The sequence below is a fragment of the Talpa europaea genome (assembly GCF_964194135.1).
Source record: "Talpa europaea genome assembly, chromosome: 10".
NCBI classification, from domain to species: domain Eukaryota; kingdom Metazoa; phylum Chordata; class Mammalia; order Eulipotyphla; family Talpidae; genus Talpa; species Talpa europaea.
The window spans coordinates 78,030,854-78,102,942 of NC_140077.1; positions in this window are offsets into that span (position 1 = coordinate 78,030,854).

Below are 72,089 nucleotides of genomic sequence, written 5' to 3' on the forward strand. Positions count from 1 at the left end.
AGTAGTGTTGTCAAAATTAAATAAAAAGTAGAAACCAGATTTGAAAATTTCCTTATAAGACAAAACTATTTAACCATATGAGAAAATCTAGATCTAGCTATTTCATATACATCGCACAGTTTAACTCAGGTGTTTTCTTATAAATCATAAAATACTGATCTTCCTGAAATGATATGATAACCACATTTTTAATCATATTTTTTATTGCAGTAATGTTAAAAAACACTGTATATGATTTATAGCTATAGGTTCACACTTTTGCAGGTGTACATCTTGGAGTTCAGTTCCTTGTCAGATGTTTGATGCACAAATATTTTTTCCCTTTCAGTAGAGTGTCTTTTTGTTTTAATGATATTCCTTTCACTGCAGAAGCTTTTTTGTTAGATATAGTGCTGTTTGTTTATTTGTGCTTTTTTTTCTCTTGCTGTTGAGATTGAATCCCTAAAGACATTACTGAAGCCAGTGCCATGTAGTGTTTGGTTAGTTTTTTTGATATTTTAATATATATAAATATAAATACTTTACAGTTTCAGGTCTACATCCAAGTCTTTGATCGATTTTGAATTAATTTTCATGTATCGTGTGAGACAGGACACCACAGTTGTAATAATCAGTTAGTATAAAGACTAAACAATTTCCTGATTTTTCACTTTTTTTAAATTTATTTTCTCAAATCGTTGTTAATTTTGGACATTATTTGATTTCTCCCCTCAGGTGTAGTCCCCATAATTTTCTCACCTACCTTAGCACTCATGAAACATCAGCATAGTCCCTTATGCTCTTCCCTCCCCTGTTTTGATCTCTCTCCCTGCCGCTCCCCTGCTGTATGTGCAGATCTGTAGTCAGCTTGCAAGTTTTGCCTTTTCCCTAACTCTTTGATTGGTTTCTCTATATTCCACATAAAAGTGAAACCATCCAATATTTATCTTTTCCCTTCCGATTTATTTTGCTTAGCATAATCCCTTCCAGCTCCATCTATGTTGCCACAAATGCCATGAGTTTATCTTGTTTGATCACTGAGCAGTATTCCATTATGTATAAATACCGTATCTTCTAACCCATTCATCTGTTTGGGGGCATTTAGGTTGTTTCCATATCTTAACTATTGTAAATAGTGCTGCAATAAAGAGTCACTCACTCTTTAAGCCATGCTGTAAAGTCATAGTTCTGAGCTTCATATCAGGCTTGGGTTTGAAAGTTCCTGGATTACAACCTGTTCTTACATGCACAATAAACTCTTACTAAATACTATTGACATTTTACTGATCTGTTTGTATTTTTTATTTACCACTTCAGGATTTTTCTAGTGTTACTGTATATTCCCAGGTCCTTAGAAAAACTCATTCTCATGCATTTCCTCTATATTTGCTGTTTTTAAAAAATTATTGAAGCCAATGATAATAGTAAGACTAATAACAGTAACATTCCTGAACATATAATATATTCCAGACATGAAATTTTCATGTATTATTATGAATAAAATTATAAAAGTACCCCCTAGGTTATAGGCAAATGGTAAGATATCAGAGATAAGTTTTTGAATTTTGCTTCTAAAATATTTATATATGTTTATCAAGGTTGTTAGTAAATGTAATTCTTAACTGTTTTCTTTCCTTAACATGATACATTTTTACAGTGTCCATGCTTTATCTTGGACTTATTGTTCTCTATCTACATTTTTAAAGATAATGACAGGAAAATATTTTCTGAAGCGAAGTCTACTTCACTTACATGACCCCCAAGTCATTGCTGTGCTCTAAGCAATGTGGCACAGTAATAAAGGGCAGGGTCTTGTGATGATAGCAGATTTTAATATTTTTCTGCCTCCTACAAACTCTATGATCCTGTACAACATACTTAACTTTTCCAAAACTCAGTCTCCTCATCTCTAAAGTGAGAATAAAATTCCCTTTTTATAGAATTTTTGTGTGGTAATTAACTAATAGAGTACAGTTTTTATTCAGACCGGCACTACAATTACCCAGCAGATGATAGCTGGTGTCGTCCATCAGAGACCTCTCGTTAAGGGAGTCATCTCTCCAGCCTAGCATTCAGCTCAGATAAGAGTTGGAATGCTTTCCTTATTTCTGTTTCTTGATCTGTTTTTAGTTTTTATCTTTTCATATTTCACAAATGAATGCATTTTCATAAAGCCTTTAAGAAGTATTAAATTTGGAGGAAATCTTGGAAATTATTTCTCTGACTCTGCCACTGTTTCACTACATTTCATGAACTCAACAGTTGGCATATATTTACAGAAATTTTTCTACTAATTTAAAAAATATTTACTTATATTTACACATACATATGCATGTTTTCTAATTTGGTGTTTGGCCACAAATAAAATCATATTATATTGATTTTCTGTGACTTTCTTAAGTATCTTGAAGACTCTAAGTCAGGTCATATAAACCTATATATTTAATAGGTGTGTGTGTTGTGTTTTTATGAATTGATTTAATCTAAATAGACATTAACTACATTTTATGTTTTGTAAAATATTTCCTGACAGATATCTGGAACTGGTGTCTTTTTTAGAAGAAAACTATTATGTACTGGTCTCTTCATTCCTTTTCTCAACAAAATTTTGGGAATATATAGCTTTAAAAAATTATCCATTCTCTCCAAATATTCAAATTTATTTATATAAACTTTACACATAGTATTATCTTATTTTGAAATTATCTTCCAGAATAGTCATGGACCCTTTCTCAAAAACTTTCAATGTTTATGTGTCATGTATGTGCTTTTTTATTTTCTTAATTTAACATGTGACATGTGGTTCTGATTTTTTTCCCGTGTGTATTTTCTTTTTTAAAGATTATTTATTTACACAAGCACTGAGTACAGTCAGAAGTGCGGGAGGGTGAGAGAATTCACCAGAGCCAGAGCGGGGAACAGAACACGCAGACTGATGAGATACACTGCTGAGGGGAGCAGCGGGCATGGCAGGAGAGGTCTGTGCACCATGTGGGACCCTCGCAGGTGGCCAGGGATCAAACCAGCGCTGCAGAGGCTACAGGGAACTTCACAGCCCAGCACTCAATCGCTGCTCCACCAGGGGAGGCCTTTGTGTGTATTTCTTTTCTATGGCCCCTATAACAAATCACCACATACTTAGAGGCTTAAAATAATAAAAATCAATTCTCTCACAATTTCAGAGACCAGAAGTCTGAAATCAAGGTTTCCTTAGGATTGTGCTCCCTCTGAACATTCCACTCATTCCTGACTGTTCCATCATTCAGATATTTCCTGGCTGTTGCTACAGTGATTCAATCTCTGCTTGCCACAATGATCTAATCTTTGCTTCCATGGTCATGATGCTGACTTCTCTTCTGTCTTTGATACTTTTAAATGTCCTCATAAGTCCCTCACAACTGAAATTACTGAGGCATGTTATTTTTGCACTCATGGCCATTTATCTTGAGTAACCTCAAGGCTATCTTGGTGGTTGTGGTGGTGATGGTGGAGGCATATTTTGCACAAAACTAGTCCTTCTCATCGTGCTGATAAGGCTGTGCCAATCTGATCCTTCCCGTTTTAACAGTTTCAATTCTTTCTCCTCTTCTGGAAGATTTTAGAGCCTTCTCTTTTTTATTCATATTATAAAATTTTATAATGAAATAATACACACCACATACACACTGCAGTTCTCATTTCTGTAATTGGTCAAAAGGCAATAGCTGGTATTTATGTTTTCTCTCTCCATTATTTCATGATCCATTTGCCTTCAATTTTATTTCAAATTATTAATATTCTTTATCTAAAGAGATGATCTAGTCTCCATTTTTTAAAGGATCTGAGTCCTTAATGCCTCCATTTATGTGTGTTTTCTATTAACTTTTACCACTCGTCACAAATCCATTGCAATCTCTCCTGTAGAGAGATCATTTTGATAGTTTAAGAGTTAAATATAGTTAAAAGCTCTGAAATAATAATTCTTACATATCACTTTCAGCTTCTTTCTTAGCTTTAAATTATCCAACAAGAAATTTCAGTCCTTTTCATTTTCCATGAATTTTTTTAGCAGCTAATTACCCAAACACATATTCTTTATATTTCATCCTTAACTTAAACCATCTACTTAGTGATGGTAACCTAGCTTCTACTTCTGTATCTTTGAGCATATTCCTTTTTTCAATCTTTTCTATTATTTTTTCCTTTAATTATATCTTCACTTTCAAATTCTGGAGTCAGGAGTTAGAGAGTGTTAGGTCTCCCTTCAGAAAATTGTTGTTGTTATCTCTACCCTTATACTCTTCATGTTAATTACCTCAAAAGTTAATTCCCTGTTTTATTTTTTTTTTATTTATTTTTTTTTTATAGAGGCATGCTCTTATTTATTTGTTTGCTGGTTTGTTTGTTTGTTTTGTTTATACATGCACTGGGTACAGTCAGAAGCGCGGGAGGGTGAGAGAATTCACCAGAGCCAGAGCGGGGAGCAGAGCAGGCAGAAGGACCGAAGTACACTGCTGAGGGGAGCAGCGGGCGGCAGGAGAGGTCTGCACGCCATGTGGGACCCTCCTCTGGTGGCCGGGGAGCAGCCGGGGATCGAACCGGCGCCGCAGAGGCCGCGCGCAGTTTCGCAACCCAGCGCTCAACCGCTGCGCCACCGGGGAGGCCCTAATTCCCTGTTTTAAAAAACAAAATTCATCCAAATAAATGTAGAGAATGAATTGGCCTTATTGAACAATTCTTGAGTCAGGCAGCATTCCATCTAGCAAGGGACTTGCACAAAGGGGGAAGTTTTTATAGTCAGAAAGAAGGTGGAAAAAAGTTATTAGCAGAGGAAATATTTTTATAGGTAAAGCCATCTTACCTCAGGGCAAAGCAGGAGGCTGTTATCCTGAAGATTGCCTTACTAGTGTCAACCAAGAAACTCCAGATTGGTTGATTTAGAATCCTACTTTTGGAAGTGGCTGAAACTGCAGTTAGGTTGGGTATTAAGTCTTGATGGAGCCTGGGATAAAGAACTCCATTTTGGAATTGTGTTGTTAACACCAGCCTTTGTTACCTTCTTGTGCAAGTTCTTTATTGAGTATGTTAACTCTTGGACTTTAAGGTCCTTGGGAACAGGTGCCACATTCTATTACTACAGGATCTTTCTCAGTATATTGTTCATCTAACATTTGATGGCAGTCATCCAACAAAGAGTTGCAGAATATCTCCTATAGAAAAGTTAGAGCTTTAACAACTGGGGATCTAGAATTAAATGAGGCACAAAAGACACCTGTGTTCATGGGACTATATTCAAATGATTCATTATATGACAATTTATCTAAATTTGGGCTGAATTTATTTAATGTGATTAGACCAAAACTTGGTATGTAATGCTTTGTATTCTAAAAGTGTCATTTTCATGGTAGAAGTAACATCTAAGTTAGTCTTGAGGTAGAAAGAATTTGGATGGATAGAGTTATTGCACTGAAATGAAAGAGTGAACAAAATCAGACTCTGCACATGGCTCATAGGCTCCTCTTCTTTCTCTCAGAGCAACCATGAATTCCTTTTTGTTCATTACCTGGAACTGCATGCTGACTTCAAGGAATGGTCATTTCTAATGATTGCAGATGAACAACTTAGCTGTCCCTACACCAGTTCTGGAACTTTTGTGTAGCACTGGTCATACAAAGAGTCTCGGCAGGAGTGTGGGGGGGGTGTTAATCCACTCTCTGCAAACAGGATGTCTTTTATTTAGTATATTTCTTTTACGTCACATTAAGTTCTTTCCATATTTTTGCCGAATTCTCTCCTCCAATGCATACTGCCACAAGCCCTTCTTTCTCTAGCTTTTGCTTTAAAATAATCTATAATGCCATTAGAGTCGTAACCTAGAAAAGAATTTCTCCTTTATAAAAGTCTGCCTGAGCTCCTTACAAGCCTAACAAGCAAATACAGTCCTGGATCTGAGTTCTTTTAAGAGAACTGAAAGACATTTTTTGGCGAATATTCAAGTTTCTTTTTAAATATTCACCATAAAATCTCTCAACTGCTTCTCGTTGTGAAACTGAAATGGTGTGTTAGCTGAGGTAAAAATAATGCCAAAACTTTCTGAAAGAGAATAAAATTTTTAAAAGACTAAAATACATTTGAATGCTTAAGGGATTTCCAGTTATTAGAAGTAAGGTCCCAAGAGTGAGTATAAACAAGAGGATGTGAGGGTAGGTTTTATATCTTTCCAATGTAAATTTTAACTCAACCAACTTAACAACTTGAACTAGTTATCTAACTTCTGAGGGCACAGTGTCCTTATCTGCTAAATGAAGATTCCAATATTACTACAAAGTGAGTTATAAGGATTGAATGGTAATTACCACCAGGTCATGAATATAGTGTTTGGCATACAATAAGTAATCAGTAAGTATTATTTTTATTATTATTGAAAGAAGAGAACCTCAGCTAGCTCAAGCTTCTTTTGAAGTTTTGATTCATTCTTTCATAAAGAACACAGAGCCAAGCTATATAAATAACCATAATATGGAAATATGACTGATTCAAACATCTATTTTACTTTGGAACACTTGAGGAAACAATAAGTATTATCTGAGTATATCCAACTCCTTGTACTGTGATATCCTTTATAATTTTTTAAACATTTTGTTGTTTAATCTAAAAAGAAAATGTAATAAAATTAAATAAAATAACAAGTTTTCTGGGGCTAATTGCTCAGTTCCAGAAATATTTAATCAGTTATTACTGTACTCATTCACTTTATTCTTAAATTGTTCCTTAGCATTATCATATAATAAGAATATGAACTGAAATAAACCTAGTTTCAAGCACAGTTTTTTACTAATATGAAAGTCTGATAAGGGACTTTGTAGGGAGGAGATTGGAAATAATTCATCAACTTAATATTAAGTTAAGATATGAAATAATCTATTCTCTTCTCAAAACTTTAGAAAACAGGAAAACTATATAAGTTGTTCTGAGATGGTAGACACCAATCTATTTGTTATGGAATCCTGCATAGTTTATCCAACATCAGGAAATAATAATTTAAAATACTTGTGGAATATGTGTATGCATTTCAATTAAATTTAATTCTAAATAAAAGTAGTGACAAATGTAATTAAAGAAAAGATCTTTTGAGAAATAATGTAACTATAACAGCTTTTCACTGGAGGATTTTCTCATATTCCTCTCTAAAATATCACTGTATTTCATCAGTTTCGATTCCTTCAGTTAATCCTAAGTGACTTATGTTCAGTGCAGTGGACATTGAATGTGAGATAATAGCTGACATTTATAGATCACTAGATCACTTATAAAACACTTGAAATTTTCTAATTATATAGATCATTTTAGATATACCATTTGAATCTCTCTCATCAAGTCTATATAAAGTGCTTCTGTTTCATAAAAGTGAAAAAGAGGCAGTAATAGCTTTGCCTATGGAAACTAGCTAATTACAAAAGTGACTACATTCTGTAAAGGAAACTCATCGTTTCTCTTCTTTCAATAATAATAAAAATAGTACTTACTGATTACTTATTGTATGCCAAACACTATATTCATGACCTGGTGGTAATTACCATTCAATCCTTATAACTCACTTTGTAGTAATATTGGAATCTTCATTTAGCAGATAAGGACACTGTGCCCTCAGAAGTTAGATAACTAGTTCAAGTTGTTAAGTTGGTTGAGTTAAAATTTACATTGGAAAGATATAAAACCTACCCTCACATCCTCTTGTTTATACTCACTCTTGGGACCTTACTTCTAATAACTGGAAATCCCTTAAGCATTCAAATGTATTTTAGTCTTTTAAAAATTTTATTCTCTTTCAGAAAGTTTTGGCATTATTTTTACCTCAGTATCACTCCAAACAGAAAATACATTTTGGTTTTCATCTTAAAGTGCATATTCTGGAAGATTAAGGTGTGCTGACAAATGATTTTTAGCAGCTATGTAGATTAGTTTATTTATTTTTTTAATGTATGATCTGCCTTCTCTACATTCTTTTTTTAAATAAGATTTATTTATTTATTTATTTGTTTGTTTGTTTGTTTGTTTATTTATTTATTTATTTATTTATACAAGCACTGGGTACAGTCAGAAGCACGGGAGGGTGAGAGAATTCACAGAGCTAGAGGGGAGAGCAGAGCAGGCAGACTGACAAAACACACTGCTGAGGGGAGCACTGGGTGGCAGGAGAGGTCTGCGCGCCATGTGGGACCCTCGCTAGATGGCTGAAGATTGAACCAGCGCTGCAGAGGCTGCGGGCAGCTTCACAACCAGCACTCAACTGCTGCGCCACCAGGGAGGCCCAAAGATTAGTTTAATTATAAAGTTTAATGATAAAGTTTACAAGTATTACCGAATTTTGATCGTTTTGAGATCTACGCGTTCATTCATTCTTCATGGATAGCTATAACATGGCAAAAATGAATTAATTCATATTCATCTGAATGGTTATTCTCTGGGCAAATTATATTCTTTTGACAAAATATCAGCAAGAATAATTTTGTGTTTAGATGGAGACTTGTGGCTGGTATGTTTATCTGTTTGGATACAGATGAGGCAGTCTACTCCTAAGAATTTTTTGGTTCTGACTTACCCCTGCAACTATTACTTGTCCTTGCTTTATTAAATATCTCATACCTGTACCCATTAAACATATATGTCAGTACTCAGGGTTTTCTGCAATTTTACTCATGGTTCGAGCTTAACAAAAAAGAATTCCAAGACAGATTCTGATCCATTTTTACGGTCCAGGTGGAGTAGCTGCAGTGATGATAAATTAGAATCACTTAAAATTTTGATATGTTGTAGCACCCTAACATAATCTATTAATGCTAATTTATATAACCTTTTTCCCAGCCTAAGCTGATATTCTATCAGAATTTTATTATATGCATGGAACTGCTGAACTTTTAAAAATGTTTGAACATTTACAGAGAACACTCACTTTCCACCACCTTAGCTCTTTTCATTCTGGTCAAAGGACCCACCCTGAGATTTAAGATAGAAATTGATTTCATTTGTAATATATTTTGGTACATGGTGCTCTGGGTGTGTTTATACACTGTGTGTATTTGAATCTGTCATCTGTGTATATTATGATACATATATACACAAGTAGCTAATGTAATATATACACACATTTCTATACCTAAAGAAAATGTAAGATCCTTCAGGGATTCAGGATTGGGAAAATAGGTTAATAATGAATCAGAATAGAAAAGGTAAAATATTGCATTTATGCTTACATTATTTCATATGGTGTTTCTAACTACCTATTTATCATATTTTCTATGCATTCCCTCTCATAGGAGCAGAGAATTAAGTAGGTACTAATCATTTATTTAAATTACTGAAAAGCAAACATTACAATTAAAGCTATCCATGTGATTTTCTTTACATAGAATTTGTGTCATTGAGTCTTTTCTAAGTAATTCTGTAAGGAAATGATATTTTTTTACTTGACCGTGAACTTATGTCACGTCTGCCAGATACATATTTTATGTATAATAGTGGTGAAATATAGCCTTTCAATATATTTTTTTAAGATTTATTTATTTATGCATATAAGAGCTGGGGTACAGGGCAGAGATGCAGGGGGTAAGAGGATTCACCAGAGACAGAATGGGGAACAGAACAGGCAGACTGACGAAATACACTGCTGAGGGGAGCAGTGGGCGAGACAGGAGAGGTCTGCTGTCCCATGTGGGTTGCTCCCTGGCCAGCCAGGGGATTGAACTCTTGCTGCAGAGGCTGTGGATTGCTTCATAGTGCGGTACTTAACCCCTTGCGCCTCCAGAGAGGCCCTATTCAACATACTGACAACATAATTAAATCAATTTCATTTATAACTTAATGCACAGTGAAAGAAAGTAGTCAGTCCCTGAATAATTTGATTCAGTTAGGGAAATATATATTTAATATTAAATAGTTTTTTTTTTTGTTCTTTCATTTCAGAGTCATTTGATGAGAACATATTAATGCCAGAAGTAAGCTAGATGCTGGGATAAGAGTGAACAGACAGAACCTTTTTCAAGAGAATACAAAAGAGACTGAATTCATCTTAAAATACAATGGGCATGTTCAGTCAGGCCACACTGCAGTTCATAATGTCATTTCCCAAGTTCCAGTGAGGATATATTTTGTTTTTTGCTTTTTAAGGGGATATTTCACTTTTAAACTATGTACTTAATCTGAAACTAAATCACATTAATAAAATATATAATGATAATACAGAAAATTAGTAAAGGTTTATCCTAGATGCAGACTCTAATGTGGCTTCTGAAACTATTCTAGAACTCTGGCCTCATTTCCACCAAAATAGATCTGCATTCTACAAAATCCATGATTCATTGACATCTGTTGAAACTACCATGCCATTGGAATATGAATGTATGCACCTACTCATACATGTCAATGCATACGTGTCGTTTTCCTTGCAGGTTCATGTCTCTGTGTTTGGTGAGTTAGGCTAGATAACTGAGAATGCTCTATCTTAAAGCTGCTAAATGACTGATATCTTTAAGCGATGTTTCATTAAAAAAAAAAAAATCCCTGATCAGGAATTAACTCAGTAAGTTCTCTCAAAAAGCTTTCCTGGGGGACTCCTTGGTGGCACAAAGGTTAAGACTCAACCTGTGAAGCTTATCCACAGCTTCTGAAGCACAAGTTCAATCCCCAGCCAGGGAGCCACCTACATGGCGCAGCAGACCTCTCCTGACTCGCCTGCTACTCCCCTCAGCAGTGTATTTCAGTAGATCTGCCTGTTCTGCTCCCCACTCTGTCTCTGGTGAATCCTCTCACCCCCTGCACCTCTGGCCTGCACCCCACTTCTTGTATGCATAAATAAATAAATCTTTAAAAAATAAATATCTGTATCATTAAATAAAAAAGACAACAAATTCCTTCATACTTTATCTTGACTTCTTCCACATTATTCTTATACCAGTGATGGATTAGAGGAAGGACAAGGGAAATTTGCTTTCTGGCCTACTTACTCTTACTTATCACATAGTAAATCTAGCTTGCAAAGTTCACAGCATAAAATCACCTGATAAATGATGCAGTGGAACATGGGCTCACTAACCTTTCCATTTTTCTTAAACTATTAATTTTTTTTCTTTTTTTCATTGAAGGTGCTTCATTTATAGCTATTGAAACTATTACCTTTTTTTGACGAACTTTCAAAAATTCTTTATTTTATAGATAAGGAATAAGATCCCATAGGTTAAATATCATAAATTAGAAAATCATATAAAATTTGATTTGTTAAGAGCACCAAATAAATCCACAACTTGGCTTTCATTGTTTAAACAATATTTAAGATATATTGCATGTATTAATTAGCACCTTAATCCTACTTTTTTTTTTAAGATTTACTTATTTATGCATACAATAGCTGGCATACAGGCCAGAGGCGTGGGGGTTGTAGGAGGGCGGGGTGAGAGAATTCACCAGAGACAGAGTGGGGAACAGAACAGGCAGACTGACTGAAATACACTGCTGAAGGGAGCAGTGGGTAAGTCAGGAGATGTCTGCTGCGCCATGTGGGTTGCTCGCTGGCTGGCTGGGAATCAAACTCATGCTACAGAGGCTGTGGATAGCTTCATAGGTTGATTCCCAACCCCTGTGCCATCAGGGAGGCCCTCAATCCTACTTTTCTTTATTATGTTTCTTTATTATAAGTCATCTACTTGGAGGACCTGATTTTATTATGCTTTGCTATAGTATATTTTGCCCAAGTATAGTACTTTTATATGGCATCATATATATTCTAGAACAGTTCTTTTCAAACCTCATTGTGCAATAGATCACATTAGAATTACTTGCTTGCAAAATACATATCTGGGGCCCTTTGTATTATTTTAACAAAATCTTGGTAAGTTTTTAGGATTATATTCTGTTCAGTGGAACAGGTGATCTGATGAAATTTTCAGTTCTAAAGAAGTTGTTTATTTTTTACATTAATGTTGGTTTACATCCTTATTTGTTGTTTTAGAGGTACAGGATCTTGCCACAGGGCTGTTATTTCTCCCTCAGAAGGGAACTGCAGGTATAGGTCCTTGGTGCCCGAGCAGTACTCTGATGAAGACTCTGATGAACCCTGCCCAGACAGCACCCAGTAGCTGCTCTGCACAAGCCTGCCCCTCTCCTTCCTCACCTCAGCTTCTCAGCTCTGAAGGAGCCAGTAGCAGGCCAGTGAGGGAGGGGGAACACAAGGAAGGACTGAGAAGAGACTGACCATGTTGTCTATTTCACACAGGTAGTTTCTAAAAAACAGCTAGCACTGAGGAAAAAGAAAGTTTTTTCTTCAAATGAGGTAGGAAATTTTCACTAGTACATGGGAGAGGACATTATAATTACTGAACTGAGAGGAATGAGAAAGGTCATGAGACTTGCTCTAGATTTCTTCCAAGAGGCAAGGAAAGTTCAGTCCCTCAGAAGCTTGATGGGAAGGAGATAAAATCAAGGTGTTTTTTTATGACTGCTCTCTACACGTCCTTGTGGTTCACCTGGCAGTTATGTAACACATCTGTGGTCACACAACTATCAAAGGAATGGATGTAACCAGAGCTCAGGACTGTCTGACTTCTGAGTCGTTGACTGACTCAATACAAGCATCTGAGGTCAATTTGAATTAATGTGGGTTGAAAAGAAGTTAGAAAATAGGATTCTTATTTTAACTAAAAATTCAGTCAGTAAACATTTCTAAGTATTTATATTTTGCTAAGTCTTGTGGTGGATACAAAGATACTATCAGTAAGACCACTCTTCTTCCTAATCAGGCCATCTAGTTGATAGTCCATGATACATAGTTCATGTAATCTCTGATTTCAGATGCAATATTATTAGTAAATAAAGGTCAGTGCTTTAGAAAGCATTGAAGTTGGTGTGAGAAGACATGATTTTGAGTCTTAATCCTACCAAATAGCTCTCCTGCCTAGCTTCCCAGAGTTTTGATATTCTCAGCTATGAAAACAGTACGGCTGATGCTGCTTTTTCTATTTCAAATGATTGAATTATCATAAAATTATTAATTACAAATGATCATAACTATAATTTTATGAATATATGTGTATCTGTTAACACATATGTGTATAACTTAGTCTGTTTGGGCTATCAGAACAAAATAGCATAGACTGGGTAACTTAAGCAACAGATTTATCTCACAGTTCTGGAAACTGCCAAGTCCAAGATCATAGTGTCAGGCAATTTAGATCCTGGTGAGATCTCTGTATTTGGCTTACAGATGTTCCTACATGGCCTTCTCTTCTCACCTTTCCTCTTCCTGTAGGGCACTGACCCCTTCATGAGAGGCCTACTCTCATGACCTAATCTAAGTGTAATTAACTTTCAAAGTCCCCATCTCCAAATATCATCACAAGGGGGATATTAAATCATATTAATATGTATATATCATTGAATATAATTTAATTAGATTCCATAAACATTTTAATGTCTTTATTTCAAGAAAGTTTAACATATCTAAAAGAATTATTAAGACTTTATCTTCTTAGAAGATAGTTTATTGTGCAGGAGTGGGGGTGGGGATATCTGTAAATAACTAACTCTAATACAGAACAGCATAGAGTACAACAGCAGGGGTCTAGAGTGGTGCCATGACAGAGCAGCATGGGTGCAATTAATTCCAGCTGGAGGTGAGAAGAGATGCCTTCCAATGGTTGCAGCATTTCAGTTGGATGCAGTAGCAGACATTACGGATGATCATTGTGCTGCTTACAAGAGGATTGTGATTATTTTTTACCCAATGTTAGGTTGGCATATTCTTCATGGGGTAAATTCTAATTCTTTTAAGCCAATGTTTATCAACTTTATATCTTGTCTCTTGGGAACCTTGTGAGGCATTTTTTTGTGTCCCTAATTATGCTCCCATTTAAATTTTCATACTGTGAATATACTTGTATCTGTTTACATATTGTGTGTATATATCTATACTTTGCTTCTGTTGGTTGCCTAAAGTAGAGCAAGTCATGAATCCATGGTCTAGTGAGTGACAAAAGGAACACCGAGAAGGCACATGAACTGTGAATGTGACTTTTTCTGCCTTGGATATGGTCATATGGTCATATTAGGGTATGATGATGTGAGCTATAGTCATTTTAACAAGATGAGGGGGAAAAAATTGTCATTTTCATAGGTCTAACCAACCCTGGACTTTCTCTTGTTCTAGACTTATAGATATGTGAGATAATAGGTGTCCTCAGTTTCCCCCTTCTCTTGCAGTAATCATCATGAGTTATATTTGAATATTATGACAATATTGTTTATGTATTTTCTGTAGCTGCTTTTGTACTATGACAGAGTTGAGTTTTAGTGACAGTGATTAGATGGCACTCAAAATTAAAATTAAAAATATTTAGTCTCTTGCCTTTAACCTAAAAAGTTTGCCAATCCTTACTCTGAAATCTGTGTTCCTGTGTTTTTTTTTTTTAAGTACTATTGCATACTAGCATCATATCTTTCAGGTGTGCATCATTGAGAATCAATGTGTGTTTTTACTAACGTCAGTTTACCGCTAAATGTCCAGTTCTGTCCTCCTCTCCCTTTCCCCTTCTAGTAAACACCAACCGGTCTCCTAGTCTAAAGTTTGTTTTCATTATTTAATTCATCTGTTTTCTTTATAGATGATATATGAAAGAAATCATATGATGTTTGTCTTTGTCTGGCTAATTTCACTAAGCGTTATACCCTCTAGATTTATCCATGTTGTTGCAGAAGGCAAGATTTCTTCCTTCTCTCATGTCAAATATCTGAGATTGGGCAGTGTGTCTGCTGTCGGTGTACTTCATGAAGTCAATAGCAGTTCCAAAGGGTTGGGGAGGAAGAATGCATTGTAGAGCCCCTTTTCTGTTGTTCTACATATTGGAGTCCTGGTCTTTGTGGAGCCCCTCAGCTCCCTTTCCTTAAGATCTTCACCTGGATCAAGGGATGTGCCTCTACCCTGTTCTGAGGAACAGAACAGGCTGACTGATGAAATACATTGCTGAGAGGAGCAGCAGGTGAGACAGGAGAGATCTGCTGTGCCATGTAGGGTTCTCGCCGGCTGGCCTGCTGCGATCGAACCCTCACTGCAGAGGCCTGCTCTTGCCTCCCAGGGAAAATTGGCTGTGCTGGTAGCCTTGCTATCAAGGCTACCCTGATAGCAGGGTAAGCTGAACCATAAGCTCTAGGCATATTTCTCTACCCACCTCCTGGTGATTTTATATTGGTCTGTGAGGTGTGCAAGGCTTTGCTTTCTTCTTACCCTGAACTGCCAGGCTCTCTCAGGATAATGCCCCCTTAGTTCATTGTTACATGTTCTTGGGAGAGAAACAAGGAACTTCTACCACTGTCTTGGTGATTTCATCTCTAGATGTCTTTAGTTTTAAAGTTTTAATTAATTGACATTCTGTTGGAACTGAAAGTATCTTACCCATTATAGTTGTTAAGCTGTGGTAGCATTTTGATAGAGACTTCCAGATTTAGATAAATGCAGAGAGACATGCAAATGAGAGATGGGCTCAAATGCATTGAATATTCTGGTATGAAAAAAATAAATAACATAATGGAACTTAAAGGAATAGGAGATTATAGTGATACAACAAAACCAGATGCAGTTTTTAAAACTTAATTTGTTTGAATTATTTTTTTTGTAAGTCCGACTTACATTGTGAAAGAAAACAAATGTCAATTTTGTTTATGGAGAGAAACTGAGAATCTGAGCAAGACGTAATTAAGGCCGTCAGAATGTATGTATGGATATATATATATATATTATATATACACATACATGTAAAATATATGTATGCCATATATATATACTATATAGGGAATATGCAGAAAGAATTAATGATTCAAGTTGTTAGACTTGATGTTTTTGAGAAAAATGGAGCATTTACTAAGATTAGAATAGAAAGATTGGGATTGGAGGTGTGTAGCAAATAAAATATATCAAGCTGGAATAGTTTGCATGTCAAATATATAGAAGAATATGGAAGTAGATGGATTGGATATGTCTGATTATAACAATATATTACACAATTTTTCTTTTGCATTTTTACTCAATTATTTTTATTTTAATTTTTTTGTTTCTTAATTATTTTTTATTTTTTTAAAAGATTTTATTTATTTATACAAGAACCGGAGTACAGGCCAGATGTGCAGGAGGGTGAGAGGATTCACCGGAGACAGAGTGAGGAACAGAACAGGCTGACTGATGAAATACATTGCTGAGAGGAGCAGCAGGTGAGACAGGAGAGATCTGCTGTGCCATGTAGGGTTCTCGCCGGCTGGCCTGCTGCGATCGAACCCTCACTGCAGAGGCTGCGGACAGCTTCCCAGTGCAGCACTCAACAGCCTGCGCCACCAGGGAGGCCCTCAATTATTTTTTTAAATTAGCTAATAGCCACTATAGAATGACTGTCCCAATAATTAACAGACATTTTATAAGAAAAAATAAGTATGTGATTTTTTCAAATATTTAACAAATTCTTAACATATACTTAAATGAGAGCATATAATCATAATAAAATTTTCAGATACTACTTTTCAACCAACTCAGACAAACATTCATGTACTAGCAGACTTAGTATAGACTAATTGATTTTAACAGCTATTAATCTTTTTGTTCTCTTTAATTCTAGGTAAATTAGAAGTATAATATAATAAAAACGTGAAAACTAAATATAAAATTGTTATAGATGAGTAATATTTTAAACATTTTGTAATATTGTCCCTCTTCAGAATGAAAAGCTATAATAAAGAATACACACAACATAAATCTGAAAATGCTAAAGCTAAATGGGACCACTCCTTTACTTTTTGTTAAGAAGAAAAATAATACAGGCTGTAAGCCCACCATCTCCTTCAAAGATAAAAACTAAACAAAACAAGCAAACAACACCATCATTTGAAATATGATCATCTTACTGTCTTTCAGCTCATTATTTTAAAAAGAAATTTTCTACACTTTAGTCTTTTAAATGTTTTTGATTCTTTGCTATGTTTTGACATTTGTTTTAGTCTGACTTCAAAGGAATGCAGAATTCTCTTACTGGAAAATTAGACACTTAAGCCTCAAAAGGAAAATTCCACAGTAGCACTTTAGGAGAACTGAGAGAGGAAGTGTATCACATATTCTTTTGGAAAGGAAAATAATTTGCTTGTATATTTTTATGGAACTTGAGAGTTCATACTACTCAATTCCATTAGCCTTTCCTTTATCTCTATTAAAGAATCCCTTGGTTTGTTCTCTTTTCATTGCTTGTGAATACTCCCAGCTTCCATTCGCCATGGGACAGTAACTCTAGTATGTGGTGTATATGGTGCTCAGTCACAAGTGCATGACAAATGCTGTTCTCTGTGGGTATCGTAGTTAAATTGTGCATACATTTCAAATCACACAGGCTGAGAGACTCTCTTTGATATTTAAAAAGAATGATTCTTCTTAATTCATATTTTCTCTTACCCCAAAAAACGGACATAATATTTGTCAAAAGTGCTGTTCAATTTAGAGGGATATTAAAAAAAAATCAAGAGTACAAAAATGCTTTATTTAGGTAAATTGAACAAACTAATACCCTGAGATAAAATTACATTACATCATCTTTTTTTTTTTTTTTTTTTAATGTAGGGATACTGCACAGGACTCTGGTTTCCAGATTCCCATTCCAAGCACAAAACCACAGAATCCCCTGTAAAAGTATTGCATCACTCAGAATGAAATATTTTTAACTCTGTAACACAGGACTGCTGACTTTTGCATTACTAAACAAAGGAAAGCAGTCTTTTCTCTGTTATACATTGAGCACCTCAAGGCAAAAGTAAAGCAAGAAAGACAGGAAAAGGAAAGCTGGGACATAAACTCTCACATGTAGGTGTTGATGAATCCCAAAAAGCTGACAGGCAAACACCACCATGTACAGACTGGCAGAGAGGCCATGCTCAAAAGATTAGTGCAAAGGAAAGTTTGATTTTTTGTTTTAAGATTTATTTATTTATTTATACAAGCACTGGGTACAGTCAGAAGCGCTGGAGGGTGAGAGAATTTACCAGAGCCAGAGCGGGGAACAAAACAGGCAGAAGGACCGAAGTACACTGCTGAGGGGAGCAGCGGGCAGCAGGAGAGGTCCATGCACCATCTGGGACCCTCGCTCTGCGGCCTGGAATTGAACCGGCGCCGCAGAGGCTGTGGACAGCTTCGCAACCCAGTGCTCATCCGCTGCGCCACCAGGGAGGCCCAGGAAAGTTTGATTTTAAAATTTAAATTAAAGGTAATTTTTATAAAAATTACTTGCACTTGAAAAATGATTCTCATTTTTATCATGTTAAGCATATTTATTAAAATAATTTATTTTCATTATTCTTAAAAAGTGCTTAACACAAAGGCCCTTTAGAACTTACTTTTATGATAACATTTGAAATATCATGAGTTGCACAAGACTTTTCTACTACTCAAGGGATTGCTTTCTCAGATACAGTTTGAAGACAAAAATTGTTATTTTTATTAAGCTCTATTTAATCTACTCTTTCATCACATGTTTTATAGGAATTGTGATCTCTTGATTTTACTTTAAAAGCAGTGATGAATTTTTTTTTTGAGTGCAAAGGGAGATAACTACAAAAAATAAATGGGGAAAAAAAAGGAAGGACAGACATAGGCCTTTCGAATGAAGGTTATTTGTTTTTGCAGAACTAGTTTGAAGCTGTTTAACTGATGGGACTTTTGATAAAACAACTAACTTACTTTTAAAGGAATGTCAGAAAAAAGGACTGGGCCCTGGAGCTCTTTTCCCCACTCCTCTTCCTGCCAACCATTTGAATCAGGGAGGGGCGCTGCTAGATCAACATAAAGTGCTTATCCCTGGGGCAGTGTTGAAGCTGGGGTGGGGCTGGAGAGACCTGTTGCTGGTCTGGAGCAGGGTAGGACTGAATTTAGGGGTGGGGTGGGGCAAACTGACCAAATTGCCCCAAGCATAAGACTCTTCCTCTGCTCTCATATTAGTATTTTTAGGGCTGCCTTTGCATAGTACCACAACTGGGTGTCTTAAAACAACAGAAATCTCTCTCACATCTCTGTAATCAAGAAGTCCAAAATCCAAGAGTCCTCATGGGTGGTTCCTTGTGGCTACTTGGAGGGACAGTCTGTTCCATGCCCTTCTGGCTTCTAGCTGCTGCTGGCATTCCAGGAGAACATTCCTTGGGGTGTTCGCATCACTCTAGTCTGTACCTCTGTCTTCAAATGGCATCTTTTTTCTGTGTTTGGACATGGTGTCCAAATTTTTCTCTTAAAAAGATGCTATTTATATCAGATTTAGGGCCTACTCTTCTCCAGTCTGATCTTATTCACACTGGATTTACAACTGCAGAATCTATATTTCCAAACAGGGCTAAATTTGCAGGTTCCAGGTTGGATGTGAAATTTTCAGGAATGCAATTTGATCCAGTATGCCCCTTTGGGCTGTCTTTTAAAGGGTTCAGATTCAAGTTCCTGTACCCAGAAATGTGGCAGGTGTGGGAAAATAGCCAGCAAGAAGACAATGCTAAAGACTTCTTATAATGAGTAAACCCAGTGTAACTCCTAAGCTGTGTGGAAATCCATTGAAAATTGTTATCATATTCTACTATAAAAGAACTAGGTTGTATCTTGCTTTATGAGAGTGTTAGGGGGAAAAGGATGTCCCAAAGCAAATTCCATATAGGCTTTGTGGACTCCACCCCCACTCCAGGTCAAAGCCAAAGACACTGGGAACTCCAAATCCCATCACCACCAAAGGGAAGGTGGCTGGGACCTGAGGGTGGGGTTAAGCAGCCAGGTGGATACAAAAGGCAGACACGTGGGCTTTGGGGGGCTCTCTCCATTTTGGGCTCTCGGCCAGCTTGCAGCGTCCGGTCAGCTCTGAGAGTGACTTTGGGTTTCCAGGTCGTCGGATCGGGTAGGACGCATTAAAGACTTTATTTCCCTATTTTCTCCCTGAGTTGTACCTTTTCCTTATTTTCTTTTTCTCTTGTAAATAAACCTTTTATTAACCCTTTTGTGTGTGTCTGTAGTAGAGTATTCATAAGTCTCTTTAAAGCGCGCGGGTGAGGACCCACAGCCAGGAACCCGTTTAATATCGGGGCTGCTCTATAACAAGAGGACTGCTTGAGCACATTTTTTGTTTCTGTTCCTAGTGCTAGCTTTTACTTTGAATGCTTTAAAAGTGTCTGACTTCACACTCTCACTGAACACAACTACTGTGAGTTTTTTTAGATGCTACAGAGTGACCTACTTTAAATTATCAAAACTTTAGGTGTGAGAAAAAATTAAAATCAATTTCGGTAACTGAAAGGAGGAAATGAAGGTAGAGAAGATCACAGAAAGCTATTGCACTCTCATGCTGACAGTCAGCAGGAAGATCCAAAGAACCATCTGTTTGCAACATATCTCTAGATATGTTTTAATAGTTATACATACAGGCAGCCTCAGATATTCATGATGAAAAAAGATTCTATCACACTAATGCTATTTAAGAGTATTAACAGTGCTTCATACTATTTAAGAATAACTGAGAAAGTGAAAAAGGAAGGTATATAGTTATGTCAAAGTAGTGTACCACATTATTTTCTAGTTTCTTAGCATAACTCAATACAACTCTGAAGCATAACTATCCATCTACTGTCATCTCTGTCTACTTTCATGATTTCCTTTGGTATGATCCAATTTAGTTCTGTCTCCTACTAGAGCTTTTATTGCTCATGATAGGTGAAACTATAGTAAACTAACTAACAACTTCAAAAATCTCAGTAGCATAGCATATATACTCCTAATATAAAGTTGCATTTGGTGAGTTGTATTTGGGCTATTGTAACAAAATATTTTGAACTAGGAAACAGTAAACAACTGAAATTTATTGCAGTTATGGTGGCTGAGAAGTCTAAAATGTTGGTGACAACATTAACCCATTCATGAACACTCTGCCCTTATGGCCTAATCACCTCCGAAAGCCCCACCTCTTAACACTATCACCTTGGAGGTTAAGATGTTACTGTTATAGGGCAGCCCAGATACAAAACGGGGTGCCTCACTGTGGGTCCTCACCCACGCGCTTAAAAGGACTTATGAATACTTTACTGCAGGCACACGCGAAAGGTTAATAAAAGGTTTATTTACAAGGGAAGGGGAAATGAGGAAATGTACAGCTCAGGGAGAAAAGTGGGAGACAAAGTTTTAAATGTGTCCTACCCAATCCGCCGATCAGTAATCCCAAATGGCACTCTGAGAGCTGGCCGCAAGCCAGGAGCTATGAAGCCAGGAGGTGAGTAACAGAGCGAGAGACCCCAAGGCCCATGTGTTTGGTTTTTATACCAACCTGGCTGCTTAACTCCACCCTCAGGTCCCAGCCACCTTCCCTTTGGTGGTGACGGGATTTGTCTTTCCCAATGTCTTGATGACTTTGGTCTGGAGTGGGGGTGGGGTCCACAAAGCCTATATGGGATTAGCTCAGAACATCCTTTCCCCCTAACATTACCAGATAGATTTTGGGAATAAACAAACATTTAGACTATAGAGTTGGGTATTCCCTATCTGGGGTAATAAGTAGCCCTGAGGATGGTCTCTAGCAATCCCTGCCTGCTTGTATTCATCTCCTCTCCATCTCCTTGGGTTATCCCCTGTTCTTGAGTGTGGACCAGACTTATTGACCCACTTCAATGAATAAAAAATTGTAGAAATATAGAGTATCACTTCACAGGATTAATTTATAAAAAGACTTTGACTTTCATTTGGGTGAAAGTCTCTCATTTACTCTTGAAACATTTATCCCTGCAGGAAATGTATTGCCAGAACCTTGAGAGGGACCGCAAGAAGGGACCTAGGCATATCAATAAACATTAGCGGCCTTGGAAGTAGAGCCTCTCTTATAACTAGTGAGGCTTCAGAGTAGATGATAGCCTAGAAGAATAGGTTAACAGCAATTTTATGTAAGAACTTGAGAAATAGGATCATAGCTAAGCTGTGACTGGATTCCTAAAGACAAGAAACTAGGAGATAATAAATATTTGTTTGGGGTAATTTGTTATGCAGCAATAGATTAGTAATATATCTGGCAGTTGGGGGGTCTAGGGATTCTCCATCTTCTGATATGGTTAGGGGGAAAGGATGTCCTAAAGCTAATTCCATACAGGCTTTGTGGACTCCACCCCCACCCCAGGCCAAAGCCAGACACTGGGAACTCCAAATCCCATCACCACCAAAGGGAAGGTGGCTGGGACCTAAGGGTGGGGTTAAGCAGTCAGGCTGGTATAAAGCCAGACATGTGGGCTTTGGGGAGTCCCCCATTTGGGCTCTCTGCCAGCTAGCAGCGTCCGGCCAGCTCTGAGAGTGACTGGGTTTCCAGGTCGGCGGATCGGGTAGGACGCATTAAAGACTTTATTTCCCTATTTTCTCCCTGAGTTGTACATTTTCCTTATTTCCTTTTCCCTTGCAAATAAACCATTTATTAATCTTTTGTATGTGCCTGTAGTGGAGTATTAATAAGTCCCTTTTAAGCGCACTGGTGAGGACCCACAGCCAGGCAACCCGTTCAATACTGGGGCTGTCCTATAACAATATCACTATAGCAACATGAGCCTTTAAAATTAGTTTGGCTGTGGAAAGGAGATCTTGGAGAATCCATGCCTGAATTGACACACATGGTTTCTAATCAGAGTACATTAGCTAGAACTACTCAGTGAGACAAGCCTAGCCTCAAGGGATGCCGGGAGAAATAGGGAAATGCATATAATTATCTGTGGACATTACTGTATCTATCATGTAGTTATTCATCTCATCCAGTCAATTAGACATTCACTGTACAAACGTTAAAAAACTCTACTGTGAGATATATATATATATATATATATATATATATATAAAGAAAACCTCTCAACCCTGTCAACTTATAAAGTTAAAATCCCTAGCTTTCCCTTTATTTCAGTGTTGTACCACATAAAAGAAAGACCCAAACATTCTGCCTCCACTTCCTCTATTCCCACCCACGGTTTAATCCTATTTTAATTGACTTCTACCCCCAAATCTAAAGAATATTATTTCAAATGATTTCTAAATTTAAAAACAAAAAGGAAATCCAATTTGAAGTCATCTATGACTCTTTGAGTCATAGAGCTCTGTGACTATTAATATTCGTACCAATCTTGTTAGTATTTATATCCCCTTTCAATTGTCGTATATTTTATTATTTTACTTATGGTAGTGATGGGACCATTCTAAATACATCACTTTCTGTTCTCCACTAATATGCTTTTACTTATTTGGTGTAAATATAAACAGAGAATGAAAAGTTGTTTAACATATCTTTACCTAAATATTATGTCATTTTGTTAGGGGGAAAGGATGTCCTGAGCTAATTCCATACAGGCTTTGTGGACTCCACCCCCACTCCAGACCAAAGCCAACAAGACACTGGAAATCACAATTCCCATTATCACGAAGGGGAGGGTTGCTGGGACCTGAGGGCAGAGTTAAGCTGCCAGGTTTGGTATAAAACCAGACACATGGGCCTTGGGTCTCTCTCCTTGGCTTCATGGCTCTTGGCTCTCTGCCAGCTCTCAGCATGCCATTGGGATTCCAGGTCAGCAGAACAGGTAGGGCACATTTAAGGCTTTATCCCCCTCTTTTCTCCCTGAGTTGCACATTTCCTCATTTCCCATTCCCTTATAAATAAACCTTTTATTAACCTTTTGTGTGTGCCTGCAGTTGAGTATTAATAAGTCCCTTTTAAGCACGCGTTTGAGGACCCACAGTCAGGCAACCCATTTTATATTGGCGTTGCCCTGTAACAGTTTTACTTCCCTTATCATCAGTTCATCAAATCTTAAGATGACTTGGAGAGAGTAGAACGATCATTTCACTCATGGTACTAAAAACTAAATAATAAATTAGACTTTCTCAGTTGTTTTCAACTTTTCTGTATTTTTCCAATGATGATGATGATGATGATGAAATGAGCTACCTTCATATTCCTAGAAAAATGAAAAGTGCACATTGATTTAGGAAAACTATTGGGGGCCTCCCTGGTGTCACAAGGGGTTAGGACATAACCTGTGGAGCTGTCCCCAGGCAGGGAGCCACCCACATGGCGCAGCAGACCTCTACTGCCTTGTCTGCTGCTCCCCTCAGCAGTGTGTTTTGGTCAGTCTGCCTGTTCTGTTCCCCACTCTGTCTCTGGTGTATCCTCTCACCGCCCCCCCCCCCCATACCTCTGTCCTGTACCCAGTTCTTGTATCCATAAATAAATAAATCTTTAAAAAAAAATAGAAAACTATTGGGAAAACCCCAATGATTAGAAAGGTGCATATTAAATTAAATGGACACATTTTATTGTCTAACTAGAACAGGACCTTTCATTTGTATATTATCTTGTATTTTGCATGTCTTTTAAAATTGGTTTGCTGTCCAGCTTGTATAAGCTAAGGAAAAAGTCCCTGGAGGGATTTTCCAGCAAATCTCCCTTTTTAACTTGTTCTCTTTCCTTGTTTCTCTTTTTAACTTGTTCTTTTTTTTTTTTTTAACTTGTTTTCATTTCTCCTGTTATCATTAATAAGGAGGCTTCCAAACGTTCTGATTTTGACCTTACCTTTTATTCCCTCTTCTCTTAGCGAGCACATCTGCTCCCACAGCTTCAAATGACACTATTCTAGGTGTCATTACCGAATGCAGATTGCTAGTCTTGACCTCACTCCCAAGCCTAATTTCCAGTGCCTGCTGGCTGCCCTTCTGATACCTCCTACTCCACACTTCCAAAACAGAACTCAAACCTGCTCCTCCACCTGGTTTTGTGTTCTTGCTAATGGTGTGATTTTTCTCCCAGTTACTTAGGTGAGAAACTCTGAGTCATCTGACTTTTTTCTCTCTCATATCTAATAGCAACTTAGGTCTTATCTGTAATCTTCCCGGTCATGCCCTTGTTCTTTGCCATTTCCTTAGTTTATCAGTCTGCTATTATATTGCTTCTTTTTGAGAAGACATTCAAGAAACATTTGCTTAAACTGAAACTTTTTTTTATCTACCTCCCTCTAATCCATAGTGCATAATAAACAAAGTTTTAATCTTTGCTTTTCTGGGTCAGACATGGTTTTCTAACTTTTTTTTTTTTTAGAGAGATTTATTTATTCATTTACACAAGAACCAGGGTACAGGCCAGATGCACGGGAGGGTGAGAGGATTCACCAGAGACAGAGTGGGGAACAGAACAGGCAGACTGATGAAATACACTGTTAAGAAGAGCAGTGGGCAAGACAAGACAGGTCTGCCATGCCATGTGGGACCCTTGCTGGCTGGCAGGAATTGAACCTACACTGCAGAGGCTGCAGAGAGCTTCACAGCGTGGCGCTCAACCGCCTGCACCACCAGGGGAGGCCCAGACATGGTTTTCTAAAGAAAATATTATGACTTGATTGGAAGCAACCTGATGTGAGAGGCAGAGAGAGAGAGAAAGAGAGAGAGAGAGCACGCGCGCGAGGTGTCACCCTCGCTTGCAGTGATGTGTGAAGAAGATTCAGATGCCTACCTCAATTTCCCCAGTGAGGAATATGAATGAGAGCTGAAATAAGGTTAAAAATGATGTTACCACAGAGAGCTGCAGATGGATTATACCACTCAGGTACTACTGAATGGCAGTCACACTCTGTCTTAGGAATTCACAACATTTTTAACAGTTAAGATATCTTCTACTGATGAGACTTTTCCCACTTGTTCATAGATTATTGACTAAATAAGAGCAGGTTCCTGAGCCCATCCTGAAGTAATTGATGTGCACTTTCCTTGTTGAGAGAGAAGATAGTGAATTACTAGCAACTGATTCAACAGAAATAGGCCTCAGCAATCCAAGAATGAGCAGAGTCAGACACGTCAGTGGAGATACCAAGGGCTAGAGGACATTTGAGTCCTGAACATTTGATTTTTCACGGGTCTATGAATGCTACCTGAGATTAAGGTTGAACCAAGGGGGAATTATGGGGATATGAGAAGGAATCAATCTTACATTCTTACCACAGCTTTGGGCTTTTTTTTTTAATTTTTGCTCCTTAGTGAAATCTTAGCTAAGCTCACAGCTAATGAGATCATATCCAGATAATATGAGTGACTTAAATAAAAGCATTATCTCCGTTCAGGTATTAATTTGGCCCAGTCTCATTTAATCATCAACATTTCAAAGCTTATTTAAAGTTAACATTTCTCTTTACCCAGATGGAGACATCTGTAGACATAAAGCATGGATAATGGGTATGGGACTGCCTTAGATTCTCATGCCTTTTTCCTTACCTGACTAACCATGTTTTCTTACTCCTACTGGAGTCAATGCAGATCTAGGAAGGTGGCAGGCACTTCTTTCAGAATCAGTACTATCATAGAAGATCTCACTCATTCAGTGGCTAGCAGGTGTTTAAAGCTGATACTTCCTTGATGTTTTTATGAGTTTTTAAAGACTTCCCTTTACTTACCACTATCAAAGTTATGTCCCATAACACATAACACATGTGTTTTTCTCAGTTAACCCATGTTTTTCAGTGATCTACTCTAAAAGACTTATACCTCTCCATGTAGTCCAAAAGGTGGATAATAAATGGCAACAGGTCAGTTTCATGTTGGAATAGCCCACATTTGGTTATTTTTTCTTGGGAAACCTGTATGCATATTTTGCCTTTTCAGTCTGCAGGAGCTTAGACCAAGCCCACTGCAGCTGTAATTTATGTTCACTCTTCTGCTGAGGCAGTTGGTTACCCCAACCCTGCCAGTGACTTTAGTTTTCCCAGGCTAGAATCAGATTGAGCCCTCCATTTTTCTCTATTGTAAGGTAATCTTTCTAAGTAGCTGGAAACTGAAGCTGGGAAATTGAGTAAATATCTTGGCTCAGGAAGTTTAAGGCATGGGGATTTGTTAATTAGTTTAGATACAGAGAAATAAAGAAATTCGTGTGTGGATGCCTATATTGCAAATATTAATTTTATACTCACTATACTATATTACATGGATTTTTGTTTTGTTCACTTCTGTGTCCCAAGGACTTATAAGAGTGCTGAACTTGAAATGCTTAAAAAATATTTGTTGCATGAATGAATTGGTTAAGATGAAGGAAACCCACTGAACTTTATTTTCTAGGAATGGAAAGTTAGGAGAGAAATTTGAAAAAGCCTGTTCTGAACGTGAATCAATAATCACTTTTTTTCTTTTTTTTTAATTTATACAAGAATTCTGGGGTACAGGCCAGAGGCATGGGAGGGTGAGAGGATTCACCAGAGACAGAGTGGGGAACAGAACAGGCATGTCCACTGAAATAAACTGCTGAGGGGAGCAACAGGTGAGACAGGAGAGGTCTGCTGCACCATGTGGGTATCTCCCTGGCTGGCCAGGAATAGAACCTGTGCCGCAGAGGCTGCGGACAGCTTCACAGCGCTGTGTTCAACACGCTGTGCCACTGGGGATGCCCCTGAGTCAATCTTTACTAGAGTGTTAACATTCTCTTTCTCTTCAGCTCTCTCTTTTTTTTCTCCTCTTTTTCCATGTGCCTGGAACAACCAAAGGGCCAGGGTTAGTACTTCGTTTTCTGCTCTGGAGTTGGTTAGCAAAGGACAAAATTCCATTTTCCTGGACTACCTGATTAGAAGACACTCTAATCTCATCTCTTTCACTTCCTGCAAGTGTTTGCAACTACTTTGTCTTTCTGCTCTCCTGTCTTAGTGTATTCTCCCTGATTGCTGTCAAAAACCTTTTTTCTATAACATCTGTGTTTTTTTGTGAAATGTGATAAATCTTCTATCTCTTACTTTTTTAGTTTTCCTTGCTACCATCCCCTATACCCCTTTGACTCATTCTCTGCCCCCTTGACCTTAGAAAACTCTTCATTTATTGGTGTCTGCTAATTTCATGAGTATTTTTCTTTGTTAAATTAGATGCTGTGTAAACATCCTATATTTGTCTTTTTAATATTGACTTGCTTTATGACATATAATTCCCTTGAATTCCTTTAATTTTCCTGTAAGTGGCAAGATTTCATCTCTCCTTATGACTGAATATACTGTATTGTGTGGATGTACCACATCTTCTTGATCCAGTCCTCTCCCAGTGGGCATGTAGGTTATTTCTATGTCCTGGCTAGTGTAAAGAGTGCAACAGTAAACATTGTTGAGCATATAATTTTTGGGATTGATGGTTTCACATTCTTTGGGAAGATGCCCTCATGGGATTGCTGGGTCATTTTTAGTTTTTTTTTTTTTTTTAAGATTTATTTATTCATGCATACAAGAACTGGAGTATAGGCCAGATGTGTGGGAGGGTGAGAGTATTCACAGGAGACAGAGAGGGAATCAGAACAGGCAGACAGCCCAAAAGCACTGCTGAGGGGAGCAGCGGGCATGACAGGAGAGGTCTGCCATGCCATGTGGGTATCTCCCAGGCCTACTGGGATCAAACAGGCACTGCAGAGGCTGCAGACAGCTTCACAGCACTGCACTCAACCACCTGCGCCACCAGGGAGGCCCCATTTTTAGTTTTTTAAGGTAAATCCAGCTCACTTTCCAAAATGGTTGCAGGAGTTTACATTCCCACTAATAATGGACTGGTTTTTCTCCTTCTCCACATCCTCTCCAGTGCACCTTAAGTGTCCTTTCAAGATATGTCATTCTCACAGTGAGATGATATCACACAGTAATTTTGACCCACATCTCCCCTATTGAAAACAATGAGGAATATTTTTCCATGTATTATTGGCCTTCTGGAGATCTTTGGTGACTTGTCTTTTCAGCTCTGTTACCCATTTATTCATTGTGCTATTTTATATTATTATTACATGGAATAAGGTTTTGGTATATTTTGTACATTAACCCTTATTGGTTGTGTAATATGTGAGTATTTCCTTCCATTTAGTAGGGTATCTTTTTACTTTATATTTTCCTTTGCTATATAAAGACTTTTTCATTTAAATTAATCCCAATTTTTATTTTTGCATTTATTTCACTCCTAGTTTTTAGCCATATGCCCTCAGAACTTTCTTTTACGTTAATTGGAAGTGGATTTCTCCCTTCCCTGAATTCCAAAGAACTTTCATTGCAATTGACTCAATATGACTTTTCTAATATTTGTCTCTCCTTTTTTTACTTTTCAAATACCTTGTTACACTAATTATCTTTGTAGTCCTCACAGTATTTTATAAAGCCTAATAATACATAATAGATTTTTAAAAATGTTTACTGAATGCATTAATTCAAATTGGAATTTATTTGAATTTATTTTTTTAAAGATTTTTTATTTATTTATATAAGCACTGGGTACAGTCAGAAGTGAGAGAATTCACCAGAGCCAGAGCGGGGAATAGAACAGGCAGACTGAAATACACTGCTGAGGGGAACAGCAGGCGTGGCAGGAGAGGTCTGTGCACCATGTGGGACCCTCACCAGGGGCTGGGGATCGAACCAGCGCTGCAGAGGCTGCAGGCAGCTTCGCAGCCCAGTGCTCAACCACTGCACTACCAGGGGAGGCCCAGAATTTATTTGAATTTATAAGATATTTCTGTTAGAGACCCTGTAAATTGGTTACATGTATCTGAAAATTTACCCCAACCCAGAATCTTGTCTCTCTTTTCTGTTTATGGTCAATGACTTTTGGGCTAATGCTGTAATCTATACACTTTAGTAAAATTCTGAAACAAACTTATGTTCATAATGTTTTCTGCTTCCATTAATAAGCTTAGAAGATCAGGGGCTTTTAGAAATTTTTGCATAGTCCTCATGGCACTTAGAACAATATTATACCCACTAAATTATTATTTCCAGGTGCTTGATAGTTCAATTAATCTTATAGTACGTACTATAAATACCTAATATATTTGTAATTAGACTATCTATTCTTTTAAAACTCTAAACATAGTAAATTTTATTTATCCAAACCTATACATTCTCTTTAAATTAGACTTCCTTAGAAATAAGACATCTGAGTAAAATAGACTTTATTCAAAATAAGGTGACATTTAAAAATTATTAAGCAGTTACTTCAGTTGTCCTCTCATTATTTAAATCAACACTATTAAAGAGCATAATATAGTCACTTCAAAATTTCTAAATAGGTGTTTTTTATTTAAATAGCACCAAATTAGATACCTTAAAATAAGTACAGAGAAACATTTTTAACTCAGAATTTTAATTCCAAGTATAACAATGCGTTAACCACAACCAAAGGAAGCTCTTATTTTTATTTTAAACAATTTATATGTTTTTCATCAAAAAACTACTACTTATGATATAACCTATCCAATCACATTGGGTTCTTGATTATACTTCTTGATATTTTTGTTCCCTTAATTATAGGAACAACAATTTAGGAAAAATTCTAGAGAAAAATCTTTCTTATATATCACAGTTGTCCATTATGTACATTAGTTAACTTTTAGCCTGAATAATAAGTTGACATTTACTTAGCTAATAAACATTTGTGTGTGTGTGTGTGTGTGTATATATATATACTATGTATATATTATATATGCTATATATATTATAAATAAGTATATATCTATAATATGGATAGATATAGATACAAATATAGACTGATCCACTTACACAGTATTTCTTCAAGGGTGGTTAACTTAGTAGTTTATAGACAAAGAGATGTAGTCTGGATATAAATAGATATGTAAGGAGATATAAATAGGTATTTAGAGGGAGTATGGAATAAAATATACAAATAAAATTTAGCATTTTTTTGACTTGAAACTTTACCCTCACTCGTCTAGAGATTATTGTGTAAGAACTTGGTGTTAACATGTGAATGACTGAAAAATCTATTTGCCCATACTGAAATACAGAAAGTCTGCAAACAGTAGAGACAGTAGGAAAAATGAAAGAACTGGCATCCCATGACAAATCCAATGATGTTTTCAGGAAAGTTATAACTATATTCACATTTCATTTTGTTTTATTTAAAATGGATTTCAGTAATTTTCTTAGGCGACAAAGCTAAAAAGTAGAGAACTAAAACTAAAATCTTGATCTTTGTGATTTTCCATCTGTTACTCTTTCTACTATTTCATATGCTACTTTTGGTGACTGATATAATAAATCACTTAGTTAAACGTATTTATTCTGGAGAACTTATACATTAGTATGGATAACTAAGTAAGTATCCTTATTTAGATGATGAAAGGAAAGTTGAATTGTTTCTGAATTTACTTGTCATAAAATAACAAAACCAAGTGAAGGTTGATTCATGTAAATGAAGAAGAAAATAAACATCTTAGATGTTATAGTATTGACTTGCATTTTGACTTGAAACACATTTTAGCTTTCATCTGACCTAGATTAAAGTGAAAATAGTGTTATTTTTATCTGCTATTTACTTCATTGGTTTAGAATTATATTTAACAAGCTAATATTACAGATTTTTACATAAGTTTCTTTGGGGAAGGAGAGTGTTTTCATAAAACTTTTGCTGTATAAGTACTATGTTAATTATTTTACAAGAATTTCTCTCTCCACCCCAGCCACTTTTAGAAAGATATTTTGGCAGAAGTCATCATACTAAAAGAACAGAGGAACCATTGACAAAAATTAATACAATAATTAAATATGGTCATATTTGCCAGAATCAGATAAAGGTTTCTATCCATTTGGATTCCATGTAGTCTCCCTTCCAAAATATCACTAATATTTCAGTCTTTTGATCTCTGCTATTCAGGCAGCAGAGTTGGGGGTGAAACTTGAGTTGTGGGTGGGATGAGGGGAGACATAGAAGATGCAAAAAAATGGCGAATAAGGGGTTTATTTAATTTATCATCTTAGCATATGGCAAAGTATATGTGACCTGGACTTGCAGACTCATTTATGCTAGGAAACTAGTGTATAGCACTGGAGTTAGTGACACCAGAAAAATCTTAAAACAGAGATTGTGCAAAAGAAAAAACCTAAAGGTCAGAAAGTATTTTATATTTCTTCCAGAAGACATAGCTCCATTTGGGGATATATTGAAGTCTTCACATATTTTTATTTGAATTCCTGGAATCACAGCTATAGGTTGTCAAATGTTTTTTACTCCATTTCTGGAAACACAAGTTTTAAAAATTAAAATAGCTTTGCCCTCCTGCTGTCTTAAAAAAATTACCAAAAAGATCCCCACTAAAGCAGATTTTCAGGGATTATCAACAAAAAGGAAAAATATAGTAGGTGATAGTTAATTTGGTACTGATCTGTACTTAAAGAAATCAAATTTTATTTTATAGTCAACTGAGAGATCACAGGATATTTTAAATAATCATCAGTCTTTTGTTATTTCACATTGAATCATTGGACTTAGAAATCGGTGAGAAGAACCTCTACTTACTACACTTTTGTTCTTAGAATATAGAATAGAGAAAAGACATAGATCAGACAAGAGAGGGGCCTCTCTTTTGTAGAGAATGCTCATTCTCCTGAAAAAGGCCAAAGTGCTAATTCAAAGTGAAGAATTTGTTAGACAAGACTCACTACCTTGCTCACAGGAGTTGGAGGTGATTGCAAAATATAGCTGCAAAGCTCTTCTTCCCAGAGCATCATACACAACCATCTACAAATAGCTGAAGTTTCTATAAGAGAGAGCAACAATTTCACAAACTCAGAGGAAACTACAAGGGTAATTCCTGTAAGAGAGGGAGTATAATGAGTTAGGTTTATCAAGGTTTAAATAACTTGTGCCAGATTATTTCACTAAGTAGTCAGTAGATATTTATTGACACTTACTGGTGAGATACGGTGAAATTGAAGTTTGAGGGTCACATGTGTTCTCCCTGATATTTTAATTGAGTTCTCCAAGTTTAGCTAATTGTTTCCTACATTGTGTTATAGTTGTGATATCACCCACTTCTGCAAGAATTCTTTTATTATCAAATGTTTCCCCCATTGATTTGTATGTTTCACACAAGAGCTGAGACCTTTCTCATCTTGGTAATTCAAGAGCATGTCAGAATCTTGGCACATTGTTGACATTCAGTTAATAATTACTGAATGAATTAATGAAACCTTAATGCTACCTTGTAGGGCTTTTCTGCTAAGACAAGAAATAAGAACTGAGCACAAAATGGATTTGTTGGGAGATTCAGTCTTTTAAGTCCATTGTATAGAGTGGTGAGTTAGAGAAAAGATAAAAAAAAATCAAGAAGCCCCTAAAAACTTTTGCTTTTTTCTTCCCAATTTTACATGCAAATTCTATATTTAAGTTTGAAAACAGACGGCTCTACTTTATATTGCCTTTAAATGTTATAATCATTCTCTATTACTCATTTATTTACTCTAGTTGACTTAAGTTTAGCTTTTATTTGGGAAGCCCCCAAGCAATGATATGTCTCAGAAAACTGCCTGTTTATCCATTTTTCTGGAGACTCATCCTACACCTAGGTTTGAAAAGAGAAAGTCAGTTTGCACTGGAAATTCCTATTGTCTGAAAAACATGATTGTTACCTTGAATTTCAAAATTCAGCATGAATCAAAGATTAAAAATAAGTCCAATCTTGACTCTTTAGCTTAATTGATCTGCAATATTAGACCACATACTTAATCTCTTTGAACCTCAGTTGCCCCACCTACAAAGTGGCGACAATGACACCTACCCTATGAACTGCTAAAACAGTTATGTATAAGAAAATGCTTACATGCTGTGGGGTGCTCTATATGCAAGGGACTCTTGCTATTATTATGACTGTAATTACTCTGGTAATCATCACAGCGAAACTGAGCAAAGGTCTGATGGGCATATCTACATTATTAAAGTGTCTTGTCTCAGCAACAGCCCTAGATGTTTCCATTTGTGAAACAGCATCTGATAAGTCCATAATCTCATCACACAATGTATACATTGATGGTCCCTGAAGAATTACTGGCACATTAATTTGCTTGCCTAAAAACATCTGGATCCTCTAAAATTAGATGCCTGATGAAAGATCCCTGAAGTGTCGCCAGATTTCTGTGTAGATAATTTTATTCAGTTCAACAAACATGAACTGAACGTCTATTACAGGCCAGGCAATATTTGAAGCAAAGAGTCTCAAAGATAGGTGAGCTGGTCCTGCCTTCAGAGAGCTCACAGTTTATGGGCAGAGACAATAATGAGATTAGATGTTCACGAAGTATAAGATGAGTCCTGTATAGGGCCTCCCTGGTGGCGCAGGCAGTTGAGTGCAGCATTGTGAAGCTGTCCGCAGCCTCTGCAGTGCCAGTTCAATCCCCACCAGCCACGGGACAACCCACATGGCACAGCAGACCTCTCCTGTCTGACCCGCTGCTCCCCTCAGCAGTGTATTTCAGTCAGTCTGCCTGTTCTGTTCCCCACTCTGTCTCTGGTGAATCCTCTCACCCTTCTGCAAATCTGGCCTGTACCCTGGTTCTTGTATAAATAAATAAATCTTAAAAAAAAAAAAAAACATGGAGGACACAAGAATGTGTAAATATATTAAAAAAAAAAGATAAGTCCTGCATAATTATCACATAAATTATAATGGTACTTTAGAAAGAGGACTAAAGCTAGAGTAGAGACTTGCCTGATAGAAGAGATGCCTAAATTGGGTGTTAAAAGATAAGAAGGATATTAAACAGGCAAAATGGGGACAACAAGAGAAGAAAATGGCTTTATATGGCTTCAAGGCAGAGAACACAACCCCTCTATACACACTGGGGGAAGGGATAATTCCAAGTAGAGAGAGCAGCATGAGAAAAGGAACTGAAACTAGGAAAATTACATGGCCATTCCATGTTTCCGGCGCAGAAACCACAACGAGAGATGAACAGGGAGGTGAAGCTAGAGACTGTTGAATGCAGAAGTAGTCCATAGAGGACTCCAGTCCTGTCATTGATTCTGTGGCAAATAGAAACATGAAGGGCATGAAACAGGGAAATAACATTGTGAGCTATGGCTATTAAATAAAATGTTCTGGGTATTATAGGACATTAAGACCGGAAGCATGAACACTGTTCAAGAAGTTATTGTAGCAATTCAGAGAGATGAACCTGGGGCATGGTAATTACAATAGGCAGCATAGTTGTGAAAAATACCTATATTTATATATAATACCTGTATATATAGGTATATGTACTTATATATATATATAATACATACACCATACACACACACACACAGAATTTGACAAATGTTTTACTGTGGTGTTAAGAGAAAGATGTCAAGACAGGTTACCCAGACTCAGTACTGGTGTAATAGATATGAATCTCACTCCATGAAATCAAGAGCACTGACATATAACTTAATTTTCATAAGCTACTTAATTTCTGATGCCAAGTCTCACTAAAATGACTCAATTCCAAAACTGCAGTCCTCATTGAGCCCCCCCCCCACAGGATTGTGCTATAATTTTGAGGTCTCCTTTAATATCATGGAGCTGAGGATGGTTTGTCTGGTTGTCAGTTTGGAGCTGGCCTCCCCAAAAATATTAAAACATTTCCTAAGATACCCAGAGTGGTGTTTTTCAATACATATCACATTTGCATGTGGAACAAGGTCAATCAAGGCACTATGCATATTGAGAGAAACAACATAACTTTAAAGAATGAAGACTTAACCTAGATTCAGTGTGATCTCCAGAAAAAAAACAGTTTATCAAAAAAACCTGTGTTAAGACAGGACAAATATATCTAGAGGCAAGCCTTTATCATAGGAAATCATCCCCTTATCATGTGAGACCCCCTACTCTCTCCTTCATGCCCTCCCATTCTGTAGCTCAGGATATAGATATACTTGGTTGTCTTATTTACTCTAGAATTTATAACTATGTAAATTCTCCATACCTATATAATTGAATTTGCTCCTTTTCTTCTATTAATCTATATTATGTTAATTTGTTTGTTTTTCCAACCCAAAAAGAACACAGAAGAATGGGGAAATTTTCCTCTGCATCCTTTACAGGTCATCAGGCTATACAGGTTGATGCCAAAATAGGCAACATCTTGGTCTGTAAGTGTGATTCATTGGCAAACCTGTAGAGAGGGGTAGTGTTCTCTGCCTAGAAGCCATATGAAGCCATTTTCTTCTTTTGGTGTGCTTTCCTAAGAAATGGGAGAAGAGATGCCTTCTGCCTTGAAGGAAGCAAGCTCTGATCAGTGTCCTAAGCTCTGATCAGTGTCCTTTTTATTTTTATCAAGATTTATTTTTTATTTATACAATAGCTGGGGTGCTGGCCAGAGGCACAGGAGGGTGAGAGGATTCACCAGAGACAGAGTGGGGGCAGAACAGGCAGAGGGACCAAAAGCACTGCTGAGGGGAGCACCAGGCGAGACAGGAGAGGTCTGCCACGCCATGTGGGTCTCTCCCTGGCTGGCCGGGAATCGAACCCGTGCTGTAGAGGCTGCAGACAGTTTCACAGCGCTCCACTTAACCCAATGCACCACCAGGGTGGCCCCAATCAATGTCTTTTTATCTAAATCTGAAGAGAGAATTTTATGTCTAAGGAAAATTGTTTTCTCTCATGTCTTCCTGTCTTTGTGTGTTTATGTCCCAACTTTTCTTCCTCCCCCTGGGGTTTAGTTTTAGTATAGAAAATTTGTCAAGGCAATCCTGTGCTCACTATTCATATTTTATAATCCCTCCTGATGATCTAGAACTTTGTTCCCTTACTCTTCTCAGTACCAGCATCCAGAATGCTTTGTCACATAGTAGGAAAACACACAATCTGTTTATTGAATAAGCATGTTCAATATATATATATATATATATATATATATATATATATATATATGAGCTGACATGACACTTCTGGCATATTTTAGAGGTAAAATGCTACCATTTCAGAATCCTCTCAGCATATCCAAATATTAAAGGAATAAATGAGTTAATTAATTTAAAAAATGGATAAAGCTGTGGCTACTTACTTTTGTTTTAAATTTTGTGCCACAGCCCTCCCCTGAGGCATTGAGCACAGACCTGATTACTTGCTGAATGGTTGAAGGAGAAAGGAAGTAAGTTTAAGAAGAAAAAATATAATAATTAAAACATTAATCCAGACAGCTGTTTTTTTCAAATCATCTCATACCAATCAAACTATTACTCTCTAATGACCTAAATAGAGTATTTCTGTTAAAAATATATTGTTATTTAGAAGACATATAAATGAGAGAATTGGGGAGAGGATGGGGAAAAAGAATTTTCTTAGAAATTGTGTAGCAAAAATGTGATTTCTTTATGGCCATTCAAGAGCTTTTTCTTAGGCCTTAGGCCACCTATCGCTAGGATTTTTTTTCTTTTTTCTTTCTTCTTCTCCCCTCCCCCCTCTTTCTCCCTCTCTCTTCTTCTCCTTTCCTCCTCCTCCTCTGGTTGTTGTTTTGTTGAGGGAAGAACCACTAACTTGAAACAAAATCAATTACACCTAATAGTGAAATTTGTTCAAGTAGAGAATACCAGCAACAAACAAAAACCCAAAGATGAAAAATAGTAAATTAGCAGTCACTTTATTGGTGGGCCCTGGGTTAATAGAAGGAGAATCAATAGAATACAAATGTTTTAAATCCAAAACAATTGATAATTTCTTCCCTGTAGCCTGAGACTAGGAAAGGATGTACAAAAGGGCTACCTCGTTCTTGGTGTTCCCTCATTTCTGTGAAAAACCATACCCTCTCCCGGCTCTCTTACTAACTTACTCTTGGATGATGCTTGACTCTCATAGGTATGAAATCATATTCTCCATGGTCTAGAGATGCTTTAGTTATTAATACATTCAAATTGGAGTAAGGAAGGAAATAAATTTGGATGATTTTCTCTCAAGATAAAACAACCAGTGTTACTACTTTCCAGCAGCTCCTATTTTGTATTTGAGAAACTAATTTTAATTTTATTATCATTCTGCTCAGATAATCTCCTAACCCATAGATTATGGGGCCACAATTTGAGTCAATTGACTCAGAAAAACAAAGTTTATTTCCAAAATATTCTTATATTTTACCAGTGTTAGAACATTTGAAAAATTGTTCATTGTCTACTATTGGTATCTCAACTGTATTTAATAGTTGAACACCAAATACTATGTTGTGGAATATATGTACATTTTTTCCATAATACCAAATACATACTATGATTATGTTCATTTCTTCCTATGAAGTGGATATTACTCTTTTTACAGTGGTAGAAATTGAGACTTCAAGAGATAAAATAACCATACCTTTCTTAAAGTGCTGCCTTGAGAGTTATTTACTTTTTTGAAGATTAATTTTTATTTATGTATGCATAGAAGAACTGGGGTGTAGACCAGAGGTGCAGGGAGGTGAGAGGATTCACTAGAGACAGAGTGGGGAGCAGAACATGCAGACTGACTGAAATACACTGCTGAGGGGAGCAGCAGGAGGGATAGGTGAGGTCTGCTGCGCCATGTGGGTTAGCTCCCTGGCCAGGAATGGAACTCTTGTTGCAGTGACTGATGATAGCTTGTTAGCACGAGACTTTAACCCCTGTGCACCAGGGAGGCCCTGCTTTGAGATTTAGACCCAGGTGAGCCTTGTTCAAAAAAATCCATGAGTTTTCTAGTACACTTTGAAGATTGCTGCCATTTTTGTACAAACTCCACAAAAAGGTTCTTTGGTTCTTACAGGAATGTGTAAGGCATAGTGAAAACAATATGTACTCAGGGCCAGGAGACTTTGGTTCAAACTTTGTCAATTTACCTCTTTTTGTTTATTAGTGTGGTAATAAGAAATAGTAAATGAACTCACATCCCAGTTATGTCATTTTCCAACTGTATAAATTTGGGTGAACTTCTCATTTCTGAGGTTCCAATTTCTCTATTTCCCCAACAAGAGGATAACAGTAGAGTAGCTGTGAGAAACAAATATAACACATTAAAAAAAGCCTAGCACAACCTGTGGCACAAAACAAGCATCCGATAAAGGTATTCACTTCATCTACTGCAACTAATTTTGATAATTTGTGAAGCATGCAGTATGCCCTCTATGTTCTACTGGGTTATTCAGTAAGCATGTCGGTGTAAGACCCAACATCCTGATATAACTAAATAAAAGCAGAAGAAATAAATGTCTGAATTGGGAACTCTCTCTCTCTCATTTCTTTGAAGTTGTAGAAATGGAAAAACAAAGCTTTGTTATTGAAGTCATTTCTTGCATATATAGCAGAATATCTACATTTTTATACTAGTAGTTCATAGCTTTCTCAAGTAGCCTAGAGCTGCTGGAAGGTGGTGCAGAGTTGGTTCTGAAACTGCCCTCTGAGATGAGCAACTGGCCTCGCAGCCCATGGCCCTGAGCCAGGAGCCAGAGCCAAGCATGCAGTATTCCATCTGCTGTCCTATCCAAAGGTAAATGACCCTTATCCCCAAGGGAGTCATTCAGATTCAAAAAGGAGATCTCACCTTTTACAGGACAGACAGGCTTGAGAGATGCTTTTCTCAAGTGACTGAAGAAGGGAGAAAAATCTGAGATCTAGTTAACTAAATGTATTTAGGTCATTTCCACCATTCATTGACGGAGCTCAGAAACAGAAAGTGTCAAGAGGACTATAATTAGGGGAGAGAGTTAAAAATTTAATAGCACTTCAAATTTCAACTACACCTATCATCATTTTTCCAGTCATAAATTTCTTCCCCTTTACACTTCATATAGACTATAGTGATCCTTTTTTTTTTTTTGTATTTGAGACAAATATGTAAAGAAACAATAATAAAGGAAAGAAATGATGTTTTGAAGAGATATTTAGTAGGTGCTAGAGAGTTCCTGGGCTCAGCTCTGTTTCCATTTTTCTTCTCACTCTGATTCATTATAGACCTCTCTGAGGAGTGTGAAGTTGCTGTCCTTACATGTGTGGTCCTCAGTCTATGCCCTGGGAATTGCCACCTGCTCCCTTTGAGCCCCTGTCGATGAAAGACAGGCTTTATGTAATTTCTGTGGCTAGTTTACAATGAAGTGTAATAGTTATCCCTGAAGATTTTATGCTCAAGTTATCACCCCTTACATCTTATTTTTTTCTGATGAACTTTATTTTTTATAGACGTTTTGGGTTCACAGAAGTATTGAGCAAAATATTGCCAAATATCCCTAGATCTCACACACATATAGCTTTCCCCGTTATCAACAACCTGAACCAGAGCGGGGTCTTTGTTATATATAATCCAGGAAGCAACACTGACACATGATAATCAGCCCCAGTCCATAGTTTGTGGTAGGGTCCACTCTTGGCAGTATACATTCTACGGCTTTTGATGAATGTGTAATGATATCTATTCACCACTCTTGTGTTGTTTGGAATAGTTTCACTGTCTGTGTTCTGCCTAATCATTTGTTCCTCTCTTACCCCTAAGAACTATTGATCTTTTTACTGTCTTCATAGCTTGGCCTTTTTCAGACTATCAAACAGTTGGAATTATACATTGTATAAGCTTTTCAATTTTGCTTTCTTTGCTTTCTTCATTTTTAGGTTCCTCTGTGTCTTCCCATGACTTGATAGCTCATTTCTTTTTAGCACTGAATATTCTGTTGTTTGGATGTTTTATCCGTTCACCTAATGAAGCATATCTTGGTTGCTTCCAAGTTTTGGTAATAATGAATAAAACTGCTATAAATATCTGCATGCAGGCTTTTGTGTGGGTATAAGTTTTCAGTGTAATATAGTAAATACCAAGAAGTGTGTTTGCTAGATTTTATGGGAAAATTATGTTTAGTTAATAAGAAACCACCAAATTGTCTTAAAATGTGGCCATTTTTTCATTCCCTCCAGTAATGCATAAGAGTTGCTGTAGTAGCATTTGTTGTCAGTATTCCAGATTGTGGCCATTCTAACTGGTGGGTAGTATTATTTCATTCTTGTTTTAAATTGCGATTCCCTAATGACACATGATCTAGAACATCATTTCATATCCTTGTTTGCCATCTGTATCTCTTCTTTGGTGAGGTGTTTATCCGATGTCATTTTGCTCAGTTCATTTTTCAATGTTTTAAGATTTTTTTTTGTATATTTTCTATAGAAGTCCTTGATGAGATGTATCTTTTGCAAATATTTGTTGTCTCTTTCTAGCTTGCCTTCTTATTCTCTTGACATCTATTAAGTCTAAGACAATCTCAAATATCTATATAACATTTCTGTGCTTCTCTTCATGTATAAGACAGCTATTCAAAAGCAATAGGAATGAAATATTTGGGTTACCATGGTATGAGTTTCATGAATTAATGAAAAGTGTTTAAAGTAGTGCATGCTTCCTAATGGTATATATAAAATCTGGGCATTATTAGTGCAAAAGAAGTTAAGGTACTTTCCAGTAACATTTCTCCAGTTGTCACATTTTTTACATGAGTATGAATTTCTTGAGAAATTGTTGGATTAAAGTCTTTGGAAAAGATAGACAAAATCAATTGTTCTCAATCAGGGGTTATTTTGTTTACTAAGGAACATGTCAGACACTATGTCTGGAAGAGAGGGGTCAGTGCCAGTGGCATGTAGTAGGTGGATGTCAGGGATGCTGCTAAATGTGTGTGGTACACAGGATAACCACCATATCCTGTACTCTCCGTCAGAAAAGACTGAGCATACCCTCAATGCAATATTGCCAAAGTTGAGAAATTCAAAATGAAATCAAATCAAATCAAATATGTTTTTACTGTATCTTCTCTTAGCCATTAATATGTCTTTGGCTTTGTGAAAGAGTAAGAGTAGGCTCACATGAGCAATATTTTCAAATGAACTTGTTTTCAGTGCTGGGGTTCTGAGATGCTGATTTCCATGTCCATTCTTCTAAAAAGCAGTTTTACCAGGTTTATCCATAAATTATTATCTCAAACATTTACTTTATAATCCTTGAAAGTTGGGGCTAATATATATTATGTTTTAATTATCCTTAATGTTAATAATGATTTACAAATAATATGAACTGCTTTCCATAGATAAAAGTCTACGAAATGAGTTGCTTAGCAAAGAGAACATCTAAAAACAGCCTTGCTAAAAACAGGTTAATGCTTTAAATGATACAATTGAATAAGTCATAATTAAAGATAACTATTTCCTTCCTCTCATTTTAGAAACACCATGAGCCATTGACACAGGGGTAAAAGGCATTTATTTCATGACTTTTATGTGGATTTTTTTTCAGTGTTGCCATTAAGTAAGTTAGTCTTGCATAAAGTGGTATCATCAAATAGCCAAACCAAATTTCTTTAGTCTGTAAATCTAGCTTTCAAAGTACTTGTTTCATGACCAAAGAAGTTTGTAATTAAATTACTTTGGTTGTTGAAGGCCCTATTTCTTCTTTGAAGATAATATTTGATTATCAGTCCATAAAGAATGGAAAAAAGCATTAATCTTTAAATGGGTCTTTGGACAATATTCAAAAGTAGTAAATTTTCTCATGCCTAAATGATGGTTAATAATATTTTTGAACTTGATTCTAGTGTGAGCATTACAATACTCCATGCCAGGTATGAACGGGAACATAAAAGTCTTATACATAGTCCTTTTTTTGAAAAGCTAATAAATTGAGAAGGAGACATGCATGCTAAGTAATCACAGTATTATCATCAAAGTCTATCTCTGTATTATCAGAAGAGTGAATGATTCATTTGGAATGGAAACTATACAAACTGGAACAGATGGGGACTGGAGAAGGATCACAGAATTGGCCCTTCATTGTGAGTAGCACTTAAAGAAAACCAATGAGCAACAGGAGGATGAGAAAACAGCATGAGCAAAGGCTTGTGAGAGCAAAACTCCCTGGAATGCCTGTGTGTCTAAAGTCAAAGAGCCTGGCTGATGCCACCGCTGAAAAGAGATAAAGACCACTCGATGAAGGGTTCTTGGTGTTTTTTACTAAAGAATATGCTTTGCATTAGGATTTTCATTGCTTTGTAGGAGTAATCTCTTTATTATTCTTTTTTATGTATAACCAATTCTCTTTATAAAAGTTGCTGCCATTTATGAAGTGGGAAGGTGACCTAGCAATCAGTTGAGTGCCTATAACATGGCCAATGAAAAAATACAACTTGATTCCCTTAATGCTTGTTTCATCTTTCCTCTTACATGCTTTTGCCATTTTTTTCAATAATTTAGTAAGAACTAGATTCAGTATTTGAACATCTTTTAACTTGGTTTCTGGAGTTTTGGTTACAAATTTTGAACTATATGTACACATAATTTGCTTTTATTAAAGTAGTAAACCTATTTTAGTGTTTTGAGGAACCTTCATACTATTTTCCATAGGGACTGAACCACTCTACATTCTCATCACTTCTTGTTTCTGGTCTAAAAAATAGTAACAAATACAAATAAGATAGCCTGAATTCTTAGGATAATGCTTCTCCTACTTTAATGTTTTGAAATAAAAATCTATATAACCCTTGGAAATTAGACTCTTTGGGCATAATTAAATCTTTTTATTCTCATCCCCAATATTATGGTCCCCAACATTTTTTCCCCTTATACTGACATGGCCCTTTACCATCTCTTTCCCTCTTAACCTCAGAGCCCTCACATTATTTATTTTTGTTCACTGATTTTTAAAAGATTTTGATGTTATCCAGCCATCTGCTACTTAAATATCCAATATTTGTTTTTATCTTTCTGACTTGCTTGACTAAACATAATTCTCCTTTACTACACATAATCCCTCCATTTTGTTGAAAATGCCTGCATTTCATCTTTTCTTATTGCTAATATCCCATAATGTTCAAATATCATACTGTTTGATACAATCATTAGTGGGTGGACAATTAGACTGCAAATGTATCTTAAGTAATTAGATGATGATGCTATGAACATTGTGGAACTCCTTTTCAGTCACATGACTGTAGTTCTGCTGGATTGTGACTCCTCTCAGTGATTTTTGGCTCCAACCTTTGTGGTATGTTCTTCCATCCCTTCATTTTTGGTTTTTATTGGTTGCAATAGTGATAGACTTTCACATAATTTCCTTAGATCCCATTGAAGTAATTAGTTAACTGGTTTTGGGGAGGGGCAGTAGCTATAAAAGAAGGTCAGTCCAGCAGGGCATCAAAAAATCACTGTCAGTAAGCATCAGGGATTCAGGCTTCCTATAGTGTTACGTATACCAGAGTTGTGTGGTGAGGATTCACAGTGATCCTGAACCTCTCAAGATCACCTCTTTATTCTCAGTGCTCTGCATAGTCTCATGTCAGCTACTATCAGCAAGCTATTTTTGAGCACTAGATGCAGTTCTGGGAATGGATTGTAGTTGATATGGGATCACAGGCCAGGATTCTCTTTTCTTTTCTAGCACAGAGCCTTGTCCTGGGGTGTTTGCACATGTTATTAATAGGTACTTAAACTCATTTCTGCAAGTGTCCATTTGTTGTTTTGGTTTTAGCCCAGAGTTAGGGGATGGCAGGTGTTTTGAATATGTCAGCCTCAGTTTCATGACCAGACTGTTTCTCGCTACTGGTTCAGTGTCCAGCTGTTCTATATTGAGAGCTTCCAGCTCAATCCAGTAATCCTTACTCTGCATTCACACTCTGCAACTCTCCAACAGTGCACCCTGGGTGCCAAAACTCTGCCTGCCCTCTTATCCAGTACCAGTGCTCAAGAGTCCCAAATATTGGTGTCTTCCTCTGAGTCAACAAATGGGGCCACTGCAAAACAGCTCCTCCTTCCCTTTTGTGGGTTCTATTCAATTTTGGTCTGGTATCACTATAAACAGAGTTCGCTTAAAGTTTTTCCTACCACTTTCCTTCAGGCTGTTGCTCCTAGTGTGTGTGGTCATCCATTTCTCCTTCAGCAGTTTTGGCTTTGTTCTGCTGCAGTCTCATTGTAAGCATATGGAGTGGGCAAGTCTAGCATCTTCACTCTGTCACCATCTTGCTGGACTTCCAGCAGTTTATGCCTTTATATTTCCATAATAGGGAACACAGAGCAATATTCAGTGTACAAAAACAGGTTGCATCAGCAAATGAAGAGAAAACTACAGCTTGAAAACAGCATATCAAAAGGACTCTTTTTTGCACCATTTGTGGTTAATAATAAATAGTATCTTTAGTAAAATAAGAAAAATAGGGATTTTTTTTTGACATGATAGACAAAGTTATTGCAGGCTCATCTTTTTTTTTTTTTAATTTTTATCACATCACATCTAGTAAGGTGAGCTAAGCATTGAAAAATTTTAAATTTTCTACTCCTAGCGTGTAATTTTCTTTCTGGTTACTATGATTTTGCTTTATTTTTCAGTGTTACTGAGATATAATTAATTGATTGATTGTGTGTGTGTGTGTGTGTGTAGCACTAAAGAAGCTTAAGGTATACAGCATAATTTCTTAACTTTTATATATATATATATATAAATAGTTATCATAGCAGGTGTAGTTGCCATCCATCATCTCATATGGACACAACAACAACAAAGATAAATTACTTCATTCTTATGATGAAAACTTTTAGAATATTCTCTCTTTCAAACATAACACATAGCACCGTTAACTGTTGTCATTTTTATATTATATCCCCAGTACTTATTTTATGACTGGAAATTGATAATTTTTAATCATCTTCCTCCAAATCCCCCAAACACCTCCGTCTTCCTCTACTAACCACCAGTCTGATATTTTTCAGAATTTGGGTTTTAGATTCCATGTATAAGTGAGACCATGCAGTATTTCTTTTCCTGTAACTTATTTCCTGTGGCATAAGGCTCTCAAAGACTATCCATGTTGTCATGACAGGATTTCCTTAATTTTTTATGACCGGACAATATTTATACCACATTTTCTTCATGCATTCAATTATTGATGGACACACAGGTTGTTCATACTATATATATATATATATTTAAAGATTTATTTTATTTATACAAGAACCAGGGTACAGGCCAGAGATGCGGGAGGGTGAGAGGATTCACCAGAGACAGAGAGGGGAGCAGAACAGGCAGACTGACGAAATACACTGCTGAGGGGAGCAGCGGGCGCAACAGGAAAGGTCTGTTGCGCCATGTGGGACCCTCGCTGGCCGGTCGGACGGCTGGCCAGTTGGGATCAAACTGGGGCTGCAAAAGCTGCGGACAGCTTCACAGTCCTGCGCTCAACTGCCTGCACCACCAGGGAGGCCTAATACATACAATATATTTTGGCTATTATAAATAATTCTGAAATTAACTTGAGGGTGTGGATATCTCTTCACTATAGTATTTCCATTTCCTTGGGAAATATACTCGAAATTGGAATTGCTGAGTCATATGGTATGGCTATTTTTAATTATTTTATGAGCTTCATTCACAATAGCTGTATCAACTTAAAATCCCCAAAACAGTGCCAGCTGATTTACCTTTCTCACAAGTTATTACCAGAACTTGCTAGCTCTTATCTTTTTGATAAGAGCTGTTGTAACAAGCATGACATATTTCATTGTGTTTTTCACTTGCATTTCCCTTATTAATGATATTGAGTACATTTTTAATTAAATTGCTATTATTATTATTTGCTGTTGAGTTATATTTTTTATATATTATGCCTTTATCAAATACAGGATTTTCAAATTGCTTTCCTATTTTATAGATTGTCTTTTAATTTTGTCAAGGATTTCTTTTGTTGTGCCAAAGCTTTTCAGTTTTATGTAGTTTTATTGTTTAGTTTTGATTTCATTTTTTGTACTTTTGGTGTCACCTCCAAAAATTATTGCCAAATCTCATGTCAAAGACTTTTCCCTGTGTTTTCTTCTAAGATTCAATGGTTTCTAGAATTACACATAAATTTGAATTAACTTGTGTAAGAGTGCCAGTTTTATTTGTGTAAGTGTGTTTAGTTTTATTCTTTTGCATGTATATACCCAGTTTCCCCAGCACTATTTATTGAAGAGGCTGTCTTTTCTCTATTGAATATTCTCAGCTACCTTGTCAAACATTAGTTGAATATATATTAATGGCTTTATTTCTATACTGTCTCATAGTCCATAGGTCTATGTCTCTCTCTCTTTTTTTTAATGGCTTTATGTGGTTTAAGTTGTGATGGCTTTATAATACAACTGGAAATTATGGAGTGATACCTCTTACTTTCCTCTTTCTCACTATTGCTTTGGTTACACAATACATATTAGGATTGATTTTTTTCTACTACTGCAATTATTGCCATTGGAATCTTGATAGGGATTACATTGAATCTATAGATAGCTTTGGTTGGTATAGACATGTTGATAATATTAATTTTTCCAATCCATTAACACAAATACTTTGAATTTGCTTATTTTTAAATTTCTTTTACCAATGTTTTATACTTTTTAGTATAGAGATGTTTCACCATTTTGGTTAAATTATTCTTAAATATTTTAGTGTTTTTGGTGGGGTTGTAAACAGGATTCTGTATTTCTTTTTCAGATTATTTGTGATAAGTGTGTAGAAAGAGTTGATTTTATAGAAACTTTGTATCCTGCAATTTTACTGAATTTGTTGACTAGATTTAACAGTTTTTGTGGTGTCATTAGAATTTTTTATATGTAATATCATGTCATTTGCAATAGGGAACATTTTGTTTCTTCCTTTTCAATCCCATTGCCTTTAATTTCTATGTCTTGTTTTATTATTCTGGCTAGGGTGATTAGGAGTGGTGAGGGTGGGCACCCTTATCTTGTCATTATTATTATCCTTACCCTTATTATCCCTATTAGAAATGCTAATGCTTTCAACCTTTCACCATTGAGTAGGAGATTGCCTGTGTGACTGTCATATATGGTCTTTTTTATTTTGAGATATATTCCTTCTCTACCTAATTTATTAAGAGATTTTATCATTAAGAGGTTTTGAATTTTTTTGCTTTTTCTGCACCTATTGAGTTGATTTTTTTTCTTTAATTCTACTAATCTAATAGATCACAGATACCAACTTGCATGTATTGAACTATCCTTGCATCCTATGGAAAAATCCCAATTGACCTTGCTGATTATCCTCTGCAAACTTATGTCTTTAAAAAAAATTAAAGTTTGGCAACATCCACCTGCTTTCTTTTTCTGATACATTTTAATTTAGTTAAAATAAAGATTAGAAGAGGACCTTACCACCACTCTCTAATGAATTTTTATAATTTAGTAAATCATATGTTCTTTATTCTTTAGTAGAAGAATTTCCCTAATTAATAATAATGTATAATTTACAAGTCAGTTTGAAAATGGTATCAACATAATAATATTAGGGGTAGTAATGAGTAGATATTCTCCTTTATATTGATACTTACATTGATTTGTTAAACTTCAGTGTACTTTCTTCTAGAAAAAATAAACACTATTGAAATATGTACTATGAGACCAGAGGTGTCAGTTTAGTCACTGGTTTTCAGTTCATTCATCATATGTAAACATCTCATAACTTCTTATGTTACCACCTCAACAATCAGAGATTGGGACCAAGAGAAAGGTATTTCTCTTTTGCGTTGGTTACATTAATTGTTGTCTGACAAAAGTAGATGAAGTATCTAATACCATCAGGTAAGTGTTCATTACAAATCACTTACCTAGAGTTAGAAAAATAGTCCAACATACTCTCAAGTTTTATTTTGCATTCAAATGTGTGAAATGTGAAAGTCTACAAAGAAATGTATGTGGGTTTAAAAATAGAGAAATAATTTGAACAAATCTAAAAGCAATAAACATTAATAGAGAAAGTAAATGTGTGCAAATGATAACTTTCTTTTTTTCTGATACTATATTTTAATTATAGAATTGCATAATTTATAAACTTCCTTTTTATACCTTCTAGACTGTTATTTCAAACCATTGGCTTATGTTCACACTTAATACTCATTTTGACATATTACTATATTTTAACATCAGTAAAATTTACAAAATATTTAATGATTTGAATAGGAAAAACATTGAGTACAGTTTTGCTTTTATTGCAAGGCACTTCCAATAAAATTATTTTATTGGAAATTCAATAATTGCTTGTTGCAAATTAAATGGCTTTCAGCAAGAAAAAATTCATTCTACAGGAAAAACAATTTTATTCATTTTAAAATAGTACACTTTTATTTTAGGTAACATTTCCTCTGATATTCTCAAATGCAAAATTTCAACACCCCATTAACTTTATAACAGTGTAATTTAAATAAACTCATAATAAATCTGAACTCACTTCTGATTTTGAGGGGGCCTAGAATCATGGTTAAAAGGCTAAAATTACTTTTGGTGTATTATTTAAGTACAATGTGGACGTCTAAGGTTAAAACAACAGTCTATCAGAAAGGAGTTTCACCTTCTTTGACCTACTATAGTGAGTGCACTGAGCATGAACATGCTTTGGGAAAAGCAGTAAAACTAATTTTTTTCTCTTCAGCTTTTCCAGGGGCAAAGAAAAGAGCAGACAAAATACAGAAGGTCATGCATGACAAGCAACTGCAAGCCACTGTGAAAGGGAGTCTTTGCCATCCAGATGATGGAATTAGATAAAGACAAAAAGATGCAGGGGGTCACAGGAGAGCTTCTCCCTTCTAGTCACTCCAGAGTAATGTTCTTGTGAGAATGAGGCACAGGACAATATTTTTATGTTCAATATTCAGCTCAGGTCAGAAAAATGAATTTTATTTCAGGAATATTAGTTGTGAAAGTTAACAGAATTATTTTTGTTATTCAAAATTTTTATAGGGGAATGTGTGCAGATAGGTTATATAATTTTATAGCTGCAAACTGTAATAGAAATTGCCACATTTATACAACCAGTTTGCACCCCATTTTTACTTAATTTCAATGATTTTTCTTATTTTCTGGTGTAGCAGTATGCCTATAACAAAATATGTCCATATAATATAATTTAAACCTTTAGAAGCTCATACACTTTGAATTAATTCTGAACTATAACTTTAGAAAAGTGAAAATGATAGCAGCAGTAATTAATAGCTTTGTAATGGGAACAAAGGTAATTCAAGTGATCTACAACCTAAACTTAAGAAAATGAATCTATTTAGTATAGATGAAGAAAAGGTCTGGAATCAGTGTTTATCCGGAGCTAGTGAATAGTAGAAAGATGTTGCTGGACAACTAAGCATGTGCCTGGGAAATTTTGAAAATTTCAACCTAAAACTTACTGTTCTCAAGATTTCAGGGATTCATAAAATAAAGGGAATGTAGTCGAGTGGAAAAGGACAAATACATAATTCATGAAGCAGCCCTTTCTGACATACCCTGCTGCTTTTGGCTTCTAAAAATAGATCAGTTAAGAGCAACATGTAATAATTTCCTTCAGAAAAGTGTAAAGATATATTTTATATGAAAGTGATCTAAAGTCTCGCAGTGTAAGCAATAGAGAAATCTTCAGTCTATTTTAGAGAAAGACACCAAGTATTATGCAGAATATTTTTGAAATAACTTTTTTTTTCCCTGTGGCCTTATTAGCATCTAGCTGGAAGGCATTGCATGCCTCTTTGCTTCGCTGTGTTCTATGCAAATTATCAGGGTGGAAAAGTGCCCTTACTAATAGTTTTAAAATATACTTTAGGATGATACATTTTCATGCAGACAGCATATTGACATGGGATTTTCAATTCGGGGCAAAGACGTTTACCATCAATTTGAAATACAGAGAATATAGTGACACATCAAGTAACAGAAGAAGCCATTTCAGAATAATACAAAATTTAGAACTTGACCTGCATAAGTGAATCCATTATCACTTGTCTAAAATTCTAGCCTACTACTACATTTTTTAAAAAGTTAAATTTGAAAAGTATAGCAATGCAGAGTGTTAAATCTACATAAAACTATTTATAAAGAAAACAAAAAGAAGTATGCGTACACTTTTTCCTTATTATTATAGATTATTATTGCATGAAGTTAAAAAACATAATGTAGTAATTGAAACTGCTATTGTTGTGAGATTCTGCATTATAAAATGTCTCATCCCAGTTACATTTGTAGCTATAAATAATTGCATTAATGTTACTGAATTTTGCAAGGTTGCTGATTTTGAAAAATATAAAATGAATACATAATTAGAATGATTAAATTTTACTTAACTTTTTAATAGTACCTAGTGAAAGTCATCAATGGCATTAATTTTATAAAACGTTTTAATTTATGTTGTAAATTAGCATAATCTCATTAATTTTCATCTCCTAAGAAATGCCATCTTTGTAAAAACATTCAAACCAGAAATCTAGAGCCTGTAGACTTCTGGTAGTCTACCTGTCAGTTCTGATTATTTTCAGTAATCCAGTTATTTCCCTGACCTACTTTTTCAATGACTACTAACCTTTCTGGGCAAAAATCAAAGGTTTATTTTTTCATGATGGTAGATGTTTTTCTTGCTGAGATTATTAATAATTTAGTTAACATATTTATAAAGTTAACTACTTCTGGGACATTTTCATATATTCTTAATAAAATAATGAATTGTTTATATACTTCTATTATTGAGACACATTGTTCATATCTAATAGAGACTTCATAGTTATTTCCATTCTTTACCTCTGAATAGAATAAAGGTAAGACTCATTATATAAGTCAATATATATTTGAAGTAAAAAATACTGAACTAATTTAAATCATTATTGGCACTTTCTAAGGAGAGATAAATTAAAATTAGTTCCTTATGAACATAGTTTTAAATTTTGAGAATTATTAGGTTTGGCTTATAATCTTTTTAAAAAGGTTTTTATTCTATTTTGTGTCGAAGAACTGAGGTGTAGGCCAGAGGTCCACGGGTAGGGGGAGGTGAGAGGATTCACCAGAGACAGAGTGAGGAGCAGAACAGGCAGATCTACTGAAATACACTGGTAAGGGTAGCAGTAGGCAAAACAGGAGAGATCTGCTGTACCATGTGGGTCAGCTCCCTGGCAGGGGATTGAACTCAGGCCTCAGTGGAGGGTTATAGAATTGTTAGTGCTGGGACTTAACCTACGGGAGGCCCTATAATCCTTTTCAATATCATCTGATAACTTCACTGAAGCTCATTGTGAAGAGTGCATTTGATCCACTTGACATACACACACATACAGACGCAAACAATTTGAACTTCTCTTACTTGAAATGGATTGACATAGTTTCCTTAGCATTAATTTTGCTAAAATGCAAACTGCCTATGGCAAATGACTCCTATTACCCTATTCTGAAATGTTTTTATGTTTTTGCTGTCTTATTCAGTCAACTATTGAGGGACAAAAAAAAAAAGAAAACTATCTGTCATTTATTATAGTAACTAAGGAATATAAGATTAATAGTCTTATCAATGTATATTGAATGCATATTGGAATGCTAACTAGTCCATCAGACACCACCATAGCACCAGTTAAATGGTTGTAGATTAATTCAGACTTTCTATATCATATGTGTATTATTAGTGCTTTCCTTCTAGTGAATTTTATAAGAAATAGAGTAACCTCAACCTCCTACTCACATGAGTTCTACTTTCATAAAGTCATCTACTGTCCTTTATGCCCATAATGCCCAATGTTAAAATAAGATAACTGTAAATGGTAAATAGGTCAATAAGAACACAGTTCAGGAGATAGCCTTATCATGCTATCATTTTTTCTCATCCCTTCCATAATGATGATGTTGCATTGTATGTTACAAGTTGCTTCTGTGAAAGGAACATAGAAATCATATACAAAGCTTTTGTACTAGGATGACAGGCTTCTTAACAAGAAAGGATAGAATAAGACTAACCATCCCCAATATGTCTATTATAATAAAATTCAAAGCAAAGAACTAATCTCAGTAATGGATATGAAGTGGAAAATATATACATCTGTGATGCAAATAGGGGAGGGATGATCACAAAATGATTTAAAACCTTAAAACTATTGTGGCATTCATAATAAGAGAAATTAACTTTCAGCTTTATAGTAAAAATTAGAATAATATATTAACTCACCTAATTTATGTCTTTTTGGATCTTGTTTATAAAATCTTTCCTGAAAGTTTTCTATAAATATTCTAATGTATCCAGCCACAGAATAATGCTTCTCTATTCTTTTAGAGGGAGACTATTAAAAGAGAAATTGCTATGTATAATAAAGCTGATGGCATTTTCTAGTGAGTTCTTAGGTATTTATTTAGAGTTAGTTAGGTGGATTAAGTGCAGCTACACTCAGTTTACCTGATTTGGATTTAAAGCTAAATCTTCCACCTTCATTAATAGAGGGAAAAAGAAATACCTGATGAAAACCATCACTAAAATGAACCACAGTAACTCTCCTATTTTGGGGCCTAAAAGGCCTAGTATATCTTACCCTTAAAATGATGTTGGAGCAGTAGGAAGGGATCCAGTTATTGAGAAATTCACCAAAGTAAAACACAAACTGCCAGAAATATGAGATGAGGCAAAAAAAAAAAAAATAGTACTGAGGGACCTATAGAACAATGGAGACACACATCAAAGAACAACAGAGCTCTCAAATAAATAATTTAACTTTACATGTTAAGAAACTAGAATAAAAGAAGTACAAGTAAAACCAAAAGTTACTAGAATGAAGGAAATAATAAAATGAGAGTGGAAATAAATGGCATGAAATAAAGTACAAAAGGTCAATGAAACCAAAAGCTGGTTTTTTTGAAAAGATAAACAGAATAGATAAGCTTCTACACTGAGGGAAGAAAAAAAAAAAAAGGAGAAAACTCATCAAATAGAACCTGAAATGAAAAATGGGTAGTTACAATAGACATCTCAGAAATGGAGAAGATCATAAGAGACTATTCTGAACATCTTTATGTCAATAAATAGGGTATCATAAAATAGACATACTTTTAGGAGGATACAACCTTCTAAGACAAACAGAAAGAAATAGGATACTTGAGCAGGCAAGTTTCAACTAAGGAAAGTGAAATAATAGTCAGAAATTTCCCAGAGAACAATAGTTTAGGAATAGATGGTTTCACTAGTGAATTTTACCAGACCTTCAAAAATTAACATATACCTATCCTTCTCAAATGTCTCCAAAAATGTGAGAAACATAGAGTGCATCCAAACACATTTTACAAGACCATTACTCCGATATCAAAAACAGACAAGGACCTGACAAAAAAAAGAAAACATCTCTGATGACTTAGATGCAGAAATCCACAATAAAATCTTAACAAACTGAATGCTACAATATACTAAAAATACCATATAAGTGGGATTTATTCCCAGGATGCAACGATGGTACAACATGCACAAATCAATATCATTAATCACATTAATGAAAAGGAAAGATGAAATTGCATGTCATTATCAAGAGATGCAGAGAAAACTTTTGACAAGATTCAACATCCATTTATGATTTAAAACTCTCAATAAAATGGGCTAAAAGGGAAAAAATGTGCTAAAAGGAACATACCAAAATATAATAAAGACCTTATTGCCAAGCCTGGTACTAATATCATACTAAATGTGAAAAACAGCTTCCCTTTATGATCAGGCACAAGACAAGGATTCCACTTCCATCACTACTATTCAACATAGCATTGGAAGGCCTAGGTAGAGCAATTAGGCAAGAGGAAGTTATAAAAAGGATCTAAATTTTAAGTGTGGAAGTAGCCCTGTCAGTCTTTGCAGATGAAAACACTAGATACACTAAAAAACACTACAAATGCCACTAAAATTTTATTTGAAACAGTAAATTAGTACAGTGAAGTCTCAGACAATATACAAAAATCTGTTGATTTCCTAAAGAAATCAAGAGAACAATCCATTTATAATTGTACCAAAAATAACGCAGTATCTAGGAATGAATCTAACAAAGGAAGCGAAAGATCCGTTTAACGAAATCTTTATGTTACTGTCTCTATTCCAGTAAAAATAATCCATTAAAAATGAATTCTAGGGCTTCCCCATTGGCACAGCGGTTGAGCGCTGGGCTGTGAGGCTGCCCGCAGCCTCTGTAGTGCCGGTTCGATCCCCGGCTGCCGGGCGAGGGTCCCACATGGCACGCAGACCTCTCCTGCCGCCCGCCCGCTGCTCCTCTCAGCAGTGTATTTCGTCGTTCTTCCTGTTCTGTTCTCTGCTCTGGCTCTGGTGAATTCTCTCACCCTCCTGCGCATCTGGCCTGAACCCCAGTTCTTGTATAAATAAATAAATCTTTTTTTTTAAAAATGAAGTCTATAAAATGAAGGAAAGAATAATGTCTGAATACTTTGAACTATATAAAAGTAGCTTACTTACAAAAGCAAAATAATCTACTAACCTGTCACAGAAATTCATAATATTACCGCCTCTGTTTTCTTGATTCATCAATTAGTTTTAATACAAATAATTAGCAACTAAAAGAAGAAATTTTTAATTTTAGGTATATTCAAACTCAGAAAAAAAATCTCATTATGAACAAAGTTTTCATTTAAAAGCAAAAATATTATACCTCTCAGTTTGTACTCTGTTTCGCTGTTTTAATTTTAATCACAAATAAAATTCCAAATATTCACATAAAATGACAGAATTGAATTAGCTCAGGTTACTTCTTAGAATCACTTTGCTATCATTTTATATTAACAGCTGCAATTTAGACACAGGAATATGTAGTATGAATAGGGTTAGAATCATGCTGTGATCACGATGAAAGCTTGAACAATCCTGAAATAAATTTAGTCCTGAAATGAACACCTATAGTTGTATCTGGACTTCTTGTGCAGGCTGTATACCTGGGAGTTGCATGAATTAATTTCCACAGAGCAGTTTTATTGTATCACTGTTCTTAAATCCACTACAAATAATGTTTTTACTAAGTTCAAGAACAGTCACTTCTACCACCCTAAATTTGATAAACCCCTGACACAGTACTGCCTTTAAACATATGAGAAATCTTTGTTTATCATCAAATCAAATAATTCATCTTATGTTTTCTTTTAGAAGCTTTATAACATTTGCTTTTACTTATCTCTGTGATTCAGTTCAAATTAATTTTTCATACTTTGCAAGGTAGTAGTCATAGTTCCCATACAAACATATTATTATTCCAATATCATTAACATCCAATTCCAATAACATTATTCCAATATCATTTGTTAAAACAGACAAGATGTTTAACAACAGGATAGTGGAACTTCAATCAAAAACTAGTTGAATTGATACTTTTTGGTCTACTAATGGGGTCTATTAATCAACATTATTTTCCCTCACTGAGCTATTATTGCTCCCCTTTATTCCCCTTTATTTTAATTTTTCCTCTTTGTTTTGTTACTTGATGAGTTTTATTACCTTGCAAATGTTGTACCAATTGGCATTCCTAAATACATCCTATGTGGTATTATGTATTATCCTTTTTGATGTTGGTAGATTTATTTTGCTAATATTTGGTTTGGGCTATGGGCAGCATCTATGTTCTTGATAAAAATCAGCCTGCAGTTTTCTAATAACACCATTCTCGTGCTTATCTCATGATTTTGCTGTTTCCTAAATTAATGTGAAACTTTTCCTCCTCTAGCTACTGAAATAATGTATGTCAGTCTGGTATTATTTTCTTTATAAATGTTGAAGGAATTTACCAATTAAATCACCTGGTCCTGGAGTTTGTGGAAAGGTCTGGTAATGAGTTTATTTCTCTATAGATTGAGCTATTCAATTTTTTTCTTTCTTCTTGGTTAATACTAGTAAGTTGTATTTTTCCAGAAATTTCCATATAGACATAATAGGTCTTTCCTGTATTTAACTCCTAATCTCCTCTTCCTTATTCCACAGATTCCATCCACATGGAATCTTCTATGCTCTGATTTCTGCATCTTATCTTTAAGCAATACAGTATTATTCTGCAGACCCTGGTATGCTATGCCATAGCTGATCATATACCCTCAGGTAGAATCATGGCAATCTTGGAACATAAGTTTTTCTTCATACGGAAAGCTCTGTTTTGTTCTATCTGTTGTCTAATGTCTGAAAAAGTCGCTTCCTATCTTTTTTACAGGTTTTATAGTTTTTTTCACGGTGAAGTTTTTCCTGCCGTAAAGCAGGTTTGATCTGTGAATATATGGGAGGGTGCCTGCGGAAAAAAAGATCAAGCTCTGGGGAATGAGAGGAAGATTGATAAGCGAGACATTGACTAACATCACTAAAATTTCTGTGTCTCTCAAGAATTCTCAAAGGATATGCTATGTGCAGCCAAATTGTACTGCCATTGATTCCCGTTTATTGATGGTTTTCTATGATGTGTCTTGTACTTCTGCTTTCTCAATAGTTAGATAGTTGAATAGGTAAGTAGATAGAATTTTTTTTTCTGCTTCATTCCTACATGTCATGGTTTTATGCATGCTTCCATTATTTTTTGACATTTCTGCCACAAGATATGAAGTCTGATTCTTTACACTATTAATATAGGCCAGCTTCAGTGACTTACTCCCACTAAATAGAATGTGCCAGAAGTAAAACTCTGACTTCTTAGTCTGGGTTAGAAAAGATGATACAGCTTTTACCAAGTTCTCTCTCTCAGAAGAACATAATTTTTGAAGTCTTGAGCCTATATGAAGCAGAGAGGCTACACTGAAAATACCACAGGGAAAGCTCACATGAAGTAACTCAGAGAGAGACAGAGATGCCCAACTTTCTAGTCTCAGCTCTTCAGTTTCCCCCATTTTACCTGTTAGATTTGTGAGTGAGACTTGAAATGGTTTCAGTCCCGGTCTTTGAGCAACACTGGCTGAGAGTGAGTGGAACAGAGATGAGTGTTTTCCTATGTCATCTGTCTGAAATCCTGACAGAGAAACCAGGACTGTGACGCTGGTTTTATTTATGCCACCAAACTTTGTGGTAATTTGTTATGCCCTCAGAGTATCTGGAGTAGATTTTTGTACTAGGAATAGGATACTCTCATACACAACATGAAATATGTAGCTTCCAAACCAGGAGGCAGTTGTAAAAAACCTGGACTGACCTTGAAGAAATCTTTGAGGTCCATGAAGAGATTGTTAAAGTTCAGTGGCCCTCAAGTTTGGCAGAAAGGGAAGACAATGCAAAGGGAAACATAAAAAAAGAGTCTTTGGTGCACAGTGGCAAGAATTGCCAATGGCTATAAGGAAAATAAAAAGAAAATCTAATAACAAAGATTTCCAGGCAGAGTATTGAAGTTCCTACCTGGATTCTTCTTGTTGCTTACAGTAAAATATGGTAGAAGAAAGGTAAGCTAAATGAAGAACATTGAATTATAAAATACCCAGGGCTTGTGGGATATTAAAGAAAATAGTTTTATTATAGTCTCTCAGATTTTCAAATTAAGAAAAAAAGACTTCAGAGCAAAACATAAATTTATGATGAGGATGTAAGATCGTTTGTTAAGACAGCATCATTATTTAATACTGTGTGTATACAATATTAAAACTGTGTATATATATATATATATATATATATAACATTAACATGCAGGATATATGCAATGTCTATCTTTATTAAAATTCTCCACAGTGCCCAATAAGGTATCTCAGTCATGACGGATGCTAAAAGATTGTTCCTTTTCAAACTGTGTTCTTCAGTGCATCATTTATCAAAACATGTGAACATTGGTATCCATATTTAAACTACTAAAGAGAAGAGACAGAAATGAAGGAAAAATCCAACCCATCTACAGTCATAGTAAACTACCTTCCTTTTCCCATTTTCACTCATCAAATGTAAACTAATATGAAGCCACTCGGCCAGTGGCCAAATGCCCACTATATAGACTCTTGCACTGGCTTCTGGAAGTCAATTCAATATTTAAGGAAACTATAATCCAAAGATGATGTAGTGATGAAACATGTAAATCACTCTGTAAGTAATTGTAATAATCATGATTTTAATCTGGAAAGTAAAAAATAATAGCTTCAAATGTAATAGAAAAGCACCTGATAGCATCTTGTTTTCTGTCATGTTGATTAAAATGGCCTAGAAAACATGAAAAGTTAATAAAGACAAGTGACATTTAGCTTTATTAGGCTTTACTAGTACTTACAGTTTTTTTGGGATGAGGAATTTAATTTAATTAGAACAGAATTTTAAATTATGAAAAATTCAGCAAAAAATGTATTTAGTTTCTTATGTGTCAGGAATGGAACTAATATTTAACTTAAAAAGAATACGATATGTAAACCTGCTATGAAGAACAAATCAGGAAGAACAGAGCTGTATTTGGAGAGCCAGTTCATGTTTACCAAATATTTTATTTTAGGTTTGCTTTTATCACCGATGAGACTAAATTATTATTTTCAGGATCGAGACTGAATATTATAATTCTTTGTATTTCAGGTGCCTTGAAGAATGGGTTCTGTACACTCAATAACTGTGAATAATGAGTGAATAAATGAATTAATGAGTGAATACATAAGTGCATAACACAGACTGAGGAAATATCTAAGGAAAGTATCAATATTTAAACAACAAAATTAGTGCTGCAATTAATTGGAAGAAATACATAAAAAATAGTTCAAGCCATTATGGTGGACCCAGGAAAGAAGAATCAGAGAGAAGGCTGAGATAAACAGAGAGGGTAATAGATGCCCACATTCAGTTAATCATTTAGGTGTTGATTTAACATTCTTAAATTATTTTTCTCCTATTTATTGCTACTATCTTGAGTCACTCCATCACCATACTTGTTTAAAGCATATGATAGTGCCCAAATCACCTTCATATTATTATACTTTGGCCCAGGAAAGTAAATCCTTTCTGTTTTGAAGAAATCTTTCCCTTTTGTATCTCCCGTATCCCACATGCTACTGTGTGTGCAGAACACTGAGGTCAAATCTGATAACCCAAACATTAATGTATCTGGGGACTGGCTGTGCGTGTGTGTGTGTGTGTGTATTTGTGTGTACATACTCCAAAGCAGGGTTCTTCCTAAGAATACAGAATACAGAGCTAATGTAAGGTTGATGCTAATTAAAAAGCAGAAACCCTTGGAGCACTTGAAATCTGGAGACTTCTTGTCATTGGTCTGAATTCCTAACATTCATGGCATCCAACATAAAAGGTTTGCTAGAATCCCAGTGACTTGCCAATGTAGTCAGGCAGCAAGAATATTTTAAAATGTGTGAACCAACTAATAAACATTCTTTATTCACAAGCTAATAAAATAAATGTCCAATGATATAAAGCTTGTTGAAAGAAATACTGCATTATACACTGCCTACTATTTTTTATGTATAGTGAGAATATTTTAATAATATGAAAGATGAAGAAATCATTTCTGTAATTTTCCTAACTTGAACAGAAGGGAAAAGTGGCTTTCCTTGACATTTCTGCTCATTAATCTGATGAATACAACATTCACTATGTGATAAAATAACTGGTAAAAGCCTTTGTTTGCCAGTGAATATCAAATTATTACTGGATTTTTTTACCTGTTTTTAGTATGTATTGAATTCAGGAATGTCTTGTGATTTAAGTTATATACATGTTTATAGGAGATTTATAATTTGCTGTTTAGTTACTGTTATTACTTTCCAAATAAAGCCATATTATAGAAGATAAATCACTGGAATAAAACGTCCTAAGGGATTCTGTGTATATTTATGCCAACCTATGCATGAGAAAAACTATATTGAGTAAATAAACAGCAGAAGCTGAGAAACTTGTTCTTTCTCTCTGTCTCTCTCTCTCTGCCTCTCCTCTTTCTCTCTCTGTCTCTCTCATACACATATATAGATGTGTGTACATATATATATATATATAAATGGATTTATATATGTAAATGGATTTAATTTGGGGAGAATACCACTCAGGGAAGTTTCTTATAATGTGAGGGAGGAACCAGGACAAATGGCCCCCTCTAATGAGTACTTTATGAGTACTTTAACTTTTATCTCCATTCTAGAACCTTGCATGTCAATGTTGTAGAGAATTGAATAAGAATATGGCATTGAAAGGAAATCTAAGTTAATATGTACCAATCAATATTACATGCTTCCAAATCAGTTACCTAGCAGCACATGAGTATTTTACATATTTTCCAATAATCATTAAAATAATTTTGGAATTTAGCTTTGACCTAACATATCTATTGTTCTTCATTGACTGAAGTAGTGGTGTATTCTATTAAAAATTAAGGTAGATATTTTATATACCCTTAAATTATGAACCTCCTTTCTTCTTCCCAATATATTAAAAGGCAGATCAAAAAATAATAATTAAAATAAATTCAACTATAATGGGGCAGCTTCACACATCATTTGGCTGGGAGGTTATTTTTTGTTTATTATCATTATTATACAGAATTTTCTAATAGTCTTGAATGCTTATTTTAAATATTCTCACATACACCTTTTGTCAATCTTTTATCACAACAGAAGAGAGTTATTTGTTATTACATAACTTTTTTTTCTTTTGAAATTTGCTTTTTTGTAGCATGTGTACTACCATTAGCTCACTGAACTTGAGTCAGGTGACCAGCTAGTTGGGATCATTCAAGAGTTTAGTAAAGTCATACAAAGTCAAGACTTCCAGTTAGCACAGGTTTACGGGTTAAGTCAAAATTCTCAGTTGTCTGTTACAGGTAACCACACAAAGGCAGCTTTTCTTTAGTTAGTTAGAAGTAGACATGATTTAGAGCATGGGGTGGGATTGGCAGAAAAATGAATGATATTTTTCCCTTGTAACATGAGCTGGATATGAAATAGTCATTTGACAATTCAGAATTAGAGTTTGTGCTTTGATTCATTGATGAATTTTTTTAAGAGATGACTGGTGACAAGTCATCTAGGGATAAAATGAATTGAAGACAGTCAAGATTTAGGCAATCAGAGCAAAAGGGATCAAATACAATGTTTGACTCTGTAAACATCTTGACTGAGTGCATTTGTACTGAGGCTGCTACTTCCTCTGATTATTAAAAAAAAAAAACAAAAACTGCCTTATGTTGATCTGAAATCTTTGAAGTTCCTACTCCTTGTTCTTAATTCAGATTTGATACCCCCATGGAATAAATCTAACCCTTTTATATGAGGTTACTTGTCAAATCTAAAAAGATAGGTCTCATATATCTACTGGCTAATTTTTCTCAGGTTGAATGTACTCTTTGTCTTTCTCTATTCCTCACGTGACATGGAATCACATATCCTTGCTTTTTTCAGTAATCTCAGCAGACACTTGAATTTGTCAATGTCTTTATTCAACAGTGGTGTTCAGAATCTTCCACAAATCTCACGTAAAATGAGGGAGCAAAAACTATGCCTTCCCTTATTTTGTTAAATTTTTCTTAAAGCCTAAGTTTATATTAAATTTATTTTTTGAGACATTTTGCTGTTGTTGTTGAGAAGAGTAGTGGGAACACACCACCCTCTGTAGATCTTTATTAAACTATTTTTTCCATATGGCTTTTACAGTCCCATCTTCTTTTTGCTGTTCACTTGTTTCCAGTATTTTTGGCCCTCTTTGCAGCCAAAGAATGTGTCCTTTCTATATTTCTTAATATTTAATTAGGCCAGTTGGTCTATCCTGTCAAGAGCATTTTGATTTTTTAACTGACTCCAGTCCTTCTTGATGACACTCTCTCTCTCAGCTCAGTGTCAGAAATTGGTTTGATCAGCCTGCTTTCTGTATCTTCATCTATCATTAACAAAATATCCATAGTATCTCTATCAGGAAGTTCTTGATCTCCATCATTGCAATGAAAATTGTACTACTTACAAGTAGTAAGACAAACAAACAGAAAATCCCAGGAATATCTGATCATCTGCTGTTAGATGCATTTTTTTCTTAAGGCAGGGATGTACCACTACTGAGCAGTAGTCATGTGTAAGCAAAAATGTAATTATTTCAACTTGAATTTTCAGTGGCCATTCCCAGAGGTTGATTCAGTTAGTTTGGGCTGATGTGTTGAAAAGTGTAGATAAACAAGTGTCCCTAACAATTGTGGCACAGGTGGTAGGGTAACCTCATGCTTGGAAACATTGATATATTGAAAATGTCACCAGCCTCAAAGACAAATGAACTGGTTTCATATTCCAGCACTACCATTTACAAACAAGTCTTGAGACAAGTTAATTAGCCTCCCTGAACATCAGTCTCCTCATTTGAAAAATTAGGCTTTCTATATCTACTGCATGGTTTTAAATTAAGATTTAGTCAAGATAATGAATATAAAATGTGGGCACATAATAGGCATTAATTAAAGATTTTTTTCTTCTTTTCTGTTACCATTCACAACCCAGGATACAGAACTATAGTTAGATTGATAGTACTGTCATTCTAGAATGCAGTGGAGTTGTTGATCATAAATAGTACAATTGTATCAATAAAGCAGAATGGGTATAAAAGAGGCTAAATGTTTGATTTCAACTAAGTCCAAAAGGTACCTCATATCATTATAATGTTTTTCATGAGATTTTGAGTCTTGAAGATAATAAACTTAAAAACCACAAAGCCTATAATATTAATTTAGACTGAGAGGATTTGCCTATTAGGGTGGTGGTCAAGTTTTAGATCTGACAACACATAGGGTAGTAATTACGAGGTTTATCCTTGTTTTCTGTAGATTAAAATAACAAATTATTGACAAAATATTGATCACCGTTGCTCTGATTTCAAAATAGAGTTGAAAGCTTCCTTTATACATTATAAAAATATGCATGTCAGTAATTCTCATCTTCTAAAAATTTCAACAGTATTTTTAAGTGAATTATCTGGCTTTTTAATTCTGTAACCTGAGACAACGATAAAATGGAAACAGAAAGTAAAAGCATGTCAAGTCACATCCTGCAAATTACTCAATTGAATGAATTGAACCTAGAATTTAATGAAGCATCACAAATCTTTCCAAAATGATTTTTATAACTAAAATTTTTACATATGACAAGGAATAGAAAAAAGGCTGTATTAAGAGAGCTGTGTATCATTCATCCAATTTTTGTTTGTAATCTAATACTTTCTTTTTTTCTGAGTTAATATATATTCATTACCAACAAAACTCAGAGACAGTATATACAAAGAACTCTCATAACCTTTCCTTCATTCCAGAAATAAACTTTCAAACTTTAAAAGTTATTTTCATGTATATCTATCTAGAACTCTCTTCCTTCCTGATTATAGCAGAAATAATTTTTAATGCTAACTAGAATTTTAACTGACAACTTTCAGAATTATTAAGAATTAAAGAATATTCCTAAGCAAAGAAGTCTACTTTTAATCAAGAAAAACACTGATGGACTGACATTGATTTATTCTTTTTGTAATTCTCCATCTCCCCCAAATATTACTGGTATGTAATAGTTTCTTGCTAATATAAATTTATATTAAGTAGTTAAATGGAAATAAGTGTTTCATTATTTCTTGACCACTTTCAGTCAGGTATTCACAGCATTTAAAAGTAGGTGAGTACATAACTGGATATAAAAACTAAAGGTAGGGACAGACATTTGGAATCGTAAGTTTGCAACGTATCAGTTATTTTGAATTTTTCTGCTAAATCAGAACATGTGATTAATGTCACTGGGGTTTTAGTTCAAATTCTTTCATAAATATTGAAAGGAAAAAAAAAACAACTTCCAATTATACTTTCAATCCTACAGTCAAACTAAAGGACTAAAATTATTATTTTTATAGAATTATTCATGTGACCCAAATATATGCTGGTGTATTGTGAATCAGAGTCATACATGACTAAAATACATTTGAATCATGGAGATTGAGACTAGTTTATGCTATCTCCTGGCTATGTCATTTACAGATCAATAATTGAAACAATTGATTACCATATAAATAGTCAAATAGAATTGATCAAATAGACATCTTAGTCATTAAGATAAAACTGTCAGATGAACTATTCAACTCTTTATTGATGACAAGTACTTAGCAATGACACTGTTCTAAATTACTGCTTTAGCTACAAATTGATTAAATTCATGTAACCAATAGACAATGCTTAAAGCAATATCTATTTTGTAACACAGATCAATGAAAACCAATCTAATTATTGTAGCTGTCTATTAGAAAATCAGCAAAGGAAGAAATACAAAGATGTGCTTAATATTTTCTGAAAATAAATAAAAGGTCCTTCTTAGTTTAGTGACTGGATTTTATTCATTTCTACTTAACTTGTACTCTCAAAATGTGTGACTATGTTCACATTCCTAGAGTAATAAAAATTTTGGAAAGTTATTCATTTAATAAGTAATGCTATAATTAACGATGCACTAGGTATAATAAATTGTCAGAAAAATAAGCTCGTAATAAGGAATAAGTAAAATTTCTCATGAAACTCAAGCACATGTCTCATAATTTCTTTCTTTAGAAATGAAAACAGGGCCTCTGCTGGTGGCGCAGGTGGTTGAACACGGTGCTGTAGAGCTGTCCACAGCCTCTGCAGTGTGGATTCGATCCCAGCCAGCTGGGGAGGGTCCCACATGGTGCAACAGACCTCGCCTGTCGTGCCCACTGCTCCCCTCAGAAGTGTATTTTGTCAGTCTGCCTGTTCTGTTCCCCGCTCTGTCTCTGGTGAATCCTCTCACCCTCTTGTGAATCTGGCCTGTACCCCAGTTCTTGTATAAATAAATAAATAAATCTTTAAAAAAATGAAAAAAAAGTATTAATTTTTGTTATAAGGTTGTTCTTCATTTGAATACTACTCATTTCTAACAAAAGGTGAACTCTTGCCATTTGTAAAACTGGATGGAACTAGAGGGTATCATGGACTGTTTTTTGGGAGACTTTTGATTACTGTTTCAATTTCCATGCTTCAATTTTCCTTCCTTGTTCTGTTCAAGTTTTCTATTTCTTCCTGATTCAGTGTCAGCTACCTGTATAGTTCTAAAAATATGTCCATCTCATCTAGATTATTCAGCTTACTAGCATACACATGATCATAGTTATCTCTTATGATCCTCTGAATTTCTGAGTTATCTCTTGTAACTTCTATCACGTCTGATTTATTCGAGTTTTCTCTCTTTTTTCTTTGTTTGCCTAAGAGGTTTGTCTTTTTTATTTTTTTGAAGAATCAGCTTTTGGTTTCCTTAATCTTTTTTTTTTATTTCTTTTTCATAGATTTCTGCTCTAATTTTATTATTTCCTTCCTTATCCTGGTTTTTGGTTTTGTTTATCACCTTTTTCTAGTTCCTTATGGTAAGAGATAAGATTTCTTGTTTCTTGATGTGGTCCTGTACTACCATATACTTCCATCCTTGTACTGTTTTTGTTGTGTCCCATAAGTTCTGGAAGGTGTGTCCTCATTATCACCTGTCTTTAGGTATTTTTTTAAGATTTATTTATACAAGAACTGGGGTACAGGCCAGATGCGTGGAAGGTTAAGAGGATTCACCAGAGACAGAGTGGGGAACAGAACAGGTAGACTGACCAAATACACTGCTGAGGGGAGCAGCAGGTGTGACAGGAGAGGTCTGCCATGCTATGTGGGACCCTCGCTGGCTGGCTGGGATCGAACCTGCACTGCAGAGGCTGGGAACAGCTTCACAGCACTGTGCTCAACTGCCTGTGGCACCAGGGGAGGCCCTGTCTTTAGGTATTTTTAACTTTGATTTTCTCATTAACCCAGTAGTTATTCAATACTCTCCATATATTAGGTGTTTTTCCTGCTCTCTTTGTGTTTGATTTCTAGTTTGTTCATTGTGCTTAGAGAAAGTTCTAGTTATGATTTCTAGCTTAATTAATTTGTTGATATTGTTTTGTGACTCAGTATGTGGTCTATCCTGGAGAATGTCTCATGTGCATATGAGAGGATTGTGTATTCAGTTTTTGGGGGGGTGCAGTGCTCTATAAATGTGTATTAAGCCAATGTGGTCTTATTCTTTTTTAAGGGCTTTTGAACTCATTTATTTTCTGTCCGATTGATTTTTTCATTGCTGAAAATGTGGTATTGAAGTCCCCTGCCAGGAATATGTTTTCCCAACATCTGTTTTCAGATTTGCTAGTATATTCCTTATGTATTTTGATGCTCTGTTTGGGGAGTATATATTGATGAGTGTTATGTCTACCTGATATTTTGTTCCCTTAATCATTATTTAGTGTCTATCCCTGTCTCTTGTTGCCTTCTTTAGCTGGAAATCTATTCTAAGTATAGTTGTCCCTGCCTTCTTTTGGTTCTAAATTTCTTTTAGGAATGTTTTCCAACCCTTTACTCTGAGCCTGTGTTCATCTTTGGAGCTCAGGTGCATTTCCTAGACACAGCAGAAATTTGGATTCTGTGTTCTGATTTAACCAGCCAATCTGCATCTTTTAATTGGTGAGTTTAGTCCATTTATATTTAGAGTGATTATTGATATATGAAAGTCTGCTACTGCCATTTTGTCCTTAATTTTGTGGTTCTATCTATTCCCTAATTCAGTTCTTTCTTTGTATTATTCCCTTTGATTTAAATACAGGAACTCCTTTTAATAATTCTTGGAGGGGAGGTCCAATGTTTGCAAACTCCTTCTGCATCTTTTTGTCTGAGAAGTCCTTTATTTTTTCCTCATATCTGAAGGAGACCCTTGCAGAATAGAATAATCTTGGCTGGCAATATTTATCCTTAAGTAGTTTGTTCATGTCATTTCATTATCTGCTTAACTATAATATTTTGTTATTTTTTCTTCAGAGAAGTGAGATATGTCTCATTAGGGTTACTTTTTATGGGTCATCTGCTTCTTCCTCCTAGCCAGCTTCAATAGTCTTATTGTCTTGGACTCTTGGAAATTTCACTACTATGTGCCTTGGTATATATCTCATTATATTAAGGTAAACTGGTGTCGTTATAATTTCATGGACTTATACATTTAATTACTTTTCCAGGTTTGGGAACTTTTCCTCTATCACTTCTTTAAGTTATCTGTTCCTTTTTCTCTCTCCTCCCTTTCTGGGATATCATTTAGTAATGTTTCCTTGTGGAGTTGGATAAATTCTTCATGTGTTTCTTCATTTTTTCCTTTTGTATTTTCTTTCTTCTTATACCTGTATTCTTCATGCATTGTCATTAAGATTATTGATTCAGCCTCCCATTTAGTCTATTCTACTTCCAAAGCGGTCTCCAGAATTTTTTGATCTCCTCTATTAATCTTTTTTGTATGCTGCATGCCCATTATTTTCTTACTTAAAGCTTCAATTTTTATTTTATATACATTAATTTATTTCTCAGGATGTTCATTTGTTTTTCTGAGTTTATTTGGGTATCATTGATCAGATTTTCTTTGTTTTCTTATATTTTAATTTCCCTATCATTGAAGTTTTAAACTCTGCATTCAGTTGGAAGAAAAAGTTGTCTATGTCTTTGTGGTTGCATTCTGGAAAGTTGTCCTCTCTGTGATGTGATATTCCCCTGAAGACTCAAGTTGCTGTTTCTTGTATTTTTTCCTCTCCCCATTTATTTTCTTTCTAAGTATTAAAGGTGTAGAACTTCCTCTTTTCCAGTAGATGGCATTTCATGTCAGGGAGAACTAATCTATAGCTGACTCTTCTTTGAGTGAGGAGGGTCCTGGAGTGGTCCATTGCTGGCAAAAGGGTATGTGTGCATGCAGCTTGTGCCCATGGTGCCACTGATAGCCCTCCTTTCTGGATTTCATACCTTTGTCTTTGCAGCCTATACCTGTGAGACTGCAGTGTCCTGGTACTTTCAGCATGGCTTCACTCTATATGCTCAATCCCCATAATTGATGATCCCATGCCTTACATTTCTGAGCTTTATCTTTATCACTGAAGGTCCTGGACAACTGGCTCATACCAGCCCTCTCACCTGTATCTCCCTGTGGTTAGAGCCACAGCAGTAGATCTTCCCTCTCTGTGGTCAGATGTGAACCAGTGTTCTCTCCAAAGGGTGTCTCCCCTTCACAGACCTTTCGTTGCCTAGTGCTGAATTTCTTCAGCATTTCTTTCTGTCACACATGGTCATTGTTGGTCTCAAATGTTTAGGAGGTGCACTGCTTTTGCCCTAAGTAACAGGATCCTCCAAATCTACTACCTTTCTCTACTTCTCTAGTTTATTCTCCTAAAAATAAAGCAGGGAGCCACCTCTGATGCCATCTAAATATATGAATAACTTTTTAATATTCACCAATCTCATAGACAAATACTTTTTCTTTTTGTACATTCATAAATCTAAGCATATTATACATTCACTTCTATTTTTCTTTGAGCAAATTATATAGTGAATAATATTTAACTTATTCATTATGCTTGTGAGTTTTGTTTCTTTGAATGTTGCAGTCATTTAGCAACATAGAACCTTGCTGGATAATTTGTAAGTTTCCCAAATGCAATCATTCCCCAGAGCTTGATCTGTTTTTCTCACTTTATACTTGAATAATTTAATTGTGGTAGAATATAATGTTATATTTATTTTCTAATTATTATTTTTAGATTAAATTATTTCTCCAAACCCAATAAATATGTGAAAAATAAAGTGATTAAAGTAGTACTGACTTAATTTTGAAAGTTCTTTGTACACATCCATAGAGAGAATCTTCTTTTTCCTGAAAGAATGAAAAGAAAAGAGAATATATGAAGGACAGAATTAATCTCAAGACATATTTACATGTCTTCATGAATTATCTATTCTGTCATGTTTTAGTTTAAATTTAATAATCTAAAATTAAAATGAAATAGGATTTTAAATTTCCCAAATTCACACCATAAATGTGATGAAATAGGTTTATGAGGAAGCATTTTAAAGATATAGTTTAGAGTTTCCTTTGCTATAATATTTAAGCTAAATTTTATAGTAGAAATAAATTCAATATGTTTAGATATTTTATAGTAATGGTTAACTTATGAAAGTAGATTTTTAAAATTCCTTTTCATAAGTGATTTTGTGACCATTGTTTTGAGGTCAAGGATGTATATGATAGACATGTTTATCAACAATAGCTAAGTCCATTTTGAAGTCCATTTTTAAATTCAGAATTTAAAAGATCTTGAAGTTTATTAGCATACCTAGTATTTAACTTTGATTTATTAACATCAGACATGGTATCAGTATATTCTAAAGCTATTTGTTCTATGTACAAAGAACACATGCCAAATTCTTCTTTTTTAAGATTTATTTATTTATGCATAGAAGAACTGGGGTACAGGCCAGAGGCATGGGGGGCAGTGGTGAGAAGATTCACCAGAGAGAGAGTGGGGAACAGAATAGGTGGATTGACTGAAAACACTGCTGAGGGGAGCAGCAGCTGAGTTAGGAGAGGTCTGCTGCACCATGTAGGTCACCTCCCTGTCTGGGGATTGAACTTGTGCTGCAGTGGCTGAGGATAATTTCATAAGGCTGAGTTTTAACCCCTTGTGTCACCAGGGAGGCCCTGTAATGCCAAATTCTTAACATTCAAGTGACCACTGGATGGCAAAATAATAATGCATGCCATTCCTTTTATTTACAGTTCACTAATCAAAAGCAGAAACCAGAAAAGTTGTTTTACATGTGTTGTGATACATATTATAATGGAGATTCATCCTTCATACAACTTAAGTGAATAAAAAACATGAGCATTTCTAGATTATGGAAGATAAAATTAATAAATAAATGAATGAAGCAAAGAAGTTAATACCTTTGTAAGTATTTTGGTTTAGAAGTGAGAAATATATATATATTTCATATCAATCACTGGGTTACTAGTTCATTTGACAACAACTACTTGGAGCCACTTCTGAGTTGAAAGATACCTTGAGGGATGCAGCCTCCAGTGATACATTGGAAGGTTTAGAACATTTTTAATTTTTATGTTGACAATAAGGTGATATTTTAAAGAATGTTATTTTTTAAAAGTTCATGATATATACTTTTCTGTATGTAGCAAAAAGAAATTCCCAAATTATAAGGAATCATGTACCATAGCATGCAGAAAGTAGACCAAATATATTACAAATTGATATTTCTCAGAGATAATTTCAAGGATTTTGTGTAAGAATCTGTCACTCTCTGTCGTGAGTAGGGCTGAAGATATGAAGATTAGAATGGCTCCAGTACTGCCTAAGCACAAGTAGTCACCAAAGATACAGGCAAAGCAAGCAAATTATAATGCTGTAATATGAATCAATTCAACTTCGCCCATACTCAGTACATTTTGAATTCTTGTATTAATAAATTTATATTGTGTTTATGTAGCTTTGGATTAATATCTCTGTCCTTTTAAATAGAAACAGTCATAACTAATAGACCATAAATACTATATTTTTTCACAATTTGTAAAACTAGTATTTCATACAACACTTCAAGATATATATAGTAGAGTAGTTAAATGTGCAGATTTAATGGTCTGCATTCAAATCCCATTTTTTACCACAAATGAACTTTGTGATTTCAGTCATGATACTTAGGTAATATATGCTTCAGATTATTTATAAAGTGGATATCAAAATATCTTTCCTGGCAAGGATTTTGTGAAGGTGTAATGACTTAATAGATCTAAAATATTTAGAAAGTGTCTAGCACACATTAAATACTACCTAAACAAAGGTTAGTTTAAAAATAAATTGAATAGCAACTTTTATAATCATTGATTTATAGAAATTTTAAGCAGTAAAAATATCAATCTATAGTTTTTCCAATATAGCATTTCTCACAGTATAGTTGAAGAAACACTGAGAACCATGAAATCCAGTGATTTACTCAAGGTCAAGTAACTGGAGTGGATTAGAAAACAGTTTTTATTTCTAATGTCCATAGTGTTTTTACAGAATTCTAGGAGTTCCTTAGCAAGAAAGGATTATCATTGAGAACCTTAGACCTTAGACTTTCTACATCGCTAGTTGTTTAATTTTCAGTTTTCACCTGAGTAAAAACATCTACTTTGGTATAGGGGATACGTATGGTTCAAATAACCAGGAATTATATGCAAAATATTTGTGACCTCAATAGCTCAGTTATTTTATATTAATGATGTAATAAATGGGTTCTTAAAACATTTGAAATGTCCCTAGTCAATGATTACTGTTGGAAAATAGGCTCTTATTTTTTAAATCTAGGTTTTTCTTTTTTGTTTGTTTATAGAGATTTTCATTTTTAGTTTAGTGTTTAGTCTATTTTTATATCTGTAAAAAATGATGTACAAAGTTTTTCTGACATTTCCAATTAATTTAAGAAATGAAATAGACTAGTTGCAATGCATCTCAAAGATGATCTCAAATTACCCAACAATCCCAGTGAACAGTTTTGTCCATTAAAAAGTATTGATTTTTGAGAAATCTGCCAGTGGGTTAAAAGAGAGCTGAGCAAGTATCTGTCACTCTTATGAAAAATGCATTAAATCATTTTTTATATACTGTATAGAATGTAAAAAAAATATCTTTTTTCTCTTTGCTTTTGAAACAACAGTTTTAGCTAAAGATTTTCTATGGCCATATAGTGAAAAATACCACCTGCCATTGAAGAGT